The sequence below is a fragment of the Papaver somniferum genome, chromosome 1 (genome assembly GCF_003573695.1).
Source record: "Papaver somniferum cultivar HN1 chromosome 1, ASM357369v1, whole genome shotgun sequence".
Lineage (NCBI taxonomy): Eukaryota > Viridiplantae > Streptophyta > Magnoliopsida > Ranunculales > Papaveraceae > Papaver > Papaver somniferum.
In genome coordinates, this window is record NC_039358.1 from 145,234,829 (window position 1) to 145,306,917 (window position 72,089).

Here is a 72,089-nt window from a genome sequence, read left to right on the forward strand (position 1 = left end):
GTTTTTCCTAGATTCTTAATTATTCTTTGTCATGCAGTTGATTTTTTAGTTCATGAATCTGCAGTACATATATGGCATACTCATAGAAACTGCTCTTAGAATCTGTTTCTTGCATAGATCTCTCACTTTTTTTAGTTTGACCCATCAGTACGTATGTGAAATACTGTATTTTAATACTGTTGCATCTTTGTGACATTTGCAGGTCCAAAAAATGTATGATGCAGAGTGTTCCAATCCAAATACCTACTGCTATGCATACATTTATTATAATCATCATCATTTTGCTGTCAAAGTGCCTGTGATTGCTGACTTTGCTGTGTTTTTGCTCCTTTTTTAGTCTTACCCTTCAGTACTTATGTGAAATATTGTAATATGTCTTTCGATTCTCTTATTTTTCATAGATCTGTCACCTGTTGTTGTCATACTGTTGATTTGTAGTTCATGAATCTTCAGTACATATATCGCATACTGATAGGAAGTGCTCCTTGTTATGTTTAAGGAGAAGTGAAGTAGATGCAGGCATACAGTGGAGCTGCAATAATGGGTGTTGCTGTACAACAACCCAATCTTTTTACTAAAGGTTCTTCAACTTTTTTTCCCAAGTTGGGTACTACTACTGCGGATAGATTACCTTCTCAAGTTAGGCAGACCCTGAAGTACGTTCAATAATTGATAGTGAGAAGAATCGTCAGTTTAACAGCTTGGAGCTCATTGCTTCAGAGAATTTTACATCTCGCGCAGTGATGGAAGCTGTGGGTTTTTGTCTCACAAACAAGTATTCAGAAGGGCTTTCTGGTAAAAGGTAAAGATGGTGCTTAATGTTATATTTTTTCCCTGTATTTGTATTGAAATGCATTTGATCATTTCATTCTGCAATGTAGGTATTATGGTGGCAATGAGTACATTGATGAGCTAGAGACACTTTGTCAACAAAGGGATTTGTTCATGTAACTGGCACAGGGTATGGATCTTCCTCATGGAGGTCACTTGTCACATGGATTTATGACTCCTAAAAGACGGGTATCTGGGACTTCGATTTATTTTGAATCGATGCCCTACCGTCTTGATGAATCAACAGGTGCTGCTCTGCATTCTTATATTGTGTAATGACTATGTGGTCTATTATTGTTCATTTATAATTCGTTGATAATTTGCATTCATTACCAAATTCACTGGCAGGCCTTATTGATTATGATATGCTTGAGAAAACTGCCACCCTCTTTCGACCAAAACTCATCATTGTTGGTGCTAGTGCTTATCCTCGTGATTTCGATTATCCTCGAATGAGAAAGGTATACACATATATTTTGATTGTCAACAGTTGTTATTCTTAGTGATCAGAGAATCAGACTAGTTAACCCATTACGCACACCTAATTCACTTTCCTGTTATGTTTCTTGAATATTGCAGATTCTGTTGGGGCTTTTCTCATGATGGATATGGCTCATATAAGTGGTCTCGTTACTGCATCTGTACTTGCCGACCCATTTGAATACTGTAATGTTGTAACAACCACCACTCACAAGGTACACCTAGTCACATTCATGAAGTCTGCAAGACTGCAACTACTGACACCAACACAAGCAGCATTTGTTTTTATTGGTTTAGATTCAAGGGTCTTGTTGTTTACTATGTCTTCTGTTTCAATTTGCAGTCATTACGAGGTCCCAGAGGTGGCATGATTTTCTTCAAGAAAGATCCTGTTCTTTGGGTTGATATGGAATCTGCGATTAACAATGTTGTTTTCCCAGGGTTACAGGTAACTAAAACTGTAGCGGTTATTTGTGATTTATCATTGGTTCAACATTATAACATTTTTTAGGTTTGTTACAGTTGTTTTTCGTGTATGAATTGACAGTACATATATGGCATACTGATACAAAACTCTTCTAATTTTGTTTTATTTGAAGTTTTTCCAATTTTTTTGGTTCGATCCATGAGTATGTATGTATAATACTGATAGGAAGTGCTATTTGCTGTGTTTTTGCTCCTTTTTTAGTCTTACCCTTCAGTACTTATGTGAAATACTGTAATATGTCTTTCGATTATCTTATTTTTCATAGATCTGTCACCTGTTGTTGTCATACTGTTGATTTGTAGTTCATGAATCTTCAGTACATATATCGCATACTGATAGGAAGTGCTCCTTGTTATGTTTGATTCAGTACGTATATGAAATACTGAAATAGATGCTCTTTGTTACGTTTGATTCAGTACTGGAATTGGATATGGAGATGATCTGGAGCTGCAATTCAGAACTTATTGCAAGAAATGACAGATTTTGAATGATAGGAACAGGAGTTGTTGTTGGTTCAGATTTGCGAGCTTGTGAAATTGGTGGTGGTCTTGATGAAGTTACAAATTGGTTGTGACGTGTGTTTCAAAGAAGGTGTGCTGCAAATGGATTTGGAGGAACATAGAAGGTTGGGTTGCTACATTGTATGATCCTACAATGTATGTGATGTAATACGTTTTCTAATTTATTTATCATTGATTCTTACAGATTTGTACTCTACCTGGAAGCAGTGCAGCAAATATGTACTCGAATTTGTCAGCATTCAGATATATAATCGGATTTGTAAGCAGTACGACAGATATGTACCCAGACAGATATGTACTCAAATTTGTAAGCAGTGTAGCAAATATGTACTCGAATTTTTAAGCAGTGTACCAGATATGTACTCAAATTTGTAAGCAGTGTAGACACACACGTTTGGTAGTAATGGGCATTATGGACATTTTCATGTTTTAATTAATTTTGGACCTCCGGATAAAAAAAAAATCCGGTTGGACCCTACTATAAATAACTATATGGGCCTAGGACCAAACAATAAATTTTCCTAAGCATTATGCCTCGAAAATATGACATTTTGACTCCAATGGTTTAGTCGTTTAGATGGGGACCCAACACCTACTATACACCCTTCCACGGTCCAAAAAAAGAACCATGTTTTAGGGCATACCATGTAAAGATAAAAATAGGTTATTTGATAGTAATCTTAAGAGTCTTTTATCCTTATATTTTGCTTAATGCCAAAACTGTCCTTATTTACATTTTTTATTTTTTATTTTTTTTAAATAAATCTTTTTATAAAATTAAATATTTTTGAATTTAAATTTAATTTTCTTAAAATAAAAAATATTACTTTTTTTTTTCAATTTTTTTTCAAATTTAATTTTTTTTAGAAAATAAATCTTTTTAAAAAATTATATCTAACTGTTTATCTTTTTATCAAAAAATAATATTTTTAAAATCAACTTTTTTTTAAAATAAAAAAAATATTAGTTTTGTCCTTTGAAAAATATATATTAAAATTCAAAAATAAATTCTTTTAAAAAAAAATCAAAAAAAAATTAAATGACAAAATAATGATAAATAAGTAAATTAATAAATTCATTGAGGGTAACTAAGTAATTTACCTATCCTTGAATACCCCTTATCACCACACCCTAGTTAGGATAATCATTTTGTATGTCCTAAAATTTTCTTGTATGACCTAAAACATGGCTCCCAAAAAAACTATTTAGAACGAGTCAAGCAAGACCAAGCCCATAACGTAATTCTGATCAAAAAAAAAAAATAGCCCATCACTTTATCCCCACTGCAAAGTGGTTAGCATTGGTCCGGAATCAGCGGATTTGACCGGCATCATCCGTGATTTTACGGGTGGGTGCCCGAATCCTTCGCTATTGGGTTGGATGCGGATGAGATTTTTGGAATCCAATAGATTGGATTGGGCCTGAATGCAACCCTGAAAATTCGTTGGACATCCAGACTCGTTAGTACATATTTTTATCAAACTTCTTCGGTATAAATATGAAGTTAATACATTTTTTTTTTCAAATTAGGTATTCCTTTCATGTCATACTCCGATGAGCTTATAAGATATAAGACCAATATATGTATGTGTGGATATAATTGACCTCTACACCAAATACATCTTATTTCAAAGCGGTCGGATTTTTCTTCCTCTTCAAAATTTGAGTAACTTCAAAGCATTACACTTAAATCCAATTTGAAACACTTAAATAATGTAGTCTTATTTCTAAAACCATTCATAAATTTGTTGTTTTTATTTCTCTACTATAAATTTTAATTGTAAAAAAAATTCATTGGATTATCTGCACCCAATCCGTCCATTCTTGTATCCATCGAGTACAAATACGTTGAATGATGGATTGGATGCGGTTGCCAAATTTGAAATACTAATGAATTGGATTGGATGTAGATGAGATGAAAACCCGTCTATAAAGGCCCATACTCACCCCTACTCCAAAAGTTACATCTTACAACTTGGCAATGAGACCATATCATGATCATCGTCTGACATGATGATTTCAATTAATATTAACAAGTTTCCGAATCAGTTTAGCAAAACGGTTGCTCTTTCCCCACTTGCACCCGTGGGACGGTAACGTACATGATTTCTTCGTCACTTCAAATCTCGTCTCCTTTGTTTTCCTAGGGATGATGCAAACGAGGAATGATATTCTCAGATATTTTTTTCTTAACACATCTCAAATTCATTTCTCCCTCATTTCAAAACACTCAGCCTAACTTAAAATTTTCCACGTACGAACTAAAGGCAGATAATTTTCTCAAAATATGTAAATATAACCCTAATATTAATTAAAAAATTATGGTGCAGATATCTAAGTGGTTGATTAGTATTTGTGATTGGATCTTTCGTTCTGTTTCATAACTTTTATTTCCTATTTTATAACTAAAGAAATCATATACCTAAGAATATTTTGTTAGCTATAAAATATTCATTATCATTTTTTTTTATTTTTTTAAAAAGGAAATGTATCGGTAGTAAAATATATTAGAGGTGAATCATGGGAAGCCCACCGGAAGTATTATACGCTTAAACAGAGCGACTGGTACGGTAGAGCGAACTAGGCTGGAAAGGGGTCGAACGAATTAGGTCGGGAATAATGGGCCGAATAAAGAGATTCCATGTATCCGAGGAACTGGGTGGATGCTGACCACTTAACCTTAGCCGTTGACTTTGACCAATGACCAATATTTGGGTTTGTTGTTGACCGTTGACTGGCTGGCAAACCTGATGGCATCTCAAATAACAATTTGGCCCAAAATATGACAATTTTACATAGGGTACAAACACATAGATTTGGCATTAGACGTTTAAATTCCAAGAGCTAGCTAGCAAGAATTGCTTGAATCTAGTAATTTATGTTTGGTACTTCGCTCCTAATGTAGCTCATACAATGTATCTTCCAAACAATTAAAATATGGTTTTTAACCATATATTTCTGCCTAATCCAACCATTTAAGTCAATTTCACGTCCAACATCATTCAAGCTTTCATCAATCGGTTTTACTTCAGGTTATGCGACATGTGAAAACTCGAAGGAAAAAAAAACAGCATCTTCGATAGACATCTTTTAAAATCCCTCCTGTAAAATCTTTTTGGTTTATCAACGTCATTCTTTTTCATTATTACGGAAAATAAATATTGTGTGAAGATTATTGGATACATAATAATGACACAACAAAATAAATATATGAATTAAATTACTAAAAATGAAATAAATAAAATTGAAGAAATAATATGACAAGGGCAAAGCCACCTGTTTTACAAATTCTCCTTTGCACAATAGTGCGTGAGTACATCTTAAGAACGAGTGATGCTAATAACCCAGTGACACCGCAGATGTGTCCAAGATAGAACTACCCAACATAATTCATTTAAGCACACCAAAAACTACACAATACTTGAAATTAGCAACAATATGAAACAAATAAATAATAAATAACGCAAAATAAAACTCGTAGAGGGGAAAAGAGCTAGGGATAGTAGCTTACTCTGGGATAAATTGAAATGAGAATCATGTTTTTATTTCACAAGCAAACCTAAGAGGTGAAATCGTATCATAATTAAGTGAAAATCAATACATATTTAATTATGTTGCAAATTAGGAAAAATTACAGTAAAACAATGGGAAAAAACTATTATTCCTTAATTCACACATAAAGTTGCAGAAAAGAAGATTTGGTAAGAAAATTAAGTCATGTGGGTTGTACGTCTCCACTAAGCAAAACGTTAAGACAGGTTAATTTTTATTTTAAGTTTCAGTAAAGAATATTAAAAAGTATTTAATCTAAAAAGATAAGATCTTGATGAAGCCTCAAGCCACGGACAGATGGTGTGCGTGCTTCTATGCGAACAACCATGTATGTATGAAAATCATACTAGTTGTTTCCTAAGTTCTACCCTCACTCAAAATTATGTCCAAGAGTCATACTTAGAATTCCAAGAATCCTGGTAATAAGGAGAACCTCATCTTAAGTTTTTCCTACGGGAGACTAAATGTTACATTTCAGTTACAAAAGCTGAAAAGCTAATGAACAAATTGTTAGATGCCAAGTCATACTAAGACCACCATTTAGTTTCATGGTGTCTACTTTATCCAACATGGATTTTCTATGTGTCACTTGGGTAATCTCTCATAGTTCTACACTTAGAACAAGTCTAATGGTTGAAGAATTTCATCTTTGAAGTTTCATGCCACCTCACTCTTTGAAACATACATGGAAATACAAGTCTAATGGTAGAAGATATAATAGGCTCCTCAAAGTCAAAAGGGTTGATGCCACACCTTTGGCCTACAAGATCAACAGTCAGAAAGGGACAATTAGATTTGGAAACATTAATAATCACAATATTGAATGACAATCCTTTTGCAGTGAGCATCATTCATACTAAATCACGCATTAATTTGGATTCCAAACTCTCATTTAAAAATCTTGAAACATGACTTGGAAAAGTACAAATAATCATAACTTCAATGTTTATATTTCACGCTTTTTTCATGCTTGGAATAGCTTTGACATTGAACTTTTTCTTTTACCCTTATAAGTCATATGTTAAAAAACCAAAACAAAGAAACAAAACATAGTACAAACTTAAAAGAAATGGAATCAAGCTCTGTTTTTCCCCTTATCTCAGGGGCATGACCTAAGATATGGAAGTCTCCAAACAAATCCTGATCCTCAATAACATAAACAAAAATTTCAGAAAAACTTATAAGATGTATATCCAAAGATATAGAAGGCAGCAAGAAATCTGGCATTTGATTTCATTCTTGTTTGTGGATACCTTTATTCCTTGCTTCCTTTACCAGTGCATCAAAATACTTAAAACCCAAAAAATTTCTTTCGCAGGATTGTAAAACTCTTTTTGCTTCAGATATTAATGCTCAGTTTCTTCATTGTATTGCATAAGCTAGTTAATTGCATAATCCATGATCCTTTGACAATCTCTTTCAATCCAGAATTGATGAAGTTCCATGTCCTTTGCCCAGGAAGTTGTTTCTAGCAAAGTCAAAGCCTCTTCTTCTTTAGAGTAGGAAGCGATGAATGTCCTAGCTTAAGCTGAGATAGCTTTTCCTGTATCATATCTCAGAATCTATACCCTGCAAAGGAAGATACTTGTATCCAAGAAGCATCCATAGATATTCAATTTATACTGATGTAAAGGAGGAGCTTCCCATTTACGATGAGAAACTATATTTGTCATATTTCCTAGTTAAAATATTTTGCACAACAACATTATCAGAGCTTTATAAATATGAGAGGTTCCATAAATTCAGGTATCTCTATATTGCTACAGAAATTTGTAAAGTAGTGTTGCATTTGTCCTGAAATGTCCTCATACATATTTCCTTCCATATAATCCGGCATTTAGTAGCTACATTTTCTATAATACTTTTTGTATGTTCACTTGCAATCCATTTATTATACAAATTTATCAAAGGACAATCAGTTGTTATGTTTAGATTCAAACCTACTAAATGAGGTAAACACCAAACTGACCATCCATAAGAACACTCAAAGAAAACATGTTCAATAGTTTCACATGGATCATTATAGAAAATACATTGCATATCAATGTTTTGTATGTGTTATTCTAATTTCCTTCTTACTAGTAGTGCATTACGAATGCATTTCCATAGGAATATTTGTATCTTCTGCGATACATTCAATTTCCAGAAACGAAGTTTGAAACAGAGACAGATGTATCAACAAATTGTAATTTATCATATTTGGATTTCACAGAGAATACCCCATTTTTAGTCAGAGGCCATCTGATTATATCCTCTTTTAAGTTTCCTTCTTTGTTTTTAAAAGTCTAATCCCTAATATTTGTTCAAACCACATTAATAGGAAAGTTATTTCAAACTTTATCCACATAGTATCTGAGTTGATAAGCTTAAAGACAAGTGTTAAAGAGTTGGTTTGTACCTGGAATCCATTTATCCATACCTGGAATCCATTTATCATACCACAAATTTATCATTTTACCATCTCTCAACAGTTGTATTTATAAAATAGTAGAGATGCCCTGTAATATACACTTCCAATCCAAGATTCATTGTAGTGACCTTTAGTGTGAAAAGCAGATGTGTTTTGAAAGTATTTATCTTTTAACAAAGTAAGATGATAGAGAGTTTGCTTGGGTCCATGCCAACTTTGCTATATCATTGCTTTGTTCATTTTGGATTTTTTCTTTTTTTTTGAAACCTAACCACCGTCACACCACACCACACCCCAACCCCCCAACCCCCATAGAGTAAATACCAAGCTTTCAGGTAACCTCCCTTGGAATTAGACTTTCTCTTTAAAATGTACACATCCAAGTTACTTTTAATCATTTTTTTTAAACGTGATCTATTTTGTAAAGGAGTTAACTTAATAATACGTAGTTTAGGGATAAGCGTACATGGAAAAAAAAAAGTTTATTGTTGCCTCTTTTCTTGCTCGGATTTAGTCTTCGGACTAGATACGAGCAAGGATTTCCCTCCTTGTTCAATGAGATTAATCTAGATATGTCTTGGGACCCTGAAGTGTTTCTCACTATCTTTTAACTCTAAATGCCAGTTTATTTATCTCCTTTCCTAATCTTTTTTCAAATCCAAGTTGTGTTGCATAAGATGTTCACCCAAAATCCTATTCTCCGTATTTTTTTCTACATATTTATTTGCTTCCTTTTTCATCTTCATTATCAAGTCAAACCTTTGTGTAAAACTAGCCTAACTATTTTGAGCGATTTCAATGGTGTTTAATGAAAGTGCACTATGAAGAAATTGTTGGAGAGGATGTTAGTAATGGTTCAAAGTTAATCGGGGTTGCAGACGAATGATGGCAGTTTTTGGTGTTCTTGGCCGGATTTGATGGCAGTTTTGCTTTTTCTTGAACTTAGGCTTCCAAGCTATTGGGCTAGTATTTAATGGTGTTCTTGCCAAGTGATCTTCTAGTTTTTCTTTTTTTCATTTTTCAATCATCATCTTCGCGAGATCACCGATTTCATTAATGGAAGGTACATGTTTATATATGGTTGATAAAAAATAGTGGTGGCGATTTCAAGATGGTGGCTGGTTCTGCAAGATGAAGAAATTGTAGAGTAGATTTGGAACAAGAATTCAGTAGTGGCGGATCTGGAAAGAATTTCAGTTTTTAGGTTTAAGTAATTGGGAAGGACTTTTACTAAAAGGCTCTACTTGGTATGGTTATTTTTTTTATGTCTGTGCTTTCTTTTCTTTAATTGGAACTTGGGTTTTCTATGTGGCCTTTTTCTGATCCATGAGGTGTCTAATTTTTCTTGTTAGTTATGGGGTTAATTGTGTAGGCTCTCATTATTTGTGAGTTCCTCTTGTGTCTCCTTGTTATTGGGACCTCTATTGTAGCTTTTATGTGTTTGGAAGTACGCCATTTCATACTCCCTCCGTCCCCTATATACAGGTGGAAAAGTGAAATTCTCTTAAAATAAGAAAGTTTTTGGTTTTTATAAATTTTCCTTATGTTCCTTGATTTACCCTCATCAATTCCAATATATTTATTTAGGAAATATGGAAAATATCAATTTATTAAGAGTTTTTATTCATTCGAAAGTGTAATTGTTCTTGGGAATTACTAAAGGCATTAACTAAGTTTGTTAATATCATGTTCTTTAATAAGGGTAAACATGGAAGAAACTACATTGAAATTGGTTTTAGCCTATCTATAGGGACTAAAGAATTTTACTTCTCCGCCTTTATAATGAGGACGGAGGGAGTAATAAATTTCTAGTTATCGAGCAAAAATAAATATAAATAAGGGTTTTGTTATCTTGTGCACCCATACACAAGATAAGAGCCAATCATTCGCGTTGGAAATGATAAAAAATAATAAAAAATTATGATAGATAATGTATTTTGCATTGGAGAAGGTAAATGCATATGGGTTTTTTGAATTTTTCTTTATAGAAGTGCAAACTTTACCTTCTCCAATACAAAATACACTACTCCCTCCGTCCCCATTATAAAGGCAGAGAAGTAAAAAAATTTAGTCCATATAAATAGGCATAAAACCAATTCCAATGTGGTTTCTTCCATGTTTACCCTTATTAAAGAACATGGTATTAACAAACTTAGTTAATGCCTTTAGTAATTCCCAAGAACAATTACACTTTCCAATGGATGAAAACTCTTAATAAATTGATATTTCCTAGATAAATATATTGGAATTGATGAAGATAAATCAGGGAACATAAGGAAAATTTATAAAAACCAAGAACTTCCTTATTCTAAGAAAATTTACGGAGGGAGTATTTCTCATTATTTTTTATTGTTTATTATCATGCCAATAATTGTCTTGTGCACTATAACAAAACCCTGAAAATAAATACGGAACTTGCCATTCTAGGGAATAGCATTTTTCTATATGGCAATCTGAGCGGTCGATACAACCAGCGTCTTTTGGCCCTTGGTCCGGAGAGCCACATTTTGGTAACGGGGGGACTAAAAGGTTACCAAAGGGGTGAAAATCGAAAATATATACTCTGCAAGGTCGATCCAACTAATGGTTGGAACTTTGAAATGTATATATGATACTAATACTATGATCAACTGGACCTCCACCATAGCTGTACATCGCACAAATTACGTATGGACAGGCACAGTAGGATATTGCGTATTTCTTACCACATGAATAGAGAGAAGGAAAGGGGCAAAGGAAATCAACTTTCGACTTTGATTAAAAAAAATGCAAAAACAAAAATCAACAAGGATAAAAAGATAAAAGATAGACGTGACAGTAATAGTATCATGAACTTGGAACAAAAAGCATAGTATCCCGTACATAAAACAAGAAAACTAAGTTGTTTGTTCTTTTTCTTTTGTCTCCGGGTTCTGCGCAGTCGACATGTAAAACCCTAAGAAATATAATTTTCCAAATATATATTAGTTAGATAGGTAGGAATAATAATGAGAATCCGTAAGATGTTAAAAAGGTGGTTGTATAGTAATATCTTCCCGTGACCCTTGGCCCTTATTGGTTCTTGGCTTTATCTTTATGGTTCGTACTTGCTTGGTGTAACATATGTTGTTTCGCAGGAAATCGCGTCAAGTGACTCTTGGCCCTTGCTTGTTGCCTTTGTATTAAGTACTTGCTAGTTGGTTCGGTGTAAAGTATAATTTATGTTGTAAGGATGGAGTAGGACGATGCCGTGCGCAAACATAAATATCTTCTATGCTAAATATCTATCTTCTATGATAACATTAAAAGTACACGAAAATCGTATTCTTTTTTATTACAAGATGCATATGGGTTTTACTTGATATTCTCGATACTCAACGTTGACCAACGACATTGGCCCATAAGATTGTTAAAATTATGTGTCAACATCGCCTGGGCGACCTTCAAATTTTGCATCTTGTTGACAATTTTTTCTACGGTGAGTTGAATGCCGGAGTTAGGCCTCCATGTGGCAAATACTGTGTCAGAGGAATTTCTAATCCACCCTGGGCATATTATGTTCTTCATTTCCCACGAGTGGCAGGCGTCCAAGAATGGAGGGTTAATCATTAGTCAATAAGAAATTAAGAATGGTCCGGCATCTGCCTGAGAGCAACTGCAGTGGTGCGAGTATAACCAAAAACCAAAGAGAGAAAAAAAGACCAAATTTTGGGTTTAGTCTGGTGTGTGACGCTACGGTGGAAAGACTAAATTTGGTCAGACGTACATTATATGTTCGCCTGGTGTGGGGCGTGGACTATACCAACGCCTAGTGTGGGACGGGGACTATACGTTCGCCCGGGTAAAAAAGATTCAAAAAAAAATAATAAAAAAGAAATAGAAAAAATGGGGCGGAGGTATTAAGCCCGCCCCATGCAATTTGAATTTGTAAAGAATGGGGCGGGGGTATAATGTCCGCCCCATACAAAATTAAAAAAAAAATGGGGTGTAGACTTTGCGTACGCCGCATGCGGAGCGTAGACTATACCAACGCCTGATGTGGGGCGTGGACTATACGTCCGCCTGGTGTGGGACGTGTACTATACGTCCGCCTGGTGGTGGGGCGTGGACTATACCAGCGCTCGACTATATTTGGGTTAGTCTTGGTCTCAGACCAAATATACTCTGTGTTTTAGTCGTCGATCAAAATTTGATCGATAGTACGTTCCACTACGTCTGTTCAAAAGACCAAATATTTGGGTTTAATCGCCCACTGTAGACGATCTAAACAACATGTGCTTCTGTTAGTTAGACTTCAACACCTTTTCAGCAATACACTATCGTACCTGTTTCTTCCTATTTTTCACGTGAATCATAGCTAGTCGTTCGTTTCTACAAATTAATGGAATATATGGGACATGGTACTGCTTCTTGTAATTATCTTAAATAAGCTGAAACACCTGTTCATTTTTACAATTGCCTTCGGATATTTTAGCGAAAGACAGTTTTGCATACGTTTTCTCTTAGATATTTTGCTGCGCAAAGAAAACTATTACTCCGTATATAACAAAAAGATTTATATATTGATTAAGAAATAAACCCTTTAGTTAGACAAGGAGGGTGCTTGTCATAGTACATGATTGCATAAGTACGTGACAATACGCAACTGAGAGACAAATTAATTAATCATTTGTGTGCACATTACAATAGACTCCTCATACGAAGATGACAACACTAAATGAACAGAAGGAATGAATGACCAAATTATATGAAAAGAAATCGATCATCTCTTTATTCCTATCTAGCTAGAGGAAATAACTGCGTTATATACATCAAATTAAATATAGTAAAGAAGATGAAAGAGAAGGAAATAAAACAACCATAAACCTACAGATATATCATGCATGCATGCATGCTGCTTGATGCATCAAACATCAGTAGAACCCCAACTCTCGTCATCTTCTTCAACAGTAACAATCTTGCTCACCAACCAATAAGCTACTAAGATTTCTAATTGACTTGATATATAACTAATCAGTGTAGACTATGTTTTGTGATTGAAGCAATTAATTAGCCTGCTTACTCACACATGCATCATCGTCAAAAGGCCTTATGATAGATATCATGAAGTTTCTTCCATGAATCCTCCCTTTGCATCTTTAGCTGCTTATAAAAGTTTCCAATAAACATTTCCGCCTTCGAATAAAGCTCTTGTCCACTTAGAGCATCAATCTCCTCTACTTGATATTTTTCTCCTTGATTCTCTGTCAACTGGTAGCTTGGATCTTCGACTTCTTGTTGATGATCAGCCTCTCCAGTAAAGTCAGTACTTCCAATGAAGAAAAGACTCGGTGTAGAGGGAATTCTCTTCACTAACCGAACCAGTTTAACAGCTTTGACAATCTTCTCAGACTTGGACTTCTCCACTGTTCTGTACGACACCTTCCTTTCAGTATTATTACCTTGATCATGACCAGATCTTGGTGACAAGTTGCTGAGCAAGCCTCTGCGAGTATCCTTAATGTTTGGGGAGGTTTCTACAAAGTAAGCAGTATTTGTGGTATTAATAGTGGAAGTGCTAATAGGTTTTGGGGATGCAACAACTGCAGGTTGATGCTTCATCTGCTTGTTGTCTTCCTCATGAGCTGGTGGTTTATTGAAAGAGCTAAGAAGACCAGCCTCAGCAGCTACGACAATGATAAGAATATTAAGAAGAAAATAAAGATAAGGCTGTCTCATCGACGTCGATAATAGAGGAGTGATGAGAAGTAAAAGAAACATGATGATTAACTTGGCTATTTGTAAGTATTTCTTGTTAGACTCCATGGATTCTCTCCTTAAAACTAATTAATGATCAACTACAAGCAAGTGTTGTGGAGAAATGGATGGAGGAAGGTTGTTACCCTGATTGAGATATAGAGAGCAATGGAGAGTTAAGAGTGGATGGAAGAGGTAGGAAATCATGTGAGAGCCTACCCGATATATATAGATTTAACAGGGAATGTTGGAGGCGATACATGAGTGAGAGAGGACTACTTTTCTCCTGGGTGAGGGAGGAATAGAAAGGGACGTACACTAGGAAAGGGTAGAAACCAAACAACTAACAACTATATTTTGTGCATGCCAGAAAGAAAATTCGTATATCCAGTGACATACTCGTCTGTTGAAATATCAAAATCATGGTTTAGGAAGATTGATTGAAACTTATACATTATAATGGGTGTTAATTGATAAGGTCGGTGAGCAATATAAATATTCTATCCAACACTTTTTTACTAAGTTTGTCAAGAATGGTCTTTGGAACCAACTTGTCGTGTGTTAACCATGGGACCCATTTTGGTGTCACTTTTAGGATCTTTGTTCTTGAATTCGGCCCAGATCGTAGAAGATAGAGTGATAGTGATACATTACAGAGACAGAGGAGAGTGTGCGAGAAAATTGTACGAGATGCAAAAGGGGAATCTCTCTCTCATAAATCTTTGTATCAATTTGCAGCCAGACAAGGATCTTAGTGCGATTGTGGTCCACTCTATCTCGTTACCTCCTCTGTTGTCCATCTTATCTCAAATGGGCCCTTGGTCTTTTTAGAAAAGCCCAATACATGCCTTGTCGACGTCGACATGATAGATGCGCACGATTTGATTATTTTCGAAGCATGTGTCGCAGGATTTGATGGTGCACAAGCACAATATACTAGAACACCGCTGCCACGGTGGGTAGTGTCGACGGAAGAAAAACGAAACACCGCTGATTGCATAACGCGTTATGCATCCTTTTTTGTTGGAATGTCATTTTTGAGGCATAATAGGAAATACCAGTAGGTCCTAGAAATAATGTATTAGAGAGAGTTTAGTCCAGTTGACTGAGTGAACTATCTATCTGTTTGGTCCATTTTTAAAATATATATTATTGTTTGGTCCTACAAATTATAGTTTTGTCCTAGAATGACGTCATGGATGATGTAATTATCGTGTTGTAGTGGCAGAAATACCCTTTCAGATCCATATATATAGGAATTTCTTAGCACAAAAGAAATCATTTTCTTTTTCTCTCTCCTAGTTTCAGATCTAGTTTCTCTTTGTTCTTGATTTTCTTTTCTTTTTTGTTTTGCTGCTGGTGTTTGAATATGATGAAGACGATTGTGTTGAAGATGAAGATAAAGAACGATGAAGATTTATGTGTTTTTTCTATTTTTTTGTTGTTGCTGTTGTTTTTGAAAATGGTGGAGACGATAAGACGACGACGAGAATTTGTGATGAAGATTTTGGATGTTTTCGTCTCTGTTGTTTCTGCTGATGATGGAGACGATAAAGATGATGAAAATGAGTTGCTGCTGCTGATGAAGAAGATGAATATGACGAAGTTCATTGATTGGAATGAACTCTGTTTCTTCTTTCTTTGTTGTTGTTTTTGAAGACGATGTTGTTGCTGGTGTTGTTGAAGATGACGAATACGATGAAGATGATGAAGACGACGAAGAACCAAAATCTGATGTTCTTGAAGATGATGAAAACGATGAAGATGATAAAGACGAACTCATGTTGTTGACGTAGATTCATCTACTGGTGTTGAAGATTTAGTTAGGTTTTTATTTTTCTTTTTTCTATGCTACTGTCTTTCGCTGCTGATGTTGAAGATTTGAGTTGCATTAAGTTGTTGTTGTGTGTTCATTTTCAAGGATGAACTGTATTTTTAGATCTTGATTTACTTGTTTTATTAGGTGTTCATTTGAAAGAATGAACTATGATTTTTATGGATTTTTTTGTGTGTGTTCATGTAAAGAATGAACTCTGTTTTTGGATCTTGAATTGTTAGGTATTCATCTTAAAGAATGAACTCAATTCTAGGTTTGAATTAGTTATTTTTTGATAGGTGTTCATTTTGACGAATGAACTCGGTTTTCTTATAGATTTTATCAGGTGTTCATTTGAAGAATGAACTCTGTTTTCATATAGATTTTATCAGGTGTTCATTTGAAAGAATGAACTTTGTTTTCGTATAGGTTTTACCAGGTGTTCATTTGAAAGAATGAACTCTGTTTTTTTTTTTGTCATAATAATGAAGTTTTATGTTGTGTTCATTTTACAGAATGAACTCTATTTTTCATATGTGATTTAGTATCAGGTGTTCATTTGAAAGAATGAACTCTGTTTTCATATAGGTTTTATCAGGTGTTCATTTGAAAGAATGAACTCTGTTTTCATATAGGTTTTATCAGGTGTTCATTTGAAAGAATGAACTCTGTTTTTCGTCATAAAATGAAGTTTTGTGTTGTGTTCATTTTACAGAATGAACTCTGTTTTCACATGTGATTTAGTTTGGTTTTATTAGGTGTTCATTTGAAAGAATGAACTCCATAATTCATCAGACAGAATGAACTGCTACAAAAATTAAGTAGGAATTAACATTGAAGGGTATTTTGGTCCATTTAATATTTTTAAATAATTATGGACCAAATGGAAAAGGTGATTTCTAAAAGGACCAAATAGATGTAGGCCCGGACATAAATGGACCAAACGATATTTTCCCCATTATACTATGCATCCTTTGTGGTGGTTTGCATAGTGGATTTTTCGGAAAAAAATATAAACACCTCCGAATTTTTCGTAAAAAGTCTAAATTTGATATTGTTGTTGATTGTGTGGATGTCTTTAAAATATTTCCAACGAGATAAAATTTGTAAAATTCCAAGGTATAGATTTTTAGATATGTTATATTTAGTTTGCTTGTCAATTATACCCCTAAAAATAGGATAAATAAGGAGTTATAGTAACTGGACTAAAAGGAAGGGGCATTTTCGATTTTTTAATAGTAATAATTCCAATTTTTTTATCAAATTGCACATTTGCGTTAGGCTTCATTTTATAAAAAGGTGGCTATAAAAGGGACTCCCTCCGGTCGGTCAGCCTAAATAGGGAGAGCATGGTCGGGTTTTCATGTCACCCGCATCTAATCCAATATATGGCAGATTCCACTTTTGACATCCGCATCGATCCAACATTCGACAGATTAGATGTGGATGATCGGATGAATTTTTTCTATAATTAATATTTAAAAGACAAAATTAATAAAATGATTTAAGATCTCATTACCGTTAGCGTGTCAGATACAGAACTTCAACTAGCGTTAATTTTAACAGCCTATCAATTACTAGTACCGGTAAAGAAACTCATCCCCATCCAATATTAGTAAGAAAAACTCATCAATTTCATTTAATAATAACATTTCTAATTTGTCTAATATAAGAAAGAGAAATTTATTCTTATGACCCTGAAAATTATGGGTCTTACTCTTTTGGCCCCAGGATTATTTAATAAAATTTGCAAGTTATTCCGGTGGCCCTGGAATATTGTAACCGGTGTGCATATTTCCTGCACATAAAATCAGTGTGCATATTACCTGCACACTATAAAATATGAAGAAAATTTAAAAAAATTATGTACAGAAACCAGTGTGTATATTTCCTGCACATAAAATTAGTGTGCATATTATCTGCACACTACAAAATATGAAGAAAATTTAAAAAATTATTTAGAAAATAAAAAATTTCATGAAATGAAAATTTGATAGTTGTATTTACGCTCGTTGTGTAGCTCTTTCAAAATGCTTTCCAAATATATAAAATTTGTCGAATTCTTACGTATGATTTGTGAGATATGTTATGTTTAAGTTGGTATGACGATTATACCCTTAAAGGATATAATTTATCATTTGATAACATCATCAAACATCTTTATCCAAATGGCCCTCCTTCTTTTTTAAGGATTATTTCAATAAAATGGGTTAGTTTTTTCAAAATTGAGTTTTAAGCCAAAGGCCATTTGAGTAAGAGAGAGTGAGGGGACGGTCAAACACTTAATTCCCACTATAATAATACCATGAAAATAAGGCCATTTGGAAGAACCCATTGGTGTTGGACATTAAATTTCTTTTAAGTAAGGTTAGGAATTGGAAATATGTGTCTGTCAAGAGAGAAGTCAATTCAACTGCAGATAGGATAGCCAAGAGAGGTAGGATTTTAAAGTCTGACTTTGATTTTCAATTAGATCTTCCCCTGACATTCAGGAATGAGTTGATCTTGATTTTGCTGTAACTTCTCTTTAAATATCAATACAATTCTTTTTGCATAAAAAAAGAAAAATACCATGAAAATATATACTAATACTTCAACTAAACAACTGATATCAACGTTATTCAACGAATGTTTAACTTCACACCCGCATCCGCTCCATTAGTCTACAAACAGGACACCCACCCATAAAAAATCTGATAGGCCGTTTCGAATACGTGAATTCAATCCGAAATACGCACACCTAAATTGCACATGCACTACGATTAATGGCCACAACCGCCACATGATTGACAATATATGTGTCGACTATATATGCATGTCTGGAGGTGTAAATTGGGACGGATCAGCACGTTTATGGCACAACACAGCACATTAAAATTCGAGCACAGCACGGCACAGCACGTGCCCAACACGGGCACATCATGTTTGTTTAATTTGTTGTGTTGTGCTAGACAAATAGGCACAGCGGCCCAGCAAAGCACGCGGCACGTGTTAGCACGGGCCCAGCACAGGACGCGAAGAAAGCACGCCACGTCATGCGTAAAATACTACACAATACATCACATTTGATGCATATTTCACAAAGAAATCATTGTTTGAGCCAATTTCTAACATTTTATTTTCGTTATGCTAATTTATTTCCGTAATAATACATGTACTAACTAAAATATGTATTTATTTTGGAGAACATCAAATAAGTGTGCTAGCACGACATATCACGACACATCACGTTTATTTTTCTGGCACAGCACAGCACACCGTTTAGCACAGCACGCCACAACACGTCTGAATCATTAGCACAGCCCAGCACAACACGCAACACGCTAAGCACGTGACTTTGTGGGCTGGGTTGTGCCGGGCCGGCACGTTTTACACCTCTATGCATGTCGACTATATCTCCTATTCCGAAGAATAGGAGATGACGGTGTTGGGCCTAAATCAAAGAGAGGACACAACAAAAGCCCGTCACGAAATAGAGTGTCTCACACGTGTTTTGTCGCTCATACTTTTTAGGAGCAATGTTCTGTGGAAGGAAATCTTTGCACTCTGTTGGGACAATTTCCTCCACAACCATTGTAAGTTGCAGCTGTGTAAGCTTTTAATTTTCAGTTTTTTTGGCATAAAATATTTTTTGAGGTCACATTCAAACTCCCTTTCCAGGGATCTTTTACTTTGCAGTTTCTAGGATCAGCCATAAGAAAGTGGATTCAGAATAGAAAGCTTGGAGAAGAATAAAAGTACCAAGAAAAGAGAAAAGATAAAGATAAAAACAACAAAGGCAGAAGTTAGTAGTAAAGGTGTGACAGGAAGAAGAATTGACTAAAATTGCAAGACATTCACTGCACACTTTACCATGTATAAATCGAGTTTATCCAAATCTTATCCATCTATCTCACTCTCTATACCACATCTTATTAAGATATTTCTTATGGATTTAATACTTTGTTGATCACCTCTCACAAAGTTTAGCAACCATTTTCTAAGCTGGAATGCATAAATGATAAATCTTAATCAAGGTTATGAGGGTACTATTGAGGTTCATATAAGTACTACTGATAAGCAAGTAGACAACAATACTCGACCTTGCACCGATAAGATTTGGAACAGAACAAGAAGAATGCCCGCTCAAAGGATAAATCTTAGGAGTATCAACCTCGACCACTATTATGTTGTCAAAATGGAAGTTTCAAGTCAAAAAACAAACCTGCAGTAGGGTCAAGAGTGTTGTGCTCACACGAAACTGCCGTTTTTGGAGGAATATACAAGTTGGAAATCCCTTTGATTCCATACGTCTCTATCTTTTTTTCTTGACAAGCCGACTTTTTGACAACAATTTCTACCTAAGATGGCTTCGTATAGTTTGAACATTTTATAAGTCTCCTTGAAACACACAAAATATAGATAAGATGTAGGACCGTTGGAAGGATGAAAATAGTGTAGTTGTTTACATCATTTGCCTTCCAATGGAAGTTGCAAGATGTTGTATTCATTCTTTCCCAAGTACAAAATAAGACAAACCAGTGTACAAAGGCTTACCTTGCACAAGGCAATCCAGAATTGGACCTTACGTCTCGAAGGCAGACATTTGACAGCTTGTAACTCATAAGGAGAGGTTTAAGAGGAGATCAAACGAAAATAATATCTAAGCAGACCTTCTCATGATATAGGACACTATACATCCCAAGATGGCACCTGCAATCACCTACACCAGAAACACCCCCAAGCAAGTAATGTTTACAAGCAATTCTTAAATACCATACTACAGAATTCATGAATTGTGCTGGAACAGGCTACCAGCAACTTCAAAGGACTAACTTTTTTGTTATTCAAAGACAAGATTAGGATATTTTTGGAACTTAAAATCCAGTTATTGATGAGTGAGTAAAACACTACAGCGGGATGATATTACGCAAACAAAATGATCCATGGACAAAAGATCTTTTATGATGATAACGTATCTTTTTGTAACTTAATAACTTGCAAACACACCTGACAAGGAGTATGACCAAGCGAGTCACGTAGAGGGCTGATGTTGGATAACTGGTGCTGTGGTGGTAGCTCACATACTATTTGGTTTAGCAACTGCAATAACCATTCAAAATCAATACCCTTAGAACGACTAACAAAATAGTGCAAGTGTTCACACAATCAGAGTCGAGAAAAGCAAGCTGATTGGTCATTTTCACTACATTAAGCAACATATGAAACCATATAGAGTTCCCGAGGAAGAAACCAGTACATATGGATCCTATCGACCACATAAATTTGTTCAGGGCTGGTTAAAGAAATAGCAGGGGTGTTCCAATTAACCACACATAGAGCTTTCTATTTTACCTACTCAGATGATTGACGAGTCTATCTTAGTGGCCATCCTAAGGAAAAAGATTAAATGGAGGTGATATAGGATTAATGATTGACCCAACAAACATGAAAACTGCCTCAAAGTACAAAGAGGGGACCTTTAGTTTTGGCTCATTGAACCTGCAATTCGCCAGAACCAAGAAAACTAAATAACCAAACACATTGCAAACTATCATATTTGGGCTCCCAGTAGAAATCTTACTTCAGCTTGCATACCTGCATGTAGTCTAACTCCAGAGGCGTCGCACATAACCTGTTGGCATTCCAAACAAATTATATTCAACTGTAAGAACTCAAATACAAGCGAAAAAGAGGAACATTTATTCAGGCATGGGATAAGAAACAAATGCAACATATCCCTGTGAACAATGCAACTTGATCTCAGAGCTGCGAGACATCACTTTTCCAAGAAATTATTGATTGTTGGCCCTTCTTAACCAGGGTTAATCAATCAAGCCAACTCACACTCTTTGTATCTTTAAAATGCATTTGGACATTCTCTCTATAAGCTGTTTTTCTATTGGTGCACAATGGTAACACCTTGAAAGTAATCAATTAATGAACAATTCAATAACATGTAAATCACCATCCCTCACATCCGGAGGGTCATCGTCTAAGGGTGACAACTACCAAAGTCTGATTTATTAATTTTTTGGAAAGGAGCTGCCAACATCTGCTCCTTTTCTCATTTGAATGCTGATATAATTAAGAATATACATATGAAACATGTGCACCTAAAACAAGAGAAAACAAGTTACATTCTAGGTTGAAGTTAATGAATCACTTACAACAGCAGCAAAAACCACAGCAAGGGGAAATAAAGATCCTCCGATCCCATCTTGAAACCCAATAGCAGTAGCAAGGGCTGTCACAGCTGCCGAATGTGATGAAGGCATTCCGCCAGAATCAAACAGCTTTTTAGATGTCCATCTCTTCTCCTTATACCTGCAGTCTTTAAGTTAATTAAAATTTATTGAAAAATTAGGCCCCATTATGGTGAATAGTTGGAAAAGACTAAACAGTTTGCGTCCTTAACCTAACATTACAAAAGGGTATCTACTGTTAAAGGCATAAAGCATCAGTGTAATCATCAGAAATAACTTCGTTAAGGATTGTGTTTACAAACCAGGTAGTGAAGATTTTGAGGAATTGAGCCAGAAAACCAGCTAGCAATGCAGAAAGAATAGGAAGATTGTCGAACGGTATAGTTGTTGATGGCGCCATCGCATCCCCTGTTGTCATCATTCATTTGTTTTCTCTTCACCCAATCGGTAGATTTCCTTCTCAAATGGGTTTTTCAAGCTGCCGCAAAATCTTCACCTACTCTTCCAAACTTTCAACAGCTAGTCGATGCTTACGTGTCAAACGCCAACAAACTGGTAGTAGGACCCAGCAAGTTTCTAAATTTGATCCGAGGGCTGCGAGAGAACTTAAAAGTTGGAGTTGTTAAAGAAGTAATATTGCTGTAAAACATGGACCTGATTATGGCTGGCATTCATATTCACCAAAATTGGATTTGGTCTTTTTGTACACCTTAACATCTACATTCTCTTACAGATGCTACAAAAATACAGTGAAACTATTTTACAGAGGCTCAAATGCTCTAGATACAGACTGAGACCACCATTTACTATGACTTGCTAACCGCGACATCTTGCCGATCCAGAATAACATTCAATATTTTGCCAGGAACATATATTCTCTTTTTGATGGTCTTTCCTACTAAATATTTGGAAAGTTTTTCATCTGATGATGCTAAATTCAATGCGTCTTCCTCTGTACATGTTTTGTCGATCTCTATGGTACCCCTTGTCTTCCCATTGATCTGAACTGGTAGAATTATAGTTGAAGCTTTCAAGTACTCGGGGTTGGCCTGCATTTTTGACACATCAACATCACATGGGTTTACAAACAGCTACATACTTATTACAAACCCAACAGCAGAAATCTAATGATGCATTTATGATGTTGCCAGATTTATGAAGATTAAGGAAGAAAGCAAGAACTGTTATTACTCTGGAACGATGACGATGCATACCTTTGGAAAGCTCTCGTATGTTACGGAATTTGTATGTCCAAGCCGAGACCAAAGCTCCTCGGCCATGTGAGGTGCGTATGGAGAAAGTAACAGAACAAATCCTTCGATGATAGATAGTGGATGTTTATCCCACTGATAACACGATAAATGCCAGGGAAAATAAAAATTATAGTTACATTTGTAATCTAAGCTAAGGTAGTAAGTATTAAAATATAGAACCTTGTATGCAGCATTAAGGAATTCCATCATTGCAGAAATGCCAGTGTTGAATCTTGTTGCTTCAATTTCTTCTGTTACCTGCACATTCAAATCAGAGCCAACCAGTCATTGAGAATAAACAAATAGATCTATTGAAAAGATAACAAACCTATGCATAAATTACTGGGGCAGCTGACCTTAGCAATGCATTTGTGTAGCGCACGTAGTTGTTCCGAAGTAGGCTCATCATCGATTGTTACTGTCCCATCTCTGAATGATCCATTAGGCAAAGGTGGACCAACAATTAATCTCCAGGTCCTTCCCAGAGATCGATGGACACCTTCAATTCCACCAGTACTCCAGGTTTTCGAGTCTCTAAGAAAGCAATGTAATGTAACAGTGAGCGACAAACAAGTGAAATTCCACGAGAAGATAAAGCTGGAACATGGATTAGCAGTAGTAATCACCAAAAAACTACCTTAATGGTCCCATGAACATCTCATAGAGGCGAAGTGAATCTGCACCATATTCAGTTACGACATCATCTGGATTAATTACATTTCCCCTACTCTTACTCATCTTATGAGCTCTTGATGTCAAGCGGATGGTTGGATTATCTTTTAGTACAAAGTAATCGCCAGATTTAATGACCTACACTAAGGGCAGTACATTCCCCAGTAAGCTAATTGATATAATAGTGGGAGAAAGAGAGAGTAATCAACCCTAATAAACTGACCTTTTCTTCTGATACTCTTTCTTGACTAAGTTCAGATAAGAGAGTAACCGAGTCCACAGATATTAGTTTTTCTTCTGAATCTCTGTAAGCTGTATATTCAACCTGTTGCTTGAATCGTTAGATAATTGTAATGATGGGACTTCATCAATCTGGGACGATAGCAACTTTATTTACCTCCCCAAGTATGAGTCCCTGGTTTATGAGACATTGGAAGGGTTCCTTGGTGGACACAACACCTATGTCAAAGAGCACCTGGATGACAAAAACTCCTTTTAACAGAGATTCAGCAGTCAAATAACTGAACCGGAACAATCTGATTAATACTACAAACACAAATAAATAACTGAAACTCGTGTCTTCATGGTTACTTCACCATATATTTATCTCCAAAGTACCACAAAATTAAGATGACAAACCTTGTGCCAGAACCGAGCGTAAAGTAAGTGTAGGACAGAATGCTCAGCACCACCAACATAAACATCAACTGGACCCCAGTACCTACATTAAGAACCTCTTATAAGCTGTTTTGATACTGATTTGTAGCTTCCCTAGCATATATATCCTTTTTGATCATTTGAAAGAAAGCATGTGTGTGGTGGTTGCTGCACTTACTTTTCCTTTTTCTTGTCAACCAACGCATCAGTATTTTTTGGGTCCATGAATCTCAAGTAGTACCTAGAGAAAAAAGTAGACATGCAGAACTTCAAAACCAATTTTAGAAGCTTCCCAGAATTATAAATCTGTTTGCAAACTATACAAAGATGTATACTATCTGATTTTTCAATTAAACAGTCGAACCTTTTTGCTTCAAGAAAATGACCATATGTTCAGTACAAACCTGAACCAGGTTAATACTGTTATTATACATGTGGTTCCCAGTGAAATGAGTTTGGTAATATTTGGAATTTTGACAATTTACCAGATCCCAACTAAAAAAAATATGTGTGTTGCTTTTTGCTAGTTTGCTTTCAAGTTAACTTAACTGCTGGAACTAAACAAACTATATACGTATAAGACGTAGGTAATCTATATTGTCAATTACTGGAAGAATGGCCTCCTTTTTTGTAAAAACAATAGCAAAAGTGACACTGATTAATTTAGTAGTTCACACTGAACTTTCACTACCTTGTTTTATTTACAGACCATCCCACTGTGGTCGATTCTATAGGAATAAAAATTGACATTAACAACAACAAAAGAACAATAACAAGCACGATAATAACAACAGAAAGAAATGTATGAATATACCAGCACGAACCAGCCCATTGTGGCTGGTAATTGTCTCTCGTCTTGCAGGTTTTCCAGATGTAAGATCTGTGGTTTTAACCTGATATCGAGACAAATTTCTAACAGTTGGATTGGTAATACTTCGGGCATAATTTGCACAGGACTGTCACAATGAGTAATATAGGGATGAAAGCATTGCATACCCAAGACACTGCCTTCGCTAGTGGTGGCTCCCCTGTTCCAGTGGGTGTGAAATCATCCAACTCAGGTAGTATAACTGGCAGTTCACTTTCATGAACCGGTACTATTTCATCAGTATCATCCAAGAAAACCACTGGAAACGGCTCTCCCCAGTAACGTTGCCAAGCAAATAGCCAATCCCGCAGCTTGTAGTTCACCTAAATACCAAGAAGTTCAAGAAGGATGTAGCTTAATGTATACAAGAGGAAGCAACATGGTTCTAACTATCAGACAAGACTGAAACTCCACTACCTTTCTCTTCCCATGACCAGTACTCTCAGCCCAATTAATGACCGTGGAAGCTGCTTCTTTGCTATGCAAGCCATTGATATCAAGCTTGGATGCCAAACTGGATGAATTCATAACGATACCTTCTCCTGAATATGGCTCTCCAAGTTTACGATTATTTTCACCTTCTGGGTTCACAACCCAACAAATTGGTATATCATATTTCATTGCAAAATCATGGTCACGAGAATCATGTGCAGGTACAGCCATTATTGCTCCAGTACCATAACTGCAGAAGTGGATGATCTGGGTTAGCTTGTTATAAGGAAATTGACTGGTACATTCAATAAAAGCAAAGTAGCCAAAACTGTACTAGACAGTGGAAGAAGTAACAAAAATAAAAGAAAAAACAAAAGAAAAAAATCTTGTGGAGGACTCCGAATGGAGCACCACCATAAAATGCTCAAAAGCAAGTGGCAGCATTGCTACGTCAATAATCACCAGCACGATGACATGGAAAGACCAGACTACTAATGCACAGGCACATGCCCAGGTGGAGAAAGTGAGTAAAGAAAAGCATGGAACAAGTAAAAAGGATAAAACAAGGTAACCTTCCCAGAACATAATCAGCAACCCAGATTGGAATAGCTTCCCCGTTAACTGGATTTCGAGCATAAGTACCAGTAAAAACACCTGTTTTTTCCTTCTGAAGTTCAGTCCTCTCAAGATCACTCTTTCTTGATGCAAGTTCACTGTATTCCTCCACCTGCAGTCACGGATTAGTACCTCTAAGAATATGTAATGAATGAACTGGATGCAAAAGCTAATGAACATACACATTTTTTCTGCCCCTCAGATATCAGCAATGACAGGAGAGGATGTTCAGGAGCTACAACAAGATATCTGTAGGCAAAGACAGTAAAGGAAATCGTAGATCACGCATTAGTCTTGGTAGCAGTAAGATAGGATTTCTATCAAAACTAGAAAGGAATCTTCCTTACGTTGCTCCGAATATGGTATCTGGTCTGGTTGTATATATAGTGATTGATATTTCCTGCTCCTGACCTTCGTGATCAAGTACATAGAATCCCATCTCAGCCCCTTCTGACCTTCCAATCCAGTTCCGTTGCATTTCCTTTATGCTTTCAGGCCAGTCAAGGTCATTCAAGTCTTCAAGAAGACGATCGGCATATGCAGTAATTTTGAGCATCCATTGGCGCATTGGCTGCTTGTAAATGTATGGGATTAAATTTGGCATAACTTGGATAAAATGAAAGACAGAAACCCCATTATCACTATTGATAATACCTTTTTTATAACTGGGTGACCACCACGTTCACTAACCCCATCCACTACTTCCTCATTTGCTAACACAGTACCTAGTGCGGGACACCAATTAACAGGCACTTCGGCCTGAAAATAAGGAAATGAGGCATGGGTCACCAGAGATTTTTTTTTATTGAAATCACTAAACAAAAAATAAATTTTAAGACACAAACTATAATGCCAACAAGAACAATCACGGACCTGGTATGCTAGTCCTTTCTTGAATAGTTGAAGAAAAATCCACTGCGTCCATTTATAATATTCTGGTTCAGTGGTCAAGATTTCACGATCCCAATCATATGAGAAGCCCAACGACTTGAGCTGCAAAACGAATGAGCAAATCAGCAAGAGAAAAAAGAAGTTCAGACCTAGGGAGGAAACAATCACTAGATGTTAATTACGAAACATATGTCAAGAGGTAGCATAACAGCAAGTAACTCATGAAATCATAAAATACACAAATCTTAAATGACCTGAGCACGGAAGCGTCCAATGTTCTTCAGTGTGGTGGTTTTAGGATGGGTTCCTGTCTTTATACACAATTAAACCACAACCATTCATAATGCTTTAAATTACACAAAAATTATACAAACATGACACACTAAGAAAAATAAAATGCAACCATACCTCAATTGCATATTGCTCAGCTGGTAATCCAAATGCATCCCAACCCATTGGATGCAAAACATTAAAACCTTGCATCCGTTTATATCGAGCCAGAATGTCAGTAGCAGTATATCCAAGAGGGTGACCCACATGCAATCCAGCTCCACTGCATAAGTTTTCCAAATAATAGATCATAAAACCACAATATTTTCACACCCCACAACTTATACTTACACAATTCGAACTACTTCGATCCTTCCATTCACAAAATTACATCACATTCTGAAACCTAGAGTTCTTTTTACTACAATTCACCAAAAAGAGTGAACTTCTTCGAGATGTGGTGATAAAACCAGATAAACCCCATCAAAATAAGCAATTCTAGACAAAATTTGACATAATTCAATCATACCACTGGAGAAAGCTCCAGAATAAACCAAATTTTGTAACCCATCTCTTGTTACTGCCAGAAGTCACTAAAAGGAAGGGAACTTTGAAAACGAGCAACTAATCTTAGCCAAGAAAATGGATGTTATTAGATTGAGAAAATAAGAAAATACCTGGGATATGGGAACATATCTAAGATATAGTACTTGGGTTTAGAAGTATCAATTTCATCAGGAGTTTTAAACGTATGATTTTCTTCCCAATAGCTTTGCCAATTCGGCTCAATTTCATGAAATGGGTACGCCTTTTTCAACTGTTGATGTTGTGATTCTTCTTTTTGCTCCTGATTTTTGACTTCATTACCATTCTTGATTGTTGCCTTTGTAGTGAAAGTAGTTCTTGAACTTCCATTTGAGAGATTAAAATTGGAATAGCTTTTAGTGGTTGTGAGCAACGGTTTATTTCGAGGAAAGAAGAGAAAAGGTGTATTGAGTGTCAGCGAAGAAGGTACAATCACATGAGCTTGCATTTGTGTTACCAAATTTATTTGCATTTCCTTTCAGTAGCTGCATAAGGGAAGAAGACGAAGAAGAAAGGAGTGGGGAGAAGATAAGGCTATAAGAAAAACAAGGTAATTTTGACGGGCTAAGATTGAGGCCCTCGTGAAAATGATAAGGGAAACTTAGGCGCAGACCCAAAAGAAATAATATTCTCATTGTCAGGTCCACAATTAATTTTAGGTACCGTGACACTCAAAATTATCCAAAATTATTAAGAATCAATAAATAACTCGTTATACATACTATTTTTTCAGGAATAACTCGTTATGCATACTATTTTTTCAGGGGTATAACTGTAAAGAAAACTTGGATATAACATATCTAAAAATCCGCGCCTTGGAATTTAACAAATTTTATATCGTTGGAAATCCTTTTAAGAAAGCTACGCAACGAGTACAAACAACAATATCAAATTTTTGTTTTTCACGAAAAAGTTGAAGGTGATCATCATTTTAGGCAAAATTTTCGAAAACTGTCTACATATCCATTATGCAACCACCAAAAAAGATGCATAACACATTCTGCAGACGCATAACGAATTATCCAACCATTTTCTCGAATGCATAACAAATTATGCATCTGCATTACAAAGTTATGCATCTATAACAAGTTATGTAACCATTGTTTTAGTTGATTTTAATGCGTACATAAAAAATGGATGAATAATGCAGTATGCATCCATATTTACGGATGCATATCAAGTTATGCATCTATTTTCTCGATGCATAAAAGATTGTGCAACAATTTTCTCGACGCATAATGCATTATGCAGTTATATTTTCGGATACATAACAGGTTATGCATCTATTTTCACGACTGCATAACATGTTATGTAGATATTATTGTAGGTGCATGACAAGTTATGCAGCCTTATTTTTTGTTGGTTTCAATACTAAGAAAAAAGTAGTTGCATAACGTGTTATGCAACCGTTTTCTGGACTGCATAACAAGTTATGCAAAAAAAAACAAAAAAGCTGCAGAACGTGTTATGCAACCAATTTCGAGAATGCATAACAAGTTATGCAACAAATTTTATAGATGCATAACCTGTTATACATCAACCTACATCTGTCTCGAGTATCTTTACACACATATTTACCATCGAACATATTTTCCAAACTAACGGAAACATAGTACCTAGTTGCAGGCTTCTCGATGATCAACATCATCACTTTCCTGTCTCCCTCTTCATCGCACTAACACAATCAGGTAAGCCCATGCCTTCTAACCCCACTGGAATTGTTGTAACTTTATCTCTTTCATCAATTACTCGAACACCAGCAACAATAACTCAATCCCAGTCCTTGGTTAGCAGCTGAAACATCATCTAAAACAAGTTGTTAACCCTTAGAAGGAAGCCAGTAGCAGCATACATCTTTCACTTCCATAGCTCAACCAAATCACCACAGTTTCAGACCTCAGCTCCTATCTCTTCCATGAACATCATATCACCAACACAGACCCATAACAACACACGTTCTACAGCTGAAAATTAGCTCAACAACTTGCAGTATCTCCTCCTAACCAAACCAGTTCAGTCTGCGAAAATCATCCCACCAGAAACCATGTAAAACATACCACCAGCACCATTGCAGCAGCAACCATTGTAGACAAACTCAACTAGCATCAGATGAGCTTGAAGGTCTTTTCTCGAACGTGTTGTGTGCCTAAACTGGTAACTGCAATTCCTCATCCATTCACAACCCATAAACACACTCCATTCAATCCCCATTATCAACAGCAACATCATTATCTTCCCTGGTTCAATTAGTCTTCAGAAATCATTCATAAACCCTTGAAATACACACACAAAAAATGGACAACAACAGCTGCACTTCCACCTGAATTTCAGCTCAAAATCTCGCCTGAACCACACATCTGACCTTGTCATTCCTTCCATGTCTTGACTGCTCTAAAGCCCCATCAACACAGTCCATCAGATACGGCAACCACAACCCAATTTCAGTTGGAATTTCAGGCCAATATGTAACTCAAATCAACCCCAATCTTTGCCAATAACTACCTCAACAAACGTAACTCATTTCCTTCTCTTGGTTGGTTCCGAGTGAAGCTGCTGATCTCTGCTTAATACCCATCTCGATCTCTGGCAGGAAATTCCGAGTTAAATTATCATTTGTTGTTTTTCTCCAAGGAATTTCTTCAAATACCTTCACTGTGTTCATGTTCTTTTTCTGCTTCGTTTACCATTTGCTGGCATAATTGAGAACTCTAAATTTGAATCAATTCTCTCGACCTAATTCTCTGGACCCTAATTTTCTTCTTCGATTTTACCATCAATTTATCACAAAATCTGAATCAACTTGAGTGATAACCAATACCCACTCTTCCTAATCGACCACAACTCATCGGGAATTCACGGTAGAATGGAGAGGACGAAGAAAAGGAATTGAAGAAGAAGAAAAAGAAGAAAAAAAACGAACGAAATAGAATTTTATAAAATATGGGTTTGAGAATAATTTTTTTCTAGAAAATGGGTGCGCACTTTCAAATTTCTGGGCGTGGGTTTTACAGTAGGAAAGATCCAAGGAATGGGTCTCCCTGTAGTTTTCACAAATGATAACGGATAGAGAGCGGGAAGAGCCGGACAGGGAGCGAGGCCGTAATCTTCATCTGGGCTTCCAACTCTAGTCAACGATGAACCTAGGCTCAACAATGGGAGCACGACTTCTTGAGCGCTTCTTGAGTAGATGTCGTTTACATAATACGGCAATTCAGGTTGTGAATTCACACGTATCTCCTACGAGAAATATGTGGGATGATTTATGAAAGGAAAGTAAAGATATTGCCGTGTATGATGTTTCGGAACTTATTTATACCTAATTGGCGAATGAATTCGAAACTAGTCCTCTAAACCCTAATTTACTTATGGTTTTTTTTTTAATTATTGCCTTGAAATTAGGGGGTGAATGGTGGTTTCCTGACTTTCCTATTCCACACGTTTTTTATCTCTATAAATATGTAGTCCATTATTGATTGTGGATCTTAATGTTTTAGGTTTTGATCTTGTTCATAAGAGATGTTTTTGCAAGAATCTTCAAAGCTAATTTTACTCCCATCATAGATCTATGTGAGTTTCAAGTGATCTACATGGACATGAAGATCTTTTAGGTTGTGTTTTTGTATTGGGTATTTCTATCACTATCTTAATGTTATTTTTGTCGTTATCGGATGATGTGGAGATGATTTTAATTTTTTATGGCGTAATGTTGCGAGATTTAATAAAGATTTTTTGAGACTTCGCCGGAAAGTTTTTCCTAAACAAGCGATTTGTATTCTAGAAGACAATTTTGATTCTTTTATCGTGTAACCTTGGGCGATTCTGTAGAGATTTTTTGAAACTTCGCCGAAAAGTTTTTTTCATCAACAAACGATCGGTAATCCCGATCCGTAATCCATTGATTAAAGTTGATGCTGCAAATTACTTGTTTGATTAAGGTATGTTTGTTAAACTTAATCCGTGTTAATATTTTCATTAAGGGAGATTTTATATTTAAGATTTTTTTGATATGGTTATTCTATTTTCGTCTGCGTGTTGCTTTGACTACAAGTTGAGATATTTTTTCGCCAATAAGGCGAAATAAATTAAAGATTAGTAAAATAACACCCAATATAGGAAAAATATAGAGTGAAGTTGTTGTTTTCGTCCCTACTCGTCGTATTTGGGTTGGTATTGCTACCGCACATGACTTTGAGAGTCGGCAAGAAAGATAAAATTACAATGTGGAATTCAGCTGGTAAAATATTTAGTATCTTTTTATCTTGCATATGTCATTGAAATTTCTTCAAACTCCCATTTCTGAAGGTCATTAGCAGCGCGTATGGATACCAGAAGTAAAACTATTTTGCTTCACAAAAAGTTGACTTTTCTACTTTTAGAAGTCGTTCTGAAATGATATTGTCAAACTGACTTCTGACTTTTCAACTTCAAGGAGTCGAAAAGAAAATTCTGAGTGTACATTGAAACACCTTATAGGTAACTTCTTTACCTTCCTCAAGCAAGACCAGATGGAAGTGGTTTTTCTTCTTCTGATGAAAACATAACAGCATGTTTGGTTGGAGAGAAGTGAATTACTTTCCCAGGAATAGGCAGGGAATATCAATATAATTCCCCAAAACTAAGGGAATTTAAAATCCATGAGTATGGTGGATTTAGGATTCTCCCTCTCCATGAATATGATTCTTAGTAATGGGATTCCCTTCTCAATATCCAAACACACTGTAGCAATAGAAATTGTTTCTGCATAAAAACATTTTTCTGAAATCTTGTACCTCCCTTTGAAGAAGTCAAATCCCGTTTTACTCATAATAATTAATAACTGTCCGGTCAAAGGGGAGGGGACCAGTGGGTAGAGGAAATAATAGGAACTCGTGGTAGGCATCTCTCTAAGATAATAGTAATTGGAATGCTTTCCTTAAAGAAAACCTAATGATATTTTTATGGTAGAAATCTTTTCACAAAGTTAAATATCAATTAGATAAGAAATATTGTGTTAAAAAATTGTTTAAGTTTTATTGCTCTACTAGAAGACATTTGCAGAAAATTTACTGCTCTATTAAAAAACCATCTGCATTCAATATTATGTCAGTTTAAAACACTAAATAACTTTACTGCTTTGTTAGATAGGCATATGTTGAAAAAGTTCAATATCACATAGAATTAGCATATCAAGATTAAAGATTTTAGATTTTCTTGGGATACTCGCAAAATCATTTGCAGAAAATTTATTGCTCTATTAAAAAATCATTTGCATTCATCTTACGTCAGTTTAAAACACTAAATAACTTTACTGCTTTGTTAGATAGGCATCTGTTGAAAAAGTTCAGTATTACATCAAATTAGCATATCAAAATTAAAAGATTTTAGATTTTCTTGAGATACTCACAAAACAGTTTCAATTATTCATAAAGATATCTATACTAACAGCTATATCGTACTGCTAGAGGCATTGGCTAAGAGCAAGGGTTATCGGAAAGAGTGTTTTAACACTCCGTCTCTTTCGAAACCAATGAGAGGCCGGATGAAGGAGTATATTTCCCACTATGGGACAGAGTGTGTGATAAGAGTGTATTTTTTATTTTATTTTGGTTTTCTAGTGGGTTTTTTGGTGAAGCGGTTGATGATCAGCCGTTTGTGCTTGAACGACGTTTGTTCATCCACACTCCTTCGGATGAAGGAGTGTTTGATAGACTTTTGGGGAAAGGCCCTCCGCTTTCTCCAAATTTACCCAATTTTTGTTAGCTATTGCTTTAAGGAATAACAAATTTTCAACAATTTTATCAAATTTGACCTAAGTTAGGATGCCAAGTTTAGATGTACAAATACACATGAAACTAGCCTATTTTTTGTGACGGAGGTGGTAGAAACTAAGAGGGTTTCACTGTCTATTACAGTGGTAATAATACAGTGGTAATGCTAGAGAGAAATAGGAGAATATTCTTTATCAGTGCGCCAAGAACCACCTTAAAAAAATCTCTTATTTTTATGCTAGGAAACAAGCCTGGTATATTCAGTAGCACGTCTTAGGAAGAGTGGCAAGTTCCAAAAAGTATAATAATTCAACCGCCATAGGTGTCTTAATACTTCGCATGCTGGCGTGGAGCCTATTGCGTTTAAAAGCTGAAGCTCTAAATTATAGAGATGCGTAACCTGTTGGAGGTGAGTTGAGGTTCACATGAACAAGATCTATCCATGTTAGAAGCTGTGAGTACGATGCCAAGAGTTTTCTAGCATTTTCGTCTGTAATTCTTCTTCTCCACCTGTAGTCTATAGAAGAGTAAGAGTAACTTTGGGATGGCAATGGATCATGGTGAAATTCCACAGTTCTGACTATGTAATAAGCCAAAAATGAGAAGTCATTTAGCGATTTGATGCATGTGTGATCATAGTCTTTCGTTTTGGGATAGGGTACACGGGTTTAAGGATAATCCCTGTTTTATTCGACTTGCTTAGTTCAACTCCAAACACACGGTCTTTGAAATGCTAATACATGTTTTTCTTTGACAGGCAAAAGGACTTTTACCACTGCAGTACAGTGACATCTATATGTTAACTGGGGTATTTTTCTCTCTTAATTTCTTGAAGACACATTATGCAAAGCTCTCGAAAACCTCCGTTTCAACTCTCAAGAGCTTGCTAGTGGTTCAAAAGAAGATGCACGTCTTCAATCATACTTCAATATTTCAATTGATATTCAGGCATAAGCATTGAGGTATGTTCAAACTGTTCCCACTTGGACTGAATTTATTTTTGAATTCTCCATGTTCACCTTGCTAACTAGAAAGCAGCCAAAACCCTTCCGTTTAACTAGAATGATTGTTTAAACTGCACTGCACTGGACAGCATATATTTAGATATTGGAAGTTTGAAACATGAGTCACATAACCATATGAATGATGCTAGGAGTGAAATACATCGTTGGTTAAGAAGCGGCAGCACAATCCTGTCAGTTCTGAGAGGTTTTTGTATAAACTTCTATGGAACTATGCATGGTGTTCAAGGGATGTATACTATATTATATACAAATGTCAATTACAATGCTCTTGAACTGTTTTCCCGCATTAAAATGAGAACTGAAAAATTGATCTGGCTGGGAGCAGCACTCACTAGAACTGGGGGGATACCTTTTGTATATAATTAGGTTTTGCCTCTAGATGTACTCCTACTTCATTCAAGACGCCACCAGGTCTTCTAAATCCTTCACTGCTTGGTTGATAGCGTGAAGTGTGATTTTCTTAATCTGTTCAGAAAAAAGAATTCATTGAGCATGATTTGACACACAACAAAATAAAAGATAGATACTCTTTTGTTCATGGTTTAGAAATTCAAACTCACACTATACCTCAAGCTTATCTTCCCTAGCTCTGTGATTCTTGGGAAGTTTCCGAAATTCCTCCATCAATCGAAAGCATTCACCAATGTTTTCGGGAGAGACAAAATCGAGTGCAACCTTTGTACATGACTGCCAAAAGATGGAACACGAAGACAGATGAAAAGATAATACACATCACAAGGGTACTAGGAAAGGAAAGGAAACCTACTCAAAACTGTTGAAGAAGAAACAAAATAATACCTTAAGATTTCTGACTTGATGTGGACACCCAGCAGGAATAAAGACTGCCTCACCTCTTTTTTGCTCAAATGTCCATGGTTCAATGCCTAAAAGAAAAGTTAAATTTGATGATAGATTAGAGTTAAAGTTGCACTTTTGAGTACCGAGAAATGTAGAGGAACTCTTGCTACGAAGAAAACTGTTAAGACAGCAGCAAAGCATTAATAGATCACTAGAACGTACCGAATTCCTCCTTAAGCCTTCTTTTATGCTCAATAGTCAAATAGAACGTTTGATCGTGAATGGGATGAACTACCTGTGACATTTTAGACAGCCGTTCAGATTAACAACTTCCGCTGTATGAGTGAACAATATAAGGCATTCACTTATATAACAATTACCTTCTCAACTGGAGAACAATAGGTGTGTCTGAATTCTTTAGAGTGATTTCTAAGGTATCTTTGGAGTTTGGTAACATCTTCTCTCCGAAAAATATCCCATAGAGCACTACCTGATTCCTCTTCAGGTGGACCGAAGCCTGGGAAAGTTGGATCTGCAATATCATTATCATCATCAAGTGGTCTATTAGTTTCAGCTGCGATGTTACGATGTTGGTTTTCCTGATCCATTGGACTTGGACCTAGACGTTCCTTTGCATCCTGGGCTCTATGCTTCTTTTTCTGCATTTGCACTCTGGATCGTTGTTCCTCAGTCAGAACTACTTCTGATGTGTGTGTCAATATATTCACCTGCACCAGAAGAAAAAAAATTGAAGTTGAGCAAGCCCACACATAAATGCAGAAAAAGCACGTTTAGTATTAGTAAAACAATCAGCAACCCAATCCTAACCCGCACTGACATCTTTAGTACAAGTTGTTTTTTAGTATCAGTATTATAGCTGGTTGATAAACGCTTTTGCCAAACACAATAATACGATAGAGATGATAGTAAGTTAATTACTCCAGATAGTGACAAGGAAACGTGAACCACGGTATCTAATTTGCTGAGGAACACTTGTTGAAGGAGTATCTTAAGCGTAAGATGAGATGGTATATCGGTTACCGTATATAAGAACATATAAGAAACAGAAATAGATCTGATTATGTAAGCATACCGCATCAGACATGTCGCAGTGAAGCTTGGTAACAGAATCCCCTCTTCCAAGCTCCTCAGCAATCCCGTAAGCAATATATGTTTTAGGTCCCATATCTGGCTTTATACACTCATCTGGCAGCTTTACCACTAGATTAAGTAAACCATGGGTGGGATCCGTGTACTCTTGGAATGGTAGTGCAGTGATGAATTCATCGGAGTGACGGGGCAAGTAGTCCTCAAATTTAGCAGACGGGGGCCAGTCCTTCAGCTTAAGCATCTCAGGCCAGGAGTTTTTATATGCCCTACCAGCCGTATACCCTTTGAAAAATTGTTGAGCGCTAATTTGAACCTGCATTTCATTACCAAGAAGTCGTTAAATGTAATACAACAGTTTAGTTTATTCATCGAGGAAACAATTATCAAAAAGTCCAACAACAATAAGACATGAATTGAGCTAATTTGAACCTGCATTTCATTACCAAGAAGTCGTTAAATGTAATACAACAGTTTAGTTTATTCATCGAGGAAACAATTATCAAAAAGTCCAACAACAATAAGACATATGAATTGAGCTAACCTCGCAACCAGAAAGGCAGTCGATAACCTTCACTTCTTCCGACAATTCTGCGCCAGTTTCCATATCCACATTGCAAGACATTGCACGTAACATAACGTCTGGCTCCCAACTCAAACCAGTTGTCCTTGCAAGCACATTGCGAACGATTACTGGTTCCCCTTTAATCCAGTGTTTTTGGAAGTTGACCAGATCTTCCTCATTTAGTATATCCATTGAAGATGGACAAAATAAGAAATTGTCATCAGATTGTTCTCTAGAAGCTGCTCTTCGTAGCATCTCATTGTTGGTAGTAATAACGTTGTAATGGGTGAGAGACCGCTCATCCTCGTAATTTTTTGCTATTTCTTCGGCTTTGATTTTTAAATCCGGAATCCAACAGCTAGGAAAGATTCTCTTAAGCTCCAAAATTTGGTTACCACAACCACCCATTTCTTTTGGAGGACAAGGAATAGCTCCATTATCATGGGAATACCATTTAGTAAATGTCTCAACCTGATCCATGCATCTGCTGACATCAGATGACTCTGATAGAGGATCCCCTCCGTGCATATAGTCAAACCCTCGGTATGAGTAATTATATAATACTTCATCGGCACCACCTAAAAGGCTTCCTTTGCGAATCTCCCGGCAACAGCTAAGACACAGCTCATAAGTACAGTTCTGGCAGCTCCTATGTAGGTCAACAATTGAAGTTGCACAGTTGTTACTGCACCCAAGCAACAACAGATCATTAAACAAAAAGGGAAAAACAAAATCAGAAAATGGAATAATGACCCCAGGTAATGAAGAAAAACCTACCAGTAAACACGCTCGTCACTGTAAAATGGTGCCTCTGTCGGTTGTATTTCAGAAGAAGATATTCCTGTTCACGGAAGAAAAAAAAAATTAAGAATAACAAGATTTTTATACGGCAAAAGGTTGTGACTGTTTCTTTAGTAACTTCTACCTTGAATTCCAGCCTCAACCTCCATCTCCAAAGACTGCTCTTCATGAATTTGCTTCAGAAATGGAAGGAGAGAGTGGACCAAATACTGGGCATGCTGGATTTTTTTGGGTTTGACAACATCCCCTTGTGTGCTCTATAAATTGTAACCATAAGTTTAGCAGAAATACAAACAATACTAAATTACTTGCAGTGATGGAGTTGCCAACCTACCTTGAAAGCTCTATGTTTAATTAGGCATAAATTGCAGTTGCAATTTCCACGACAAAGTGGGCAAGACTCACGAATTTCCACCTCTGATAACTCAGGATACCTATTTCACAAGGAAAACAGGATACCACCATGAAGATCAAAGTATAAATATATGTGAGTAGAAAAATAATAGTGCACGATAGAAGAATTTCATACTAGAATCACAAACTCATAATCAGATAAAATTTGGTGATTTGGAAGAGGAACTTACCAATCCCTGATGCACTGGATACAGTATAGTGATTGTGGACACTTTTTGCATTGAACAACAGTTATTCTGTCATTTCTGTTACATTGATGACACCTCACTCGCTTCTTCTCCCCATTCTTATTTGTTGTACCCTGAAACAAGAAAGAAAAACCCTTCAATCATAAGAAGGATGATTACACTGTGAACAATTATTGAATGAAGCAAGGAAAATTATGCTGAAGAGTCATTTCTTGCCTTGGCTTTCCTCATGCTGCGGGTCTTCACGATATTTTCCTCATTTGCTGCTATGCTAGAGGAAGAAGAGGAAGAAACTGAAGTAGAAGTTAAACTTTCTGGGTCCGAATTTTTCTCTACTGAACATCTTGACCTTCTAGTTGTCCTTGTAACTTCCTCGCTATCAAAACTCAGTCGCACTCTTTTCTTCTTTGATGGAAGCTGCTCTTCTTCTGACTCATCAGAGAGAACCATTTTAAATTTTGCTCGTTTAAACCTTTGTCGCTCCGCCATTTTCTTTGGTGGAAGCTGCTCCTCTTCTGACTCATCAGAAAGAACCATTTTTGATACTCTTGCACTCCTTTGTCTACACGGTTCTTTCTTAGGAACATCAAAAACCGGTATTTCTCCAACTCTCTTTCTTTTCCTGTTTATGGAAGTTCTTTTTTGCGTCAGGGAGAATCCTTGAAGTCTTTTTGTTTCCATTGTAAAATTCCAACCAACTTCTGAAGTCTGTATTAAGCTCTGCATACTATTTGCCGGTGCAAGTATCGCCATTTATCTAGAGAAAGAAGAGAGGTACAACAAACATTAGGCAGAGTCATCATATTAGATTTAAGGAAATCCAATTAAGTTCTATCTTAATTTGACCACTCATATCCAGCTCTTAAAATCTAGTATCTAAAATCAAACCAAGAATGATCACATTGTCCATCGACACAATCATAACAGTCATAATTGCCAAAAATAATAATAATAATAATAATAATAATGGTGATGTAGAATCAGTTAGTAATCCATTTACAGTAATTACTGTCAATGTATCAAGTATTCAAGTTTGGATCAGAAATGTTTTGGTACTAACCTTATAATACGATTCAACTTATTCCTTTAAATCAAGTGATCAATGTCTGTTATTAGGTTAGAACAATTTAGACAGAGAAATTGATAATCTTCTTACATTAACCGAATTGAGCTATACCTATCAAGTTATTGTTACAGAATTAACTAATTGATCTCCCAAACCTATACTATGTGAGGACTTTCAAATTCTCATTCATCCAGGAAAGTAAAAAAAAAAAATACCAATTTCAGGATTCTCAGCTATAGAATTCAATCATACAGATCAATAAAACTTCAAAACTCATGATATTTAGTATGAGAACAATCTAGATAATAACAGAATCGGAATAAAATGGAATAGAGGAAAGAGATGATCACCTTCAGCAAACGTTGTTATCATGCATTGAGATGATCGGTATATATCATCAGAATGAGATAAGAAAAAAGAAGAAAGAATATTTATTTATAGATAGAAACAGAGGAAGATATTGGGAAAATTCTCTAAAAAGGAAATTCTGGAGGTAATTAAAGTCGCTAAGATTTTATGTGTGTTTTTAATTTGATTCTGTGTTAGTTTTCGAATTGGGAAACGTATTTATGTTTCTTCTTTACAATAAAGGTTGGTTGGACTCTTATTAACCTACGAGAATTGCGGATTACTACTCTTATCGTTTTTGTCTCCCTCTCCGGGAAGAGAGAAGAAGATGATCCAGTGGGACCTTTAACCATTTGAAGAAGAAAATACTGTGGATTATTTACAAACTTGTGGATTCCAGATATAGGAAACAGTTTCGGTTATATTGCTCCATTTTTTGTTCTTTCTGCCATTACAGTTTTGTGACTGTGTCACCGCGGCTTTTTATCTGGTGATGATTTATTTTACCACTGAAGGGGGTATGGGTATTAGTGGCAAGTTCACGTTTTTGGTGTGGACAAAAATGAAAGTTAATATGAGCGAACTAGCCAGTTCATCCAAGAAAAATTATTAAAAAAATACACCTATCCTTGACTTGAGACTTTTGAGTCTAATACGAAACCAGTCAAACTTGGTAGTCACACAGGATCCAACGACATTAATTTCTCTGAAGATTACAACACTACTAAAGGGCTATTACATGGGGTATATAATACCCCATGATTCATCAAATACAATTAGATTGGTATGCCATGAATCCACAATAAGATGAAATTGGAGCATAATAACAATCTTCGATTCAGAGTTGCACCGGGGGGCGAATATTGATTTCGAAGGTCGAAAGGCCTTCGGTCAATGCTTTCCATAAGAAAAGCTGTATTTTTGATGGGCACTGCAGTGTCCATAAGAACTCAGATGGAAGTAGAGGTGTCCGATGCAGTTGATCGAGATTGCTAGCCATGCCTTTATATCTTGATGCTGCGAAGAGCTGCCCGAGTGATATCCGTTTGCTCCTCTGCTTTTCGGCTTGATCCATAACTTCAAATTAATATTTTAGTTTTGATTGAGCCTTGAAGTAGAATCTAATCTCTACCCTTGAGGATTTAGTTCTAAAATCTAAAAATGCTATTACAAAGTTACTTTAACTTAAAATCGAAATACAAAGTTACTTTAACTAAAAACTACTAAACTGAGAAGCAACACAAATAAATTACAAAGTTAATTTTCTGCTACGACTAAACCTTTTTCTGAAGTACTAATATTATACTTATAAGAGGCATGTTAATCTCTGCATGCATACACAAGTTAACAACGTTAACGACCTTTAGATTTTATTATTTTTAACTTCTGTTTGTAAATATATTTGGAAATGATAGGTATTGTAGGTTTTTTTTCTTTTTCTTTTAATAAAAAGGAGGATCCTCGATACATTGATAGAAAGGTATCATTTGATCTGTAATTGGAGCAACGATATATCATTACATCTACGTTCCAGTTTTGCATATTTAGATAAGTTAAGATTGCCCAAAGGTTGTGGTCAACCTAGCTATGTTTGATCACAAATTTGTTACAAAAAACAGCAATTTTTGCAGCCCAAAATACATTGTGTCTCCTTACTAAAGTAAAATCTTGGACTATAAAATTTATATCAATTTTTTTTTTGTTTCTGAAGTCTTCACTGATCTTGTATCTCTGTTCGCGAGCTTTTGCATACATTCCTATCAGCAATAGCAAAGTTGGTTCTGAATCATTCTTAAAAGAAATTATGTGCCCACTCCAATGTGTTGCCCACTGGAAATCCGCATCAGCTCCAATTTTTCCTAACTCCTCTCTGGTTGTACAGTCAGTGTGGAATCCTCTAGCTTCTCTAACTGCACCTGTATAGTCACATAAAGTCAATCAAATCCCATATTTTGATGTGGAGTCCATCATAGTCAAAGCAATGCTTATTGTGAGAGCCATTTTTCTTTTTTCTTTTATAGTAGTTGTCTGTGGAGTCTAGCTTCTAAGAGTAGTAGTAATCTGTAGTGTTTCATCATTGTTTGGACTGTAATAAAGATCATCCATAATGTTATAGCGTGGTTTGTTTATTTATAAATTTGATTATGTTATTTGATGTAACTGCACCATTCTGCCTATTCTTTTTGAAAACTACATCGCACCTCGCTTTCCATATAAACCAAAGAACAGTACTACATAGGACTTGCCAGTCAATATCATACTCTCCTCTTTCAGTTTCAGGGTTTGCAAAGCAATCCATTAACCAATCATGGAAAGAGACAGTACCATTTCTAATAAAAATCCGTATCAAATTTAAAGTGCATCCATACCTGAGAGGCATAAGTGCAATGCAAAAACAGACTGGTAAGTGTTTCTTGTCTCTCATTACATAGTTTACACTTAGTCTCTATATCAGGGATAACGGCTTGCACTCGCATACTATTTGGAAATATGGAGTGAGCTGCCTTCCAAATGAAGTTCTTTATAGCAGGGGTAGTCTCCATATATCATGCTTCATTTTTTATCAACAATACCACCTTAGTTTATATGATTATAAAGAGATTTAACCGAAAACATATCTTTCTCGTTTAGGGTCCATCTTGGTGTGTCCAACTTGTCTACCACAGGTATTCTAATTTTCTTTATTTTTTCTATTGTCTGGTCATCAAAATATTTAGCCAGTGTCACTAGGTCTCAGGTTTTGTGATCAGTTGATACGTATTGATCTCTGTACCTTAGTGACTAATATTATAAAGGCGGAATTCAGAATTATAATAGACGAAAACTAGAAAACATAAAACACAAGAAACCAAATTCGAAGAAAATATCTTCTCTAGATTATGAACAAGAAAACTATTACAAATCTCTCTTTGTTACGCTCACAATCTCTTTAAACAGTGGATAACCTTAAACTGTTTTACTAAGCTTGCTTTTACAATAATTAATTGTCTCACAAACTTCTCTCTAGGTGATTTGTCTCATAAACCTCCCTCTCTGATCTAGGTGTGTCTGTATCACAAACCACACTCTAGATCTAAGGGTGTCTGTATCACAAATGGGTTGAAGCTATCCCTCTTTGAAGCACCACTGGAGTCACGACTGCATCCTTCATCAAGGAGTACATCATATGTAGATTCGGAATTCCTAAACATATCATCACAGATAATGGAACTCCTTTTGCCAACAAACATGTGGAAGAATTGCTCGAGGAATATGGTATCAAACAAAATTTCTCTATACTGTACTATCCCCAAGGAAACGGACAAGCGGAGAGTACCAACAAGACTCCGATCCGGATTCTCAGTCGAACGGTCCATGATAATCCTCGAAAGTGGCATGAACGACTGCCTATGGCTTTATGGGCAATTCGAACCGCACCTAGAAGTTCAATCGGGACCTCACCATACTCCCTCATCTACGGCGTTGGTGCCATTCTCCCAGCCGAAATCAAGATTCCTTCAGCAAGGATTGCAACATCCAGTGGAATACAATGGGATGAAGCCGAAGTGTCCAATTCAAGGATTGGTGAACTGGATATGCTCGAGTCAAGGATAGCTAAAGTGGAAAAATATGTGGAGGCTTACAAACAAAGGATCTCCATAGCATACAACAAAATGGTAAGACCTCGAACATTCCAAGTAGGAGATTTGGTGTTAAAAACAACAAAACATATTCAACAAGACATGTCTGCTCTCAAGTTCTCTCTAAAATAAGAAGGGCTATACGTAATCATCAAAGCAGTATCCAGTGGATATTACAAAATCTTGGCTGTTAATGGAGGAGTGGAAGGGAATATAATCAACGACAAGTGGCTCAAAATATATTATGCTTGAATGATCAGTAAACAATTACTTTAATTTTAAAATGTAATTTATATACCTTCAAAGAGTATGCAATATGCTCATTCGTTCAAAATTCAAAACAGATTTCATTAATCTAACAGAGAAAGTTCTTTCATCGATCAATCATTCTACTTATCCAAAACCAAAAGTAAACCTGCACAGGCCGCAACCTCAAACACTCACCTAGAATTCTTATTAAAGGCCATCTCAAGCCTCTTTTGAAAGTTTTCAGTCTTCACTCTCAAGTCCTGGATAGCTCTATCAACCCTTATCGACTCCAGTGCGAGCGCTTTCTCCTCTTCCATGATAGCAGTTGAAGCAGAAATCATATTGGCAGCAACAGCCGCTCTATCAATCTTGATGACCTCAAGCCGACGACGGAGACAACCTACATTGAATCTCAAAGCCTCACAATTAGAGATCATGTAATCCCATCGATAAAGCTCTTTATTCTCAACATCACGTAAATTCTTCTTATTCATCTCATCAATGATCGGCAAACAGTCCAACAACAGTAGTCAGAAGAGTTGGCAGAAAGTTCCTCCACACTTCAATAGCGGCAATGTGTCTGTACTTCCTCCAGATCCCGGTGTAGAGATATGCATAACACTTGGGCACGATGAAGCCACCAACGATTTGATTGTACGAGCAAGAATTTTCCATGGGGATGTCAAATAGGAGTCAGGTTGTCGGGTACTCACCAATAGGAGCTCCAAGATCAGCATCTACAGAAGCTGAATCAATTGCCAGTATGATCATCATCATCAACTGCAACCGCAGACTTCCTACCTTTTCTCTTCTCAACGCCAAAAACGTGAACATCAACCTGCAACGGCATCTAGGTTCGATAAGGGTTCGGATAATCGCTCAAATAAATCTCTGATTGGAAACAAACTTATAGATGTTCTGACGTCCGTATGAGCGGATTTGAAACGAGCAGGTGCTTTGACAGTAGGTCTTAAGTTATAAGGAGTAGATGAAAATCGGTCATCATGATTCATCTGCAACAAATATTCATAATCAGATGTTGAGCACATACAATGGAAAGAAAGAGAAAGAGTATTTCATACCAGATTAGTAGTTTCACTTCCTCGTTTCGACGGAGATAAACTTTGGGAGGATGAACTGTTGTCAGACATGCTGTTATGAGGTATGATTATAATCAAAATTTCTTTTGTGCGGTTAAACTCTGAAAAAGCGGGGGTCTAACAATCACACTCAATATAATTCCAAGAGAATCAACTAGACAGTAAGACTTAATCAATAAAAATATATCCAAGAGTTGTATCTCGATTTCTCAATTCAATATGCAATCAAACAAATAGGAATTTGCGAGCCCGATTTAAAAAAATATTTAAAGACTTATTAAGGGGATATTATTACCTCTCAACCTCTCCTATATACCACTCTAGTAGTAATCTCAAGCAGAATGTTTAGTATAAGATGATATCTACCCACCTGCCTCTCTGCATGTCTCATCGTCTCAGCGACGGAGCCATACTTTCTAACTCAGAGGACAAATATATAAAGTTGAAAATACCACCAATAGCGGCCAAAGGCTGGCCGGAATTTTTTAAGGTCTTTTGCGACCAAAAAACATGTTTTTAAACAGAACTTACCTTAAGACTCCACAGTAGGATGTAACTTTGTAGGATGTAATGTTGGGGTAACATTTTGGCTGCCCTTACCGTCACTCTTGTGAGGGTTGTATTCTTGATGTAAACTGACCTGCTTCTTGTGATCAATTGCATCCCTTGTACATAATTTTCTTTTTCATATAAACTTTCCTCTTTCAAAAAAAAAAAAAAAGAGACCCCATAGTATATCAACACTTCATAAAACCTCAGAGCTTCTCCAATGGAATATATATGAAGATAAATTTCTAAGTCCACATAAATAGACATTCATTTTCCCTAAAATTCTTCTCTAACCCCAGCTTCTTAAATTTATGTGAACATGACATGACTTAGTTTTTGTTAAACTTTGTCAAACTATCCTGGTAAGCTTTTGCTTACCTAAATTAATTTCAATATATTTGATAACCATTTTAGCTCTAATAAAATCTAAAAATTACTAAAAATAAAATTCACATTTAATCCAAAGAATCACAAACAACACCATTGGAAATGAACTATTTTTCCTCCCTAAACTTAAGAAAAAATTGGAATAAGATGGCTTGTTTGTGTTGCCACATAGGAAACACATACAACAACCATTGGAAAAGCTCTTATATGTAGTTAAACCAAGTGCTAGAATTTTTAATAGAAAATATATGAAACTTTTCGTAAAAATTTGCACAAATGAAGGATATTATAGAAAATTTTGTAGAATTCAGGAGGGACAATTATGAAATACCTTAAATTTATAAGCATAAAATAGTTATTTTGGAAAATTTAGGGAGGACATCTAAGCTCACTAAGCTCCGTTATTGTGATCGGCTGGTTGTTTACGACATCTAGTAGCATTGTGGGAAGAGTCATAAAGTTGCAGCCTGAGGATGGATGACATGCGGATTCAAATGTTGTAAGTGCTCTTATTGAATTCAATATCACTAATCCTATGTTAAGAGGTATTCTTGCAGAAAATGCAGCTAAATACACTCAATGGATTCCAATATATTTTCAGAAACAACCAAGAAAATTATGCCATGCTTGTTTAATTGCAAATCATAATGAAGTTGACTGTGAGGAAAAAGCAAATCATGTTCAGATTATAGCAGGGTATATATTCAAGTTTGGAGAGGACTTTGGAGAAGTCATTGACCCAAGAGAAAACAATCCAGACTTTGCAGTGGGTGAAACAATTCACATTTCTCCAAAAAAGAGCAACAAAAAGAAAAACAACATCAAGAAAGCTTTCATTATTCCAGAAGATGGTCACCTAGTATCAACTATATACTCTCAAGGTTCTTCAAATGCTCCAGAAAGTTCAAATGCTAGAAGAACAAAAAGAACCAGAGAATATGGAAGCTCATCTCAGGGTAGCAATGCAGGACAAGAAGAAGATCAATTTCAACAAGAGAGCAGTCAGAACATGGAGGATTATGAAGCTTACTATAACCAGATGTATAAAAATGAGCATGGAGATTGGCACAACCACATCAATCAGCACAATGGAAACCAAGGATGGCAAAATGACCAGGTATCAAAATCGCATTTGCTCTCTCCTCATTTACTTCTGCTTTACCTACACACCAATATCTTTTACTTTTAGAATTCTGCATACAGGTCATCAAATTACATTATAAAAACTAGATCTTTTAAAGGTACTGTAGAATCTAAGAATTTTAGGATGAAGATTCTTGCTTGGAATGTACAGGGATTAGGAAACAAAAGAACTAGACAACACTTGAATGATTGTGTTTTCGATTACAATCCAGACATAATTTTTTTTATCAGAAACTAAAACAAACCTAAGAAAGTTTATCAATTCTTATATCATCTTGGTTATCCTCGTATTAAATGTCAAGAAACCATAGGAAAAGCTGTAGGTTTAGCACTCATGTGGAAAGATGGTTTAAGAGTGGAAATTTTGCATACATCAAGTAACATGATGCATTTAAATGTGAATTCTAACTCTCAAAATAAAAAGTGGTTGTTATCTTGTTTGTATGGGTCTCACAAAATACATGAAAGAGAAGCCCAGTGGCATTATCTGTTGAAATTGGGTGAAAACTTACAAACCCCTTGGGTGATTCTGGGAGATCTCAACATCACTCTGCACTCCTCAGAAAAACAAAGTTTCAGTACCCACTCTTCACCTTCTTACAAAATAGTACATGATATTATAAACCAAATGGTCTTAGAGACATCCCCTTCACTGGATCTCCTTTCACATGGTCAAACCAAAGATGCAATCAACAAAATGTCAAAACCAGAATAGATAGAGCTCTTGCAAACAATAATTGGTTCTTCTCTTATGTAGATGCTTTCATAAACAATCTCATGCCTTATGGCTCAGATCATTTTCCAATATTACTTCATTCCCACCATGCCACCATCCAAATTCAAAAACCAAAATGATTTTACCAAGCTTGGATCAATCATCCAAACTGCAAAAAAGTTATTGAAGATTCCTAGAACTCAAAAGAGAACAAACACCTGAAGATTACAGAGAAGCTTCAAGCAACAACAAAAGCTCTTGGAAAATGGAATCATAATGTCTTTGGACATGTTAACACAGAAATTAAAAGGGTCCAACAAAATCTTCAGAGGGAGAGAAACATAAGCACGCAGAATGCAAGAAAGATTAAAGCCATTGAAGAAGAACTGAATTGATGGTATAACAAGAAAACATACATCATCTATCAACAAGCAAGGGAGAATCTAATCAAAAAAGAATACAAGACAAAAGATACTTCCATGCCAAAGCCAACTACAGGAGAAGAAGAAATCATACTGACACCCTTATAAATGATGATGGAATTTGGGTCTCAACAAAAGAGGATATCAAGCTACTTCTTACACAGCATTTCAACAAAACTTATACTTCAACAGATCACAATATTGACTCAAGTATTCTACAGCTGATCAATCCTTGCATATATGAGGAAGAAAACCAAAAATTAACTTAAATTCCTTCAGAAGAAGAAATCAAAGAAGCTATATCTAGTATCAATACTTGGGATGCTCCAGGACCAGATGGATACCAAGCTCGTTTTTATATGCATGCTTGGGGTATTATGGGTGAAGACAAAATTAGTTTAGTTCAAGACTTCTTCAAAAATAGTCAGTTTCCTGATCAGCTGAATGAAACTTATCAAGTGCTGATACCAAAAAAGGAAATAGTGACTAAGCCAAGTGAACTACGACCCATAAGATTATGTAACATCACTTACAAGCTCATCACAAAAATCTTAGCAACAAGATTGAAGCCAATTCTGCACAAGATTATCTCTCCATGGCAAGATGCATGAAAAAACGAGGGTCTAACAACCTCACCCAATATTTCGCTTAGCAATCTGTATGGACTAACTCCAATATACTTTCAAGAGAATCAACTAGACAGTCAGCCTCAATCTTAAAAAATAGTACATCAAAGAGTTATATCTCAATTTATCAATTCAATCTGCAATCAAACAAATAAGAATTTGTGAGCCTGATTGAGTATAAAAGAAATAACTTGAACGGTACCAAAGACCAATGTTCCAGGATCAATCAATTTCAATCAACAACCAAAGGTTGGATTTACAAATTGATCGATTCAACGCACAACCTGTGATATTTCAATTATCTAACAAAATATAATGCGAAAAAGAAATAATACAGACACCAGAAGTTTTGTTAACGAGGAAACCGCAAATGCAGAAAAACCCCGGGACCTAGTTCAGATTTGAACACCACACTGTATTAAGCCACTACAGACACTAGCATACTACAAAGCTAACTTCGGTCTGGAATGTAGTTGAACCCTAATCAATCTCACACTGGTTCAAGGTACAATCGTGCTCCTTACGTCTCTGATCCCAGCGGGATACTACGCACTTGATTCCCTTAGCTGATCTCACCCACAACTAAGAGTTGCTACGACCTAAAATCGAAGACTTGATAAACAAATTTGTATAACGCAGAAAATTCTATTGAATAGATATATCTGTCTCCCACAGACATACCTACGAGTTTTATTCCGTCTTTCGATAAATCAAGGTGAACAGGAACCAATTGATAACCCAAACTTATATTCCCGAAGAACAACCTAGTATTATCAATCACCTCACAATAATCTTAGTCGATTAACGAAACAAGATATTTTGCAATCACAAACGATGAGACGAAGGTGTTTGTGACTACTTTTCTATCTTGCCTATCGGAGATATAAATCTCAAGCCAATCTTACGATTGCACTCAATCACGATAGAAAACAGAAAGATCAGATCACGCAACTACAGAGAAAATAGTTGGGTCTGGCTTCACAATCCCAATGAAGTCTTTAAGTCGTTAACCTACAGGGTTTCGTGAAAACCTAAGGTTAAAGGAGAATCGACTCTAGCTTATACAACTAGTATCACACAAGAGGTGTGGGGATTATGTTTCCCAGTTGCTAGAGTTCTCCTTTATAAAGATTTCAAATCGGGGTTTGCAATCTAAGTTACCTTGGTAACAAAGCATTCAATATTCACCGTTAGATGAAAACCTGATTAGATTCAAGCTAATATCTTTCAACCATTAGATCGAACTTAGCTTGTTATACACAAATGAAATGTAGCTTCATTTAGGTTTGAGTAACCGTACCTAAACGTGTACACTTAGTCGGTTCAACAATAGTTAACCAATGGTTAACCATATGAGCACTTTCATATCAACCTTATTCATCTTTACCATAACTAGTTCAAATGACTCAAATGAACTAGTTAGAGAGTTGTTCAATTGCTTAGATCTCATAGAAGTATACAAGGCACAATCAAAGCAAAATCGTTTTTGATTCACTCGAATCAATTCATGAACATTATAGTCACGGTTTGCAAAGATTGCATTCCTTATTATATTATATAAATGTTTTAGTTCATGAACAAACCGATTTTAGAAAGTAACCTACTTAAGTATGCAAACGGGTACACATACCTAAGTAGCCGGACCGAGTTTGGTTACGCCAGTACGCATACGGGTACGCATACCAATTCACGCTTCCAAACTCCAGTAGAAATTCACGGACGTGAAACTTCCGCCAGTATGCGTACGGATACGCATAGTTCCCCGAGTTTCCAACAACCGTCGGTACGCGTACGGGTATGCATACTTTAGGTTCCCGGTTTTGTACTTTTACACAAATGTGAGAACACACTATGTTTATATCCAAACATGGTTACTTGTTCTAAACTCTCATTTCAATCATTGAAACTTTCTTAGAGGATGTTAAAATAGTTGTTGTTCACAAGCTATTTTCATCAAAGCGATTTTCAAGTTATTGAAATATTCAACATGACTTTCGTCACGAGTAAAGATGAACTTGGCTAAAACGAAAGCTTAGCACATATTTCGAGAAATAGATAAGCGAGATAAACTCGGCTCGAAATAGCAAATGTGTATAATTGAAGTCTACATAGCAATACGACTTTTATCTCAAATAGGAGATAGAGTAGATAGACTTTTGAGTGATAGATAAGTTCAAGTCTCCACATGGCTTTTGTTGATGAAGTTCCACAAGTTCCCTTGAGTAGTTCTGCGTCTTCAATCGATGAACGCCATGGAGTCTAAAACTCAACTACACTTACTATCCTAATCCGAGACTTAGCTATAAGTAGACTAGAAATCAAGACTTATAGTTTTGGCAACTAAACTTGACAAACAAGCTTGAGATAACAATGCTTGCGAGTTCGACTGAGCAATGCTCTAACAATTTCCCCCTTTGTCAATTTTAGTGACAAAACTATCAATACATATGGAATACAAAATAAATAAACTTTGTAGTTTCTCATCCAAATGATTGACCTCCTTGGTTCTTCAACATTACTCAAAATCCTCGTCACTTCCAAGTACTCCAATGATTCTAAAGGTGTTCATTTCAGCATCATCGTTGTTGAAGATCCGTAGCTATAACAATGAGAAAACAATATCTCTCAATCATTGTTATACAGTGTCATAGTATTATTACATAGCATCAAAGTTCAATTGTATCACAACTTTGACAACAATACTATGGTGATATGTATCACTCCCCCTTAGTCAATACTTCATCTCACATGAAAACCATCCCCCTTACATAATGATCCAAAAAACATATGTATTTGTACTGTGAACTACACATTAAATCTCCCCCTTTTTGTCAATAAAATTGGCAAAGGTACAAAAATTAGTGGGATCCTAATGAAATTTCCATAGAGATACTTCATGACCAAAAGAAAAGCACATATCAACTTTTTTAGATGCAATCATATAGCCAAAACTAAATGTATTCATCAAGGAGTTTATAAAGATACAAGATAACCCCTATAATATTCCACAGCCAGATTTGGCAATTAAGCACAAGTTCAATTAAGAACTCTCCCCCGTAAAATATCATTCCCGAAAGAACAACAAGGGCGACCTTACTTTCATAAGAAAAGAGGGATTTGTTTGGACATTAACAAATCACATAATCATAAGAAAAGAATGATTAATTTAATCGGAAATGCTCACATAAGAGAACTTACGGAGCCGCACAATATTTACATAAAAATATGGATCAGGGAAGATCAATACTGCGGAATAAACAAAGATTCATTCTATTTTTCATCACTATTTGCACAATGACATATAATATACTTATCTTTGTAAACAAAAGTTCATCCTATCTCTCATCAATATTTGCATAATGACATAACAGGCTTAACTTTTGTTTGTCAAAAGTCCATTCAATCTTTTATCAATATTTGCATACCGACATATGAAAGATTTAACTTTTGACCACGTATGGGACAATCAAAGTTCACGGACGCAAACACACATATCCCATAACAAGTTGCAATATATAAAACCATAAATATTAATACTGCAAAATCATCTTCCAAATAAACTTTAGAATTTAAATAAATAAATCTAAAAACATTGCAAGATGAAAATCGTTGGAAATAGTTATGTGTACTCACAATAATGGCTATTACAAACCCTAGTTATCCTTCTTAAAAACACAAGTAGAGTGCACGTGTGTTGCACAATGGCAAACACCAACTCTTTTCAAACTTACCTTTCATGTTTGCAGAACTATGACACAACAGTAAAATGCATCAGTAAAACGATTTTCTTTTCTCCTTCTATTAATCAGAAGTTAATACTTCAACAATTTTTTTCACATAAGTTCAGACATCTGGATAAACAAAAATTATAGTACTCGTTCTAGCGATGACCCGTAGTTGAATCTCAGCTGCATCGACCCAACTATTGAGTGGTTCACCATGAAACTTCTTCTTTGATAATTCCCAGGCCTCAATGTCTCACGAACATCCGTACCTGTTTGTTACTAACACTTTTGTCGATTAACCCTACAACAAATATACAAATCAAAAAAACCATACAGGATTACAGGGTAATTAACCAAATAACTAATCAAGTTCGAAAATATATACACTAATTAGACTTACAACAACAGTTTACTATTTAGCCTTCCACTATAAGACTATAACCTAATTAACCTCACGGCAAGCCATCATGGACAGAGCACTCAAACATTTGCTCATAATTGGGAGCTTTTCAGCTCTTGGGAGTACCCGGTTAAGAACTATGAAGGGATAAAACACAATCCTTCCAGTTACGAAGTACTGTTTGTTATCTTCCCCATACTCCTCTGTAACTTCAAAAAAATTTGTTGCCCCTCATAATATTCTTTGCTATCAAGTCCACCGGAACCCCGGAGCAAAAGTTGGCCACAATTAAGAATGTTTCTGGTACGCCAAGAAATTGAATTAATTCTGTGATGAATGGCCCTGCCTGGGAACATACTACTTAATCTAGCAGCCTTAAAAATAACCTTACGAATTCGAAACTCTATACTCCCTTACATAAAAAAATACACATTTCAAAGGAATGATTCTTTACACGGCCAAATGTTAAATGAAATTGAAGTTTGTGCAAAGTTAACGTAAAATGAAAGGCATATATATCTACCAGCTATTCACTTTATGATTAATCTTTTTATGAAACGAACTGTTTCAGCAATCATTTAATTGATCATCCATCATTAGTTTGTATTTCTGCCTCACAATTTGCGAAATTGTTTCTCTAGAGGCTGATCATATGAAGGTTTATCTTGTTGAATTAAATGGCTCTAGATCCTGCTTCCTCACCTAACAGAAAGCGGTATCTGGGAGCAAAATACAAATTTTGCCTAACTTTCCTATTTGATTTTTTTTTGTTTTGCTGCCAACTACTTAGATGTCAAGAAATTGTAGAAACCTCACTGATAGATTTTCAGCTCAACAATCTAAAAAGATACATAAGCAAGTCTGAAAGCTTCCAACAATTTATTAGAGGACTAATTACACATCCTTGCTAATTATAAATTGAACTTGCTGGTGATACTCCCTGTCAAATTCATCAGAGACCTTAAAAAAAGACCATTTATGTGATGAGATTTGCAAAAATCCCTAAAAATTACAAACCCTAGAATTCAATACAGCATGATTTCTTCCATAAAAACAAAAATTATACATAACCCCTAAACTTTACAAACCCTAGAATTCCAAATTACAACACAGAATGATTTCTTCCATGAAAACACAAATATGCAAAACCCAAAATAGTTACGAACCCTAGAATTCGAAATTACAATACAGAATGATTTCAGAATCACATACCCATCGAGGTAATTGCATGAAAAGCGAGAAGAAACTTGAGGCGAAGGTTAATTTCACATTATTGTCAGTCGAATGGTTTCAGTGGAATGATAGAAGGAATTTTTCTGCGGGAAAACTGAGAAAGGAAAGAAGTCGGAGGAGAACTTGGGAAGAAGCTTATTTTGATAGGGGTATTTTCGTCGAGTGACCAAAAAAACACCTGTGACGGGAATATTTAGAGAATATTCGATCATCTAACGGTCCAGATTTTAAAATAGAGGAGATCCAACGGCTGCTGTTACCTAACTCTTGGGATTTCGATTGCTCTTGCTCTCATTAAAGGGGAAGAGATAAGAATAAATTCTCATAAGAAGTTTCCTAGACATTAAGACCTTTGAAAATTCTTTATCGTCTCTGAACTCCTTGTCGTCAACAGCCATTGGGACATAAGGTTCATGAAGAAAGGAGTTGATATCAACAAACCTTCTTGACTGATGTCGAACCAGGACCTTCTGAATTTCAAGAGTCTTAAACACAAAAGCCTTTATTTGCTGAATATCCTTGTTTCCTTCAACTCTTCAAGAACATCAGAAAACTATTGAGAATTTGAAGGAACAGCTATTGGCTTCCTAACATTCCTTCTTTTTCTTTTCAAAATTGGAGGTAACAAAGATTTATCTTTTTCCTTCATGATTGATGGCTTAACAGTCATATTAACATCTTTTCCATCAGTCGACATAATGCTTGGAGTATCCATATAAGCGGAATTGTGAGAGGAAATCACAAGATAATCTCAATAAGCAGTCTTATGATAAAAGAGTTTCAAGTGAAAGAAAAAGGAATATAGGGTTACGGAACTTTTAAACACATCAGTTCACGTACGCACAACTCTCACCCTAAAGAGGGTAAAATTATCGAGAATGACCCTCTTTTATTGATTAAACAGGAAAGTCCTTTCCAATATCAATCAGATATGAAAGGCGTCACGAATTCCAGACTTAACAATGCTCACAGAGCAAAAACAAGAAAAAAGAAAATCAAAATAATCTAAAAGAATTTTCTTTTCCTAAAGCCTGAGGTGTGCAAAATCTTGTCTCTTTTGATCCGGAACATGAGACAAGATGCACTAACCAACACAATTTAAGTTATTGTGGGGTGAACAATAATCTTTCCACCATATCCTTTTCGAAAGGAATTCATAGATCCATGTTTCTCATAGTGTTTAGACCATAAATTTCTTTCTAATGATCTAGTCTTTTCTTTGGAAACTAACTTCTTTGAAGAAGAGATGTGTTTACATACCTCTGATGATTCTGAACAAGTTTGAGCTTGTTTGCTAATCGATTCGCTCTTCATTGAAGTTTGTTGACATGTCTCTTTTTGTGTTTGTACTTGAAACACTTTTAAAGTTCATGACCTTTGAGAGAACAATAAGAGCATGTCAACCTGGAAGATGATTCAGACGCCCGAGAAATGTATGCGGCTAGACACATAGTGGAACCTGAAAAATCATAAAAAGAGTTTCCAGTCGAAACAGGTAGATCCATTTTTTCTTCCAGATCGGTTGAGATTTCTTCTGAAAGAATATCAAGATTGATGTATGTATTGCTACAATTATCAAAATCAATATTTTCACAAATAAATGCAACACTTGACTTTTCGTCTTTATTAGAATCATAGTTGTCAGACATTTCATCAAGAGTTGCAGCTAGACCTTTGTTCCAAGTGTATTTTTTACGATTTGGACACTCATTTGCAAAATGGACAAAACCTTTACACTTAAAGCACGGAGGCATATCCTCGTCATCAGTTTCATCATTATCCCTGTTTTTAGGAGGAACACGATTATGAGGTTTAACTGATGACCTGGGTTTATCTCTGGAGAACTGTTTATTATCTCTTCAAAAGAAGATCCCTAAACAGTCTTGTGATCAAGTAGATTGACTTGTCAAGATCTTCATCTGATGAATCAGTCTCAGAAAGATCATCTTCAGAGATGCAAACACTTTTACTTTTATCAAGTAATTTTGTGTTCTTTTGTGTTTTGAAAGCCATATCCTTTCCGGATTTGGATGTAAGCTCATGATCAAAGATCTTTAACTTCCCAAAAAAAGTATTTCTGGAAAGTACATCAAGGTTATTTCCTTCAACGATGGTGTGTTTCTTAGAATCGTATCTAGATGGCAGAGATCTGAAAATCTTCATCACAATGTCCTTTTCAGTAATAGTCTTACCCAATGCAAAAGATGCATTAACAATTTCAGACACTTTGTGATTAAACTCATCAAAAGAATCTTCATCTTCCATACAAAGTTTTTCCCAATCATAATTTAGGTTTTGAAGCCTAGCTTCTTTTTCACAGGTATTCCCTTCAAATACGGTTTCTAAGATATCCCAAGCATCTTTAGACCGAGTGCCCGTAGTCACATGGTGCTGAAGATTTGGGTTAATGGCATGGATGATTGCATTCAATCCGTCAGAATTTTGCTTCGCAGCAAGAATCTCGGCAGCATCATAATCACCAATATCCTTTGGAACAGTTACATTTCCTATTGTAACAACCGGAGGATTATAACCATTAAAAACGTAAACCCATGATTGAAAATCATACGCTTGAAGAAAGGCACGCATCGCAATTTTTCACCATAAGTAATTCGAGCCATCGAAGACTGGTGGTACGTTTATTGGGATATCACTTCTGTCCATAGAGTCAGATCGCTACAAACACAGACTTATGAGGTCTTAAACGTGTTGGCCTGCTCAGATACCAACTGAAAAAACGGGGGTCTAACAACCTCACCCAATATTTCGCTTAGCAATCTGTATGGACTAACTCCAATATACTTTCAAGAGAATCAACTAGACAGTCAGAGTCAATCTTAATAAAAAGTATATCAAAGAGTTATTTCTCAATTCAATCTGCAATCAAACAAATAAGAATTTGTGAGCCTGATTGAATATAAGAGAAATAACTTGAACGGTACCAAAGACCAATGTTTAAGGATCAATCAATTTCAATCAACAACCAAATGTTGGATTTACCAATTGATCGATTCAACGCACAACATGTGGTATTTCAATTATATAACAAAATATAATGCGGAAAAGAAATAACACAGACACCAGAAGTTATGTTAATGAGGAAACCGCAAATGCAGAAAAACCCCGGGACCTAGTCCAGATTTGAACATCACACTGTATTAAGTTGCTACAGACACTAGCCTACTACAAAGCTAACTTCGGTCTGGAATGTAGTTGAACCCTAATCAATCTCACACGGATTCAAGGTACAGTCGTGCTCCTTACGTCTTTGATCCCAGCAGGATATCACGCACTTGATTCCCTTAGCTGATCTCACCCACAACTAAGAGTTTCTACGATCCAAAGTCAAAGACTTGATAAACAAATATGTATCACACATAAAAGTTTATTGAATAGATAAATCTGTCTCCCACAGAGTATACCTACGAGTTTTATTCTGTCTTTTAATAAATCAAGGTGAACAGGAACCAATTGATAACCCGGACTTATATTCCCGAAGAACAATCTAGTATTATCAATCACCTCACAATAATATTAATCGATTAACGAAACAAGATATTGTGGAATCACAAACGATGAGATGAAGGCGTTTGTGACTACTTTTATATCTTGCCTATCAGAGATATAAATCTCAAGCCAATCTTACGATTGCACTCAATCACGATAGAAAACATCAAGATTAGATCACGTAACTACAGAGAAAATAGTTGGGTTTGGCTTCACAATCCCAATGAAGTCTTTAAATCCTTAACCTACAGGGTTTCGTGAAAAACCTAAGGTTAAAGGAGAATCGACTCTAGCTTATACAACTAGTATCACACAGGAGGTGTGGGGATTAGGTTTCCCAGTTGCTAGAGTTCTCCTTTATATAGTCTTCAAATCAGGATTTGCAATCTAAGTTACCTTGGTAACAAAGCATTCAATATTCACCGTTAGATGAAAACCTGATTAGATTCAAGCTAATATATTTCAACCGTTAGATCGAACTTAGATTGTTATACACAAATGAAATGTAGCTTCATTTAGGTTTGAGTAACCGTACATAAACGTGTACACTTAGTCGGTTCAACAATAGTTAACCAATGGTTAGCCATATGAGCACTTTCATATCAACCTTATTCATCTTTACCATAACTAGTTCAAATGACTCAAATGAACTAGTTAGAGATTTGTTCAATTGCTTAGATCTCATAGAAGTATACAAGACACAATCAAAGCAAAATCGGTTTTGATTCACTCGAATCAATTCATGAACATTATAGCCACGGTTTTCAAATATTGCATTCCTTACTATATAAATGTTTTAGTTCATGAACAAACTGATTTTCGAAAGTAATCTACTTAAGTATGCAAACGGGTACACATACCTAAGTAGCCGGACCGAGTTTGGTTACGCCAGTACGCGTACGGGTACGCATACCAATTCACACTTCCAAACTCCAGCAGAAATTCACGGGCGTGAAACTTCCTCCAGTATGCGTACGGATACGCATACTTGCCCGAGTTTCCAATAACCGCCGATACGCGTACGGGTATGCATACTTTAGGTTCCCGGTTTTGGACTCTTACACAAATGTGAGAACACACTATGTTTATATCCAAACATGGTTACTTTTTCTAAACTCTCATTTCAATCATTTAAACTTTCTTAGAAGATGTTAAAATAGTTGTTGTTCACAATCTATTTTCATCAGAGCGATTTTCAAGTTATTGAAATATTCAGCATGACTTTCGTCACGAGTAAAGATGAACTTCGCTAAAGCGAAAGATTACCAACACATATTTCGAGAAATAGATAAGCAAGATAAACTCGGCTCGAAATAGCAAATGTGTATAATTGAAGTCTATATAGCAATACGACTTTTGTCTCACATAGGAGATAGAGTAGATAGACTTTTGAGTGATAGATAAGTTCAAGTCTCCACATACCTTTTGTTGATGAAGTTCCACAAGTTCCCTTGAGTAGTTCTTCGTCTCAATCGATGAATTTCGTGGAGTCTAAAGGTCAACTACACATACCATCCTAATTCGAGACTTAGCTATAAGCAGACTAGAATCAAGACTTATAGTTTTGGCAACTAAACTTGACAAACAAGCTTGAGATAGAAACGCTTGTGAGTTCGACCGAGCAATGCTCTAACAATCTCCCCGTTGTCAATTTTAATGACAAAATTATCAATACATATGGGATACAAAATAAATAAACTTTGTAGCTTCTCATCCAAATGCTTGATCTCCTTGGTTCTTCAACATTACTCGAAATATTCATCACTTCCAAGTACTCTAATGATTCTAAAGGTGTTTAATTCAGCATCATCGTTGTTGAAGATCCGTAGCTATAAAAATGAGAAAACAATAGCTCTCAATCATTGTTATACATTGTCATAGTATTATTACACAACATCAAAGTTCAATTGTATCACAACTTTGACAACAATACTATGGTGATATGTATCACTCCCCCTTAGTTAATACTTCGTCCCACATGAAAACCACTCCCCCTTACATAATGATCTGAAAACCATATGTATTTGTAGTGTGAACTACACATTAATTCTCCCCCTTTTTGTCAATAAAACTGGCAAACGTACGAAAATTAGTGGGATCCTAATGAAATTTTCATAGAGATACTTCATGACCAAAAGAAAAGCACATATCAACTTTTTTAGATGCAATCATATATCCGAAACTAAATGCATTCATCAAGGAGTTTATAAAGATACAAGATAACCCCTATAATATTCCACAGCCGCACTCCCCACGAAGATTTGGTAATTAAGCACAAGTTCAATTAAGAACTCTCTCCCACAAAATGTCATTCTCGAAAGAACAACAAGAGCGACCTTACTTTCACAAGAAAAGAAGGATTTCTTTGGACATTAACAAATCACATAAGAAAATGAATTTGAATCCAAAAATCTCAATTAAATTAACCACAAGAGAACCCATGATTAATTTAATCGGAAATGCTCACATAAGAGAACTTACGGAACCGCACAGTATTTACATAAAAATATGGTTCATGGGAGATCAATACTGCGGAATAAAAAAAGATTCATTCTATTTTTCATCACTATTTGCACAATGACATATAATAGACTTTAATCTTTGTAAACAAAAGTTCATCCTATCTCCCATCAATATTTGCATAATGACATAATAGGCTTAACTTTTGTGTGTCAAAAGTCCATTCAATCTTTTATCAATACTTGCATACCGACATATGAAAGACTTAACTTTTGACCACGTATGGGACAATCAAAGTTCACGGACGCAAACACACATATCCCATAACAAGTTGCAATATATAAAACCATAAAGATTAATACTGCAAAATCATCTTCCAAATAAACTTTAGAATTTAAATAAATAAATCTAAAAACATTGCAAGATGAAAATCGTTGGAAATAGCTATGTGTACTCACAATAATGGCTATTCCAAACCCTAGTTATCCTTCTCAGAAACATAAGAATAAATTCTCACTAGAAGTTTCCTAGACATTAAGACTTTTGAAAAATTCTTTATCGTCCCCGAACTCCTTGTTCGTCAACAACCATTGGGATATAAGGTTCATGAAGAAAGGAGTTGATATCAACAAACCTTCTTGACTGATGTCGAACCAGGGCCTTCTGAATTTCAAGAGTCTTAAACACAAAAGCCTTTATTTGCTGAATCTCCTTCCTTGTTTCCTTCAACTCTTCAAGAACATCAGAAAACTTCTGAGAATTTGAAGGAACATCTATTGGCTTCCTCACATTCCTTCTTTTTCTTTTCAAAGTTGGAGGTAACGTTGATTTATCTTTTTCCTTCATGATTGATGGCTTAACAATCATATTAACATCTTTTCCATCAGTCGACATAATGCTTGGAGTATCCATATAAGCGGAATTGTGAGAGGGCATCACAAGATATCTCAACAAGCAGTCTTATGATAAAAGAGTTTCAAGTGAAAGAAAAGGAATGTAGGGTTACGGAAATTTTAAACACATCAGTTCACGTACGCACAATTCTCAACCCTAAAGAGGGTAGAATTGTCGAGAATGACCCTCTTTTATTGATTAAACAGGAAAGTCCTTTCCAATATCAATCAGGTATGAAAGGCATCACGAATTCCAGACTTAACAATGCTCACAGAGAAAAAACAAGAAAAAAGAAAATCAAAATAATCTAAAAGAATTTTCTTTTCCTAAAGCCCGAGGTGTGAAAAATCTTGTCTCTTTTGATCAGGAACATGAGATAAGATGCACTAACCAACACAATTTAAGTTATGCTGGGGTGAACAATAATTTGTCCACCATATCCTTTTCGAAAGGAATTCATAGAGCCATTTTTCTCATAGTGTTTAGACCATAAATTTCTTTCTAATGATCTAGTCTTTTCTTTGGAAACTAACTTCTTTGAAGAAGAGATGCGTTTACATACCTCTGATGATTCTGAACAAGTTTGAGCTTGTTTGCTAATCGATTCGCTCTTCGTTGAAGTTTGTTGACATATCTCTTTTTGTGTTTGTACTTAAAACACTTTGAAAGTTCATGACCTTTGAGAGAACAATAAGAGCATGTCAACATGGTTACTTGTTCTAAACTCTTGTTTCAATCATTGAAACTTTCTTAGAGGATGTTAATATAGTTGTTATTCAAAAATTATTTTCATCAAAGCGATTTTCAAGTTATTGAAATAATCAACATGACTTTCGTCACGAGTAAAGATGAACTTGGCTAAAGCGAAAGCTTACCAACACATATTTCGAGAAATAGATAAGCGAGATAAACTCGACTCGAAATAGCAAATGTGTATAATTGAAGTCTATATCGCAATACAACTTTTGTCTCAAATAGGAGATAGAGTAGATAGACTTTTGAGTGATAGATAAGTTCAAGTCTCCACATATCTTTTGTTGATGAAGTTCCACAAGTTCCCTTGAGTAGTTTTTCGTCTTTAATCGATGAACGTCGTGGAGTCTAAAGCTCAACTACTCTTACTATCCTAATCCGAGACTGAGCTATAAGTAGACTAGAAATCAAGATTTATAGTTTTGGCAACTAAACTTGACAAACAAGTTTGAGATAGCAACGCTTGCGAGTTCGACCGATCAATGCTCTAACACTGCATATGTCCCATAAAGAAATATACAAGACAATGTGATAATAACACATGAAATGATGCATTACATGAAATACACAAAAGCTATTCGGGGTGTTGTGGGGATTAAACTAGACATAGCCAAAGCATTTAATAGGATGGGAATGGGATTTTCTTCAACAAGTCATGGCTCATCTGGGTTTCTCTCAAAAATGGTGTCAACTAATTCAACACTGCCTCAACACAGCTAGAATATCAATTCTCATTAATGGCACACCAACAGATTTTTCCCCCCCTCAAGAGGACTTAGGCAAGGTGATTCAATCTCACCTTATTATCTATTCATTTTTTGTATGGAAGGATTCAACAGACTCCTTACAAATGCTCCTAAAGAAAAAATTATTGAGCCAGTCATTCCAGCCAAAATAGGATCTGCAATCACTTATCTCTTATTTGCAGATGACTGCATCTTATTCTCTAAAGCTTCAACAAAGTCAATAACAAATCTGAAGGAAATCATCTACAAGTTTACCACCTCATCTGGTCAGATGGTCAACTTAGAGAAATCCAGTGTCTTCTTCAGCAAGAAATTAAAATAAGAAACTTGTACTAATATTCTTCAAATTCTTCAAATGATACAAATGAAAGGGTATGAGAAGTACTTAGGAGATCTTCTTCAAGTTCCTAGAAGCAGAGATAAATTTTTTGATCCTTCTATAGCCACAATGGAAAATAAATTACAAACTTGGGAAGGAAAGCTAACATCTCAGGCAGGAAGAACCACTCAAATTCAAGCATCTTTAAGCACCACTACAAACTATCAAATGAGCCTGTTTGAGGTCCCAGAAAAAACTATCACAAGAATGAACAAAATTCAAAGAAATTATATCTGGTGCAAAAAAAAATGGAAAAGGATGAAATCCCATCTCCTGGGGAAAGATTAGTATGCCAAAAAGGTATGGAGGTTTAGGGCTAAGTAACTTAAAGCTGGTAAATCTTTCTTTGCTGGCAAAACTGTCATGGAGGTTGGTTAATAAAGAACAAGCTATGTGGTATCAAATTCTATAAGCTAAATATTTCAGAGGGAAAGATCTTCTGGCTGATGATACTTCAGAGAAGAACAGCTCTTGGATCTGGCAAAGCATTCCAACTGGTCTACAACTCATAAAGAAACATTACACATGGGAAGTACGAGATGAAAATTCAATTCTGGCTCATAAACATTGTTGGTTCCATACAACTGAAGAAACAAAGTCTAATCTCTCAGCCTCATCACAAACTCATCTGGATACTTCTTTAAAAGTTTCAGATTACATAAACACTGAAGCCAGGACTTGGAATGTGGATAAACTGAATGAGCATTACAGCAACACCCAAATTCAACAGATATTACACAGATATTACACATCAGAATTCCTGAGTCAAGAAAAGATAAAATAAGGTGGCCCTTAACCAGAAGTGGGAGATTCACAGCTAAATCTCTTTACAAAGAACTGATAAAAGCTCAAGGTCTGCATCAGCAGAATAACCCTCTTCAGGAGAATCAATGTTTAAAGTTATGGCACATAGAAGTACCTTACAAGATCCAACAATTCCTGTGGAAATGCTGTCATGAAATCTTGTCAGTCAACAAAAAGATCAGCAAGTATAAACAGTATATAAGCAATTTATGCACTTTCTGCAATAATGAAGAGGAAACTGCCACTCACTTGCTATGTAATTGCAGCTACACATACACAATTTGGTTTGGCATTTCTGCTGCTCTACATCAGTCAAAACAAGCTCATTCCTCTCTCAGTGATTGGATAAGATCTTGGTTCTCTGAAGATGGTTCCCTGGAAGCAAACAATAAACATCTTGCTAATATAGCAGCCTGAACTTTATGGCACATATGGAAAGCACGATGTGAAAAGATCTTTGAGAAGAAATCTTATCATCCTAAAAGTGTTGTGCACAGAATAATTGCTTACACTAACTGCATTGGTTTGAACACCTCAGGAACCCAGCATAAATCACACATTAGAAACTGCATTGCTCCAGCTGAAAGTTGGAAAAAACCACCTGAAAATTGGCTAAAAATAAATATTGATGCTTCATTTTACTCTCAGAATTCTAATGCAGGTTTTGCTTTGATTGTTCGTGATCATGCAGGGAGATTTATGGAAGCAATGGCCTACTCAGCCAGAGCCAGAGATGTGAACCAAGCTGAATCTCTAATACTTCTTAAAGCTCTTCAATGGATCAATCTAATGAAGTACTAGAATCTCATTGTAGAAGGAGATAATAGGTCTGTTTTTAACTGTTGTAATGGTAGAGTTGAGGATTTTCAATGAGAAGATCAGAACATCATCTCAGATTGTCAGAAAATTCTAGTTAGTTTAGAGTCTTGTAAGGTTACTTTGCAAAAAAGATCTTGTAACATTGCAACTGATAATCTTGCAAAGTTAGCTAGAACTAGTATTAGGAATCAAACTTGGAGTGGTGCTCCTCCAAGTATCATTGCAGATGTTTTAGACTTAGAAAGTAGGAACTGAATCTGCAATTTGGCTGCGTCTGTATTTGAGTCTGTATTATGTTTTTTAGCCTTTAATAAATCTCCTTCTTTGCTCAAAAAAAAAAAAAGTTTACGACATCTAGGTTTTCTTCCAAAAATGCTAAACGGGGAACAAAAGGAAAGAAAAAAAGTGGGACAAATGCAAGACTAAGAGAAAAGTTAAGAAAAACATGGTGTCCATCCATGGCTTCCCACAAAAGCACAAGGCTGCTAGTGGGGGTACCATTTTGCTTGGGGGTGTACCAATATAGGACAAAAAAGTAATTGTCTTTGAGTTGGTACACCCCTAAGCAAAGTGGCACCCCATAAGCAGCCCCCAAAAGCACCCCCACCTTTCTACATCTTTTTTGTCCCGCTTCTAGTCGGGTTGGTTTTCTTCTCATTAACTACCAAAACAAGTAAATAAACTGGGCAACTGTAGTCTGATGAATAGACCTAATCGAATCATCTTTCATCCTCTGGACAGGGAGGGGTCACAAGACTGTTAAAACTTGTCTAAAACTTATACGTGTTTAATCGAGCCCAACTCCTAATTACCGGAGTAAATTTTGTATCACTATTCACGGGTTTGTTAAACATCACCATATTCACCACTTCTTCTGGGGTGCAAAAGGAAAAAAAAAAGGTAAGGTAACTCTTTTATTATTCACAATATTGAATTGGAAAATTTCTTATTTGGTCCTAGGCCCATATAGTTATTTATAGTAGGGTCCAACCGGAATTTTTTTTTGTCCGGAGGTTCAAAATTAATTAAAACATGGAAATGTCCATAATGCCCATTACTACCAAACGTGTGTGTCTACACTGCTTACAAATTTGAGTACATATCTGGTACACTGCTTAAAAATTCGAGTACATATTTGCTACACTGCTTACAAATTTGAGTACATATCTGTCTGAGTACATATCTGTCGTACTGCTTACAAATCCAATTATATATCTGAATGCTTATAAATTCGAGTACATATTTGCTGCACTGCTTCCAGGTAGAGTACAAATCTGTAAGAATCAATGATAAATAAATTAGAAAACGTATTACATCACATACATTGTAGGATCATACAATGTAGCAACCCAACCTTCTATGTTCCTCCAAATCCATTTGCATCACACCTTCTTTCAAACACACGTCACAACCAATTTGTAACTTCATCAAGACCACCACCGATTTCACAAGCTTGCAAATCTGAACCAACAACAACTCATGTTCCTATCATTCAAAATTTGTCATTTCTTGCAATAAGTTCTGAACTGCAGCTCCAGATCATCTCCATATCCAATTCCAGTACTGAATCAAACGTAACAAAGAGCATCTATTTCAGTATTTCATATACGTACTGAATCAAACATAACAATGAGCACTTCCTATGAGTATGCGATATATGTACTGAAGATTCATGAACTACAAATCAACAGTATGACAACAACAGGTGACAGATCTATGAAAAATAAGAGAATCGAAAGACATATTACAGTATTTCACATAAGTACTGAAGGGTAAGACTAAAAAAGGAGCAAAAACACAGCAAATAGCACTTCCTATCAGTATTATACATACATACTCATGGATAGAACCAAAAAAATTGGAAAAACTTCAAATAAAACAAAATTAGAAGAGTTTTGTATCAGTACGCCATATATGTACTGTCAATTCATACACGAAAAACAACTGTAACAAACCTAAAAAATGTTATAATATTGAACCAATGATAAATTACAAATAACCGCTACAGTTTTAGTTACCTGTAACCCTGGGAAAACAGCATTGTTAATCGCAGATTCCATATCAACCCAAAGAACAAGATCTTTCTTGAAGAAAATCATGCCACCTCTGAGACCTCGTAATGACTGCAAATTGAAACAGAAGACATAGTAAACAACATGACCCTTGAACCTAAATCAATAAAAACAAATGCTGCTTGTGTTGGTGTCAGTAGTTGCAGTCTTGCAGACTTCATGAATGGGACTAGGTGTACCTTGTGAGTGGTGGTTGTTACAACATCACAGTATTCAAATGGGTCGGCAAGTACAGATGCAGCAACGAGACCACTTATGTGAGCCATATCCATCATGAGAAAAGCCCCAACAGAATCTGCAATCTTCAAGAAACATAGCAGGAAAGGGAATTAGGTGTGCGTAATGGTTTAACTAGTCTGATTCTCTGATCACTAAGAATCACAACTGTTGACAATCAACTAGCTCAGTTTCCTATCAGTATTATACATACATACTCATGGATCGAACCAAAAAAATTGGAAAAACTTCAAATAAAACAAAATTAGAAGAGTTTTGTATCAGTACGCCATATATGTACTGTCAATTCATACACGAAAAACAACTGTAAAAAACCTAAAAACCATAAAAGCGTCAATCAAATCGATTTGATTATCATAATACAATAAAAAAAACAAATCAAAAGAAGAAAAAACGAACAAAATAATCAAACAAGATGATTAGAAAGCATACCTGGAAACAGAAAACAAATATTCTCCTCGTAAATCATAATGATGCACCATCTTGTTCTTCTTCTTCTTAAAAGTAGACTAGGTTTCTGTCAGTACGGGATATACGTACTGCTGGTTCATACAAAACAACAAACTGAAATAAATCTAAAACCAACAAAAATGGAACTGGTATAATCAGATCTAATAACGAAATGAACAAACAATCTGATTATTCATCTAGATCTAGTAAAATAATCAACAAATTAGACACGGAGATAAAAGACGAAATCAAATACAACCACGATTAGATCGTGAAAACCCTAATATAAACATTGCAACAAAGAAATTTTCATCTGATTTTGTAGAAGCGAGAGATATTGAAGAAGACCATAAATCGAGAGTCTTATTTCAGTATCGAAGATATGTACTTATGAATCAAACAACAACAAGTGATAAAACTAAGAACAAAACAGAATCAAAAGCAATTTGTATCAGTATTCAACATATGTACTGTTGGATAATACCCCTGAAACAACAAAAAAGCACGATTTTGATAAAATCAAGAAGCGAAAACAATAAGATTATCAAATCGAAATTTCAAATATGTTAAAAATATCATAATCTAGCCAAACAATTAAATAATTACGATCAAGATTCATAAAAAACAAACCAAAACAAAAATAAATGCAAAAAACAAACAAAAACCGAAAGAAGAAGGTGAAAACGTAATCAAAACGATCTGATCTTCACAGATTCAGTTGAAAAAAAAAACAACAACAGAAAGAGATATTACATAACATACCTGTAAATCTTCAAAGAGATCTTCATAAAAACTCTACCTCGTAATCCAAAAGCAGGAACAAAATTTGAGAAGATGAAGAAAGAGAGGAGGAGAGCGGAAAAAAATTTGCCTCTGCAACAAGATGAAAAAAATGGTGATTTTTTTTAAGAAACATATATGTATTATCAGGGAATGGGTAGTTTGGGTATTTTTAAAAGTGGATTATGACATCCCGCACGTGTACCGGACCAGGGGATAAAATTTTTGGTCCAATTTCCTCTTTTTCTTTTTATTATGGACCTCTGATTACTGGGCTTTAATGGGTGGACCTGCTAGTAACTAAGACTATCATAATAGTACCTATTGGTAATTCCTACTATTGAATTTCATCTCAAAGTTTTCGGAAAACTAGCTTGTGCAAACCTGTGTCCTAGCAATATGCATAAGACTAAATGGACTAGAGATGTTGCTGAACTTGTATATCATCTTGTTAGAGGAATCAAATTTTTTGATTTCTGTGGTTTCTCTACCAACTGAGCAGCTAAAATCATATCCTGTGAATAATAAAGACACTTCACACAAATTTGAGTATTTTTTCAGCAAGTTTAACTTAAACTGATCTATACTTATATTACCCGCACCAAGTTACATTTTTTACTTCACTGGAAAAATATAAATCCTTCAAATGAAGTCGGCAGCTGGTCGTGCTAATGTTTTCAGTGGTCCAAAAGACCAGATGCACTGTGTGTCCAGTGCCTCTGTGTGTATGTACATGCAATCTCCTTGATTTTGTACAGAAAGCCACCACTTGTACCAACTTCTACTTGTGACCCCGTCCGTGAAGATAAATGGAAAGTTTGATGTACAAGTTACAGTACTTCAGGAGCAACCTCGGATAAAAAGCTTACGGTTCTTCGTGAGCAACCTCAGATAAAGTGGGTGATGATGATCCACCGTATTTGCTTGGCCGTGGTGTATTCCTACGAGATTGGCGTTTTGTGGGAACCAAATTCTCTCTTTCCTTTTCTTCATTGTATGCAGCACTGTGATCGTCATCTTCACCCTTGAAATCTGGGTGAATATACGCATTCTGGAGGTACCCTTTCAGATTCAAGTTTGGTTCCTTCGCACGTTCCAGAGTATCTTTCATCATTGCCTCCTACATTACACATCAAATGAATGTTAGACTAGTTATAGTTTGTATTGTTCTTTAGAATTCTAAAACAAGAGGATTAGCGTTAAGGAAAAGTGCAGTCGACTTGTTACTTGCTGACACCCATGGCTACGGTTATTAATGTACAGTTCTAGCCCTGTTTTAATATAAAATAAGCTAATGGAATGACCATCCTAAACATCCACCAAGCTAGGACTGCATGGTGATATAAGCCTAATAATCAAACTCGTAAAAAAAATATACAACACGCACAACAGCAATATAAAGATGAGTAATGGAGTGTCACAAACCTGTAATGGAAATCTAACAAATGCAGGTTCAAAACGGTTTTTGCAATATCGGTGAAACCAAATTGTCAATACAGGAAGCGCAATGAGGAGCGGTGTTGACTGCTTAGCTTCTTTTGTAGTTAACAACCCCATCAGCAGGAGTTGTGAGATTACCAATGCAGTTATAATCCGTCCATGAACATCAGGCCAGAATGCTGCCGCGCTCTCGTACTCTTGATTATAAACATTTATAATCTACATTTTAATAATAAAACTTATCATTAAGTGGAAATTACTTTAATGGGTTAAACAGGAAGAAAAATCTATCAGCAATATATAATTACGACTTTTGGTAATTAATTTTAGTTATTTCAAAGTTCTAATATTATTATTAACAAAAACTAAAAAAATGACCGATCAAACAATTACTTACTTGATGGCGATATACGACGTAAGCTAGCGCGAAGAAGACTATGATATATGGAAGCAGGAAAGGAGTCACCACACAATATACAAGCCCAACTAAGAAATATAGCTGTATTTGAGGTTCTCCTGTGTTAAAACCAAGGCTTCCTGCATCCATTGCTTCTTCTCTATCCTTCTCAGTCTTTACCAAAAAGAAATTCTTCAAGTGGTAGATGATCAAGGGTTTTAACCTTAGAATCTCACCAGCAGTTCCAGCCCATCCATCAACCATTATGTAAGTTATGAAAAATGTTGCTTTCATCGGAATAGATACACCAATCGTGTTTGGAATTCTACAAGACAAATCAGATTTATGTATAAGAGACAAGTCTAGAGAAGAAATATACTAGCAGGATTAGTTCCTAACTAATTCTCTACTCCTTGTAGAAATCAAAAATTTACAGTGGGTGTGAAAATAACATACTCGCTTGGTGACTGATGGATAAATTTATCGAGTTGTTGAAACGCAGTTCCAGCAATTATACTTCCAAGGAATACATTGACGATTTGGAAGAGATAATATCTAGATGCGGCTCTTCTCTCGAGAGCAGATAGTGCGATGAAGCCTTCAATTTTGGACATTAACATCAATATTGAAGGTAGGAAGATGAGGAAAAGTTTTAAAGCAATTCCAGGTAGAAAACCTTGAATGAATGCTTTGATTACAGGCCTGCAACAAACTCAAGCTACCATGAGATTTCTAATAGCAAAAGATAGTGAATGACATAAGGAATCTTACACCAAATAAGAAGGTAGAGAGGATGTACTCACATATCAATTAGGGGTTTCAAAAAAGGGGCAACTTTCTTGATTCCTTCAATATTTGCTAGGGTTTGAACAAATGCTATCGGGATCATAAAGAAGAAGGTAAGGAAGAAGAATGCAACACCTATTATCAATCTCCTAATCGTTAGTTGAACAAATGGCAATGCAAGATTGTGCCAATATACATCACGAGGTTCAGGGGCCCATTCAGTCAACCACATGGTTGGATCTCTGGTTTGCTGAGTTTGTGCACAGACAGCAGCAGCCCATCGTGTTTTAAACGAAACAAAAGCTGCTGGCATGATGGACTTTGGGGTGCTCATAATCTTATCTCTTTCTGCTGCTATCTGAAAATTGAAAATTCAGACAACATGAATTTAATAGCCAAAAAACCAAACAGATAAATCTACCTGGATCATGAGCAGCCTAAAAAGCTGTATGGAATCTACAAATACTTACATCTTCAGATAGCTTATCTACCTCAGTTGTGTAATACTCAATTGCATCCACCTTTTCTCCCCAGAGACCAAGAAAACCAGTCTAATCAACAAACAAAATAAAACAAAGAGATTAATACTCGACTCTGCTAATACAGAGGATTAAGAACTTCTCCAATAGAGAAATTGACATAAAACGACGACCATAGAATTGCATGCAATTTTCCATATCATAACTAATATAACCTTTGTAGTCGGTCTTTCATCTTTGTTCTTAGCTTGACTTCTAGAATATTTAAGCTGGTTATAGTCGAGCTTGTTCTGCAATGTCTTCTTCTTCTTGACCATGTCAGTGAGCTTGTTGGCATTGTACACGACCTGCACAGATGTATTTCTAGATTAGATAAAATAGCTCGAACATTGAGAATATTAACAAAAAAAAGGTAAAAAGATTGTTCAGAAGAAACATAATATATTTGTGTAGGTAAGATGCAGTTATTTTTCCAACAAAATGCAGCGACTGACCTGATTTGTCAGATAATTATCTGGATGGTTTACTAAGAAAAAATGTTCAACAAGTTCGCCAACTGTTTCATCAGGATCCGATGGCACATTTCTAACAAGAACCTGTGCAACCACATACATAAAC

At 35.7% G+C, this 72,089-nt stretch overlaps 3 protein-coding genes, 1 long non-coding RNA gene and 1 pseudogene across 8 annotated transcripts in view; all 5 read right to left on the minus strand.

The window, feature by feature from the left end:
* Positions 1 to 20,188: 20,188 nt before the first annotated feature.
* LOC113303411 (uncharacterized membrane protein YuiD-like) lies at positions 20,189 to 22,570 on the minus strand. Its single transcript, XM_026552445.1, has 5 exons — positions 22,300 to 22,570; positions 21,962 to 22,118; positions 21,376 to 21,426; positions 20,802 to 20,894; positions 20,189 to 20,514 (listed from the first exon to the last, which is right to left on the minus strand). Exons 1-5 carry the CDS (start codon positions 22,416 to 22,418, stop codon positions 20,455 to 20,457), a joined length of 480 nt encoding a protein of 159 aa, XP_026408230.1. The 5' UTR covers positions 22,419 to 22,570; the 3' UTR covers positions 20,189 to 20,454.
* A 66-nt stretch (positions 22,571 to 22,636) lies between these two features.
* Positions 22,637 to 28,767, minus strand: LOC113303400 (annotated as a pseudogene).
* A 6,349-nt stretch (positions 28,768 to 35,116) lies between these two features.
* On the minus strand, positions 35,117 to 40,729 carry LOC113303421 (lysine-specific demethylase JMJ25-like). Of its 2 annotated transcripts, none has more exons than XM_026552454.1 (13): positions 40,302 to 40,729; positions 39,102 to 39,642; positions 38,868 to 38,998; positions 38,618 to 38,717; positions 38,408 to 38,540; positions 38,260 to 38,323; positions 37,462 to 38,167; positions 36,904 to 37,233; positions 36,191 to 36,538; positions 36,033 to 36,105; positions 35,811 to 35,896; positions 35,580 to 35,699; positions 35,117 to 35,477 (listed from the first exon to the last, which is right to left on the minus strand). In XM_026552454.1, exons 2-13 carry the CDS (start codon positions 39,636 to 39,638, stop codon positions 35,409 to 35,411), a joined length of 2,697 nt encoding a protein of 898 aa, XP_026408239.1. In that variant the 5' UTR covers positions 39,639 to 39,642; positions 40,302 to 40,729; the 3' UTR covers positions 35,117 to 35,408. The 2 variants fall into 2 exon arrangements, with proteins under 2 accessions (XP_026408239.1, XP_026408244.1); XM_026552459.1 differs by lacking the exon at positions 40,302 to 40,729 and adding an exon at positions 39,946 to 40,137.
* Positions 40,730 to 52,688: 11,959 nt separating this feature from the next.
* LOC113303433 lies at positions 52,689 to 54,608 on the minus strand. The gene is made up of 2 exons (XR_003337483.1): positions 54,448 to 54,608; positions 52,689 to 53,136 (listed from the first exon to the last, which is right to left on the minus strand). It is a non-coding gene; the product is annotated as an uncharacterized LOC113303433 (long non-coding RNA).
* A 14,215-nt stretch (positions 54,609 to 68,823) lies between these two features.
* The window catches only part of LOC113303440 (calcium permeable stress-gated cation channel 1-like), a 5,147-nt gene continuing 1,881 nt past the window's right edge, over positions 68,824 to 72,089 (minus strand). For 3 of the 4 annotated variants that reach the window (XM_026552483.1, XM_026552480.1, XM_026552488.1), the window contains exons 6-13: positions 71,966 to 72,067; positions 71,687 to 71,818; positions 71,463 to 71,543; positions 71,010 to 71,350; positions 70,663 to 70,908; positions 70,207 to 70,531; positions 69,795 to 70,028; positions 69,235 to 69,489 (exon numbers count right to left, since the gene is read on the minus strand). In XM_026552483.1, the coding sequence (XP_026408268.1) occupies positions 69,235 to 69,489; positions 69,795 to 70,028; positions 70,207 to 70,531; positions 70,663 to 70,908; positions 71,010 to 71,350; positions 71,463 to 71,543; positions 71,687 to 71,818; positions 71,966 to 72,067 (1,716 nt within the window). Of the gene's footprint in view, positions 69,490 to 69,794; positions 70,029 to 70,206; positions 70,532 to 70,662; positions 70,909 to 71,009; positions 71,351 to 71,462; positions 71,544 to 71,686; positions 71,819 to 71,965; positions 72,068 to 72,089 lie in introns of all 4 variants that reach the window. The other variant, XM_026552471.1, reaches the window with a different exon arrangement.

Excerpts from the sequence above, each read along its gene's own strand:
- LOC113303411 (XM_026552445.1), bottom strand. The coding sequence starts at position 22,418 with ATGATGACAACAGGGGATGCGATGGCGCCATCAACAACTATACCGTTC. Across the intron at positions 21,427-21,961 it reads CTGTGGTTTTTGCTGCTGTT|GTTATGTGCGACGCCTCTGG; the intron begins GTAAGTGATTCA and ends GAATGCCAACAG. Across the intron at positions 20,515-20,801 it reads TTGGTCATACTCCTTGTCAG|GTGATTGCAGGTGCCATCTT; the intron begins GTGTGTTTGCAA and ends TTTCTGGTGTAG.
- LOC113303421 (XM_026552454.1), bottom strand. The coding sequence starts at position 39,638 with ATGGCGATACTTGCACCGGCAAATAGTATGCAGAGCTTAATACAGACT. Across the intron at positions 35,897-36,032 it reads AAGGCTTAAGGAGGAATTCG|GCATTGAACCATGGACATTT; the intron begins GTACGTTCTAGT and ends CTTTTCTTTTAG. Across the intron at positions 35,700-35,810 it reads ATCAAGTCAGAAATCTTAAG|TCATGTACAAAGGTTGCACT; the intron begins GTATTATTTTGT and ends ATCTTTTGGCAG.